This window comes from Balaenoptera ricei, chromosome 15 (genome assembly GCF_028023285.1).
Source record: "Balaenoptera ricei isolate mBalRic1 chromosome 15, mBalRic1.hap2, whole genome shotgun sequence".
Classification (NCBI taxonomy): Eukaryota; Metazoa; Chordata; class Mammalia; order Artiodactyla; family Balaenopteridae; genus Balaenoptera; species Balaenoptera ricei.
The window spans coordinates 66,673,764-66,729,862 of NC_082653.1; the positions used below are offsets into that span (position 1 = coordinate 66,673,764).

The following is a 56,099-nucleotide window of genomic DNA, read 5'->3' on the forward strand; positions in this document are numbered from 1 at the left end:
TCTCTTAAAGTAATCTTTTAAAATATTCTCTACAAGGTGGCAGTGTAGGAAGGTCCTGAGCTCATCTCCTTCCAGGGACACGACAAATATATGCCTACATATATAACAATTCCTCTTGAAGAATACTTCAGGACTGATTGAATAGCTACTGCACATAGGAGGACCACATAGAAATAGGTAGGAGAGATAGAGACATGTTATCCATGAGAATCCCACCCCCATCACAGCAATCTGCAGTAGGAAGCAATATTGCTGAAGGGCCTGAGTGCAAACTTACCCACCCTGGGACACAGTGAAAAAACAGTTTAAAGGACACCTAGACTATACAGGAAGGAAACCCATTTGCTAACTCTAGAGCTTATGCCAAAAGGACAGGGAACTGCTGGAGCCCTCTCCAGGGTTGGAGGTGCTGGTGAGCCCTATTGTTTGAGTGTTCCTGGGACTCCCTGTGACCCATGCCTGCTCCAGCTCCAGCCACTTGCCAAGGCAGCCTTGACCCGGGGACTGCACCTAGCCAGGGCCTGCTCCAGCCCCAGCCACCCCACCAAGGTGGCCTTGGGTTTAGCACTTCCCAGAGACTTCCCTGGCCCAGGTCCATTATAACTCCAGCTGGCCTGCCAAAGGTGCCAGGTGCAAGCAATCTATACAAGGGAGGCTCCCACACAAGGCCACTCCTTCTAGACCAGGAGAGGTATCTCTTTTGCCTAACTGACAGAAACAAAAGTCAAACAAAATGAGGAGACAGAGAAATATGTCCCAAATGAAAGAACAAAATAAAATCCCAGGAAAAAAACCTTAATGAAACAGAGATAAATAATTTACCTGATAAAGTATTCAAAGAAATGGTCACAAGGATGCTCACTGAACTTAGGAGAAGAATCAGGACCTCAGTGAGAACTTCAACAAAGACTTAGAAAATATAAGAAAGAACCAATCAGAACTGAAGAATACAATAACTGAAATTTAAAATACACTAGAGGGGGCTTCCCTGGTGGCGTAGTGGTTAAGAATCCGCCTGCCAATGCAGGGGACACGGGTTCGATCCCTGGTCTGGGAAGATCCCACATGCCGCGGAGCAACTAAGCCCGTGTGCCACAACTACTGAGCCTGCGCTCTAGAGCCTGCGAGCCACAACTACTGAGCCTGTGTGCCGCAACTACTGAAGCCCATGCGCCTAGAGCCCATGCTCCTCAACAAGAGAAGCCACCACAATGAGAAGCCCGCACACCGCAACGAAGAGTGGTCCCCACTCGCCGCAACTAGAGAAAGCCCACGTGCAGCAACGAAGACCCAACACAGCCAAAAATAAATTAATTAATTTAAAAAAAAATACACCAGAGGGAATCAATAGCAGATTAGATGATACAAAAGAATGAATAAACAATCTGGAAGATAGAATAGTGGAAATCACTAAATTAGAACACCAAAAAGAAGAAAGAAATTTTTAAAATGAGGAGAGTTTAAGGGTTCTCTGAGACAGCATCAAGCATTCTAACATTTGTATTATTGAGGTCCCAGAAGAAGAGAGAGAAAGGGACAGAAAACTTATTTGAAGAAATAATGACTTCCCTAAGCTGGGGAAGGAAACAGACATCCAGGTACAGGAAGAACAGAGTCCCAAACAAAATGAACCCAAAGAGATCCACACTAAGACATTTTATAATTAAAATGGCAAAAGTTAGGGATAAAGAGAGAATTTTAAAGGCAGTAAGAGAAAAACAGCTAATCACATACTAATCATTTACAATACAAGGGAAACCCCATGAGACTATCAGCTGATTTTTCAGCAGAAAGTTTACAGGCAAGATGTATTTAAAGTGCTGAAAGAGAAAAACTTACAACCTAGAATACTCTACCTGGCAAGGTTGGCACTAAAAATTGAAGGAGAGATAAAGAGTTTCCCAGAGAAGTAAAAACTAAAGGAGTTTATTACCACTGAACTGGCCTTATAAAAATGTTAAAAGGTTTTCTATGAATGGAGAAGAAAGACCACAACTAGAAATAAGAAAATATATAAAAGGAAAAATTTCACTGGTAAAGGCAAATATATAGTAAAGGCAGTGGATCAGCCATTCAAAAAGCTAGTATGAATTTTAAAAGACAAGAGTAGTACAATCAACTATAACTACAGTAAGTAATTCAGGGATACACAAAATACGCGGATATAAAATATGACATCAAAAACATAAAATATGGGAGGGGGGTTAAAAATGTAGTGCTTTTAGAATGCTTTTGAACTTAAGCAACTGTCAGCTTAAAATAGATGGCTATATGTACAGGTTGATCTATATGAACCTCATGGTAACTGCAAACCAAAAACCTACAATGGATACACAAAAAATAAAGAGAAAGGAATCTGAACAGAAGACTAAAGGAATCCATCAAGCCACAGGGAAGAGACCAAAAGAAGAAAACAGGAACTACTAAACAACTGAGAAACGATTAGCAAAATGGCAATAAGTACATACCTATCGATAATTACTTTAAATGTAAATGGACTAAATGCTCTAATCAAAAGATATAGGGTGTCTGGAAGAATATTTAAAAAACAAAACAAAAAACAAAAACATAAACAAAAAACAAGAGCCATATATATGCTGCCTACAAGAACCTCACCTCAGATCTAAAGACACACATACACTGAAAGTGAAGGTATGGAAAAAGATATTCTATGTAAATGGAAAATAAAAGAAAGCTGGGATAGTAATACTCATATCAGATGAAATAGACTTTAAAACAAGACTGTAACAAGAGACAAGAAAGGGCATTACATAATAATAAAGGGGTCAATCCAACAAAAGGATGTAACATTTATAAATGTTCATGTACCTAACATGGGAACACCTAAATATACAAAACAAATATTAACAGAAATAAAGGGAGAAGTAGACAACAATACAATAATAGTGGGGATTTTAATACCCAACTTACATCAATGGATAGATCATTCAGACAGAAAATGAGTAAGTAAACACTGGTCTTAAATGACACATTAGACCTTAATAGATATATATAAAACACTCCATCTAAAACCAGAAGAATATACATTCTTTTCAAGTGCACATGGAACATTCTCAAGGACATGTTAGGCCACAAAATAAATCCCACTATGTTTAAGAAGATTGAAATCATATCAAGCATATTTTGTGGTCTCAAAGGTATGAAATTAGGAATCAACTACAGAAAAAAGCTGGGAAAAAAAACACATAACCACGTGGACACTAAACAACATGCTAGGAAACAACCAATGGGTTAATGAAGATCAAAAGGGACTGAAAACACCTGGAGATAAATGAAAGCGGAAACAGCAAAAAGAGTTCAGAGCAATAGAGGCCTTCTTCAAGAAACAAGAAAAATCTCAAATAAACAGTCTAAATATACATTTAAACGAACAGAAAAAGAAGAAGCCAAGTCCAAAGTCAGTAGGAGGAAGGAAGTAAGAAAGATCGGAGTGGAAATAAATGCAATAGAGACTAAAAACACAATGGAAATGATCAATGAAACTACAAGCTGATTCTTGGAAAAGATAAACAACATCAAGAAACCTTTAGCCAGACTTACCAAGAAAAAAAGAAAGAGAGCCCAAATAAATAAGGTCAGAAATGAAAGAGGAGAAATTACAACTGGCACTACAGAAATACAAAGGATCATAAGGGACTACTAAAACAATTATATGCCAACAAATTAGACAACCTAGAAGAAATGGATAAATTCCTAGAAACATGCAATCTTCCAAGATTGAATCATGATGAAATAGAAAAACTGAATAGAATGATTACTAGTAACAAAATTGAATCAGTAATTTAAAAAAAAATCCAAAAGCAAAAATCTAGGTCCAGATGACTTCAAGAAGAATTCTATAAAACCTTTAATGAAGAGTTAAAACCTACCTTTCTCAAATTATTCTAAAAAATTGAAGAGGAAGGAATATTTCCAAGCGCATTTTACGAGGCCAAAATTACCCTGAAACAAAAACCAGACAAAGATACCAGAAAGAAAGAGGAAATTACAGGCCAATGTCCCTGATAAACATAGATGCAAAAATCCTCAGCAAAATATTAGTAAATAAAATTCAACAGCACATTAAAAGGATCATATACCATGATCAAGTGGGATTCATTCCACAATGCAAGGATAGTTTAACATCCATAAGTCAATCAATGTGATAAAGCACATTAATGAATTAAGAATTAAAAATTACATAATCATCTCAATAGATGCAGGAAAAGCATCTGACAAAATTCAACATTCATTTATAATAAAAACTTTCCAGAAAATGTGTATAAGAGGGAGCATACCTCAACATAATAAAGGCCATATATGACTCACAGCTAACATAATACACAATGGTGTAAAGATGAAAGTGTTTCCTTTAAAGGAAAAGCTTAAGATCAGGAACAAGAAAAACATGCCCACGCTCACCACTTGCCTTCAACATAGTATTAGAAGTCCTAGCTGCAACAATTAGGCAAACAAAAGAAATCAAAGTATCCAAACTGGAAAGGAAGAAGTAAAACTTTAACTATTTGCAGATGACATGAAACTGTATGTAGAAAACCCCAAAGACTCCATCAAAAAACTACTAGAAATAATAAATGTATTCAGTAAAGTTGCAGCATACAAAATTAATACTCAGAAATCTCGAATTTCTATGCACTAATAACAAACTTTCAGAAAGAGAAATGAAAAGAACAGTCCTGTTTACAATTTCAACAAAAAGAATAAAGTACCTAAGAATAAGTTTAATCAAGAAGGTGAAAGACCTGTTTTCTGAAAACTATAAGACATTGACAAAGAAATGGAAGAAGACAGAAAGAAATGGAAAGATATACCATGCTTATGAATTGGAAGTATCAATATTGTTAAAATGTCCATACCACCCAAAGCAATCTATAGATTCAATGCAATCCCTATCAAAATATCAATGGCATTTTTCACAGAACTAGAATAAATGGTTTAAAATTTTTATGGAAACACAAAGATCCTGACCAGCCAGAGCAATCTTGAGAAAAAAAGAACAATCCTAGAGATATTATACTCCCAGACTTGAAACTTTACTGCAAAGCAATAGTAATCAAAACAGTATGATACTGGCACAAAAACAGATACATAGGTCAATGGAATAGAATATAGAGTCAAGAACTAAAACCACACTCATGTGGTCAATTAATCTATGACAAAGGAAGCAAGAATATACAGTGGGTGAAAAGACAGTCTCTACAATAAATGGTGTTAGGAAAGCTAAACAGTTACTTGCAAATGAATAAACTCGACCGCTTTCTTACACCATAGAGAAAAATACACTCAAAATATATTAAAGACTCAAATGTCCATTGAAAGATGAATGGATAAAGAAGATGTGGTATATATATATATACAGTGGAATATTACTCAGCCATAAAAAAGTACAAAAGCTTGCCATTTGTGGCAACATGGATGGATCTAGAGGGTATTATGCTAAGTGAAATAAGTCAGACAGAGAAAAACAGACACCACATGATTTCACTTATATGTGGAATCTAGAAAACAAAACAAATGAAGACACAAAACAAAACAGAAACAGACTCATAGGTACAGAGAACAAATTGGTGGTTGCCAGAGGGGATGGGGGTTGGTGGGGGATGAACAAAACAGATGAAGAGAATTATAGGTACAAACTTCCAGATATAAAATAAATAAGTCACAGGGATGTAATGTACAGATAGGAAATATAGTCAAAATATTGTAACCACTTTGTACACTGATGATGTTAACTGCCCTTATTATGTTGATCATTTTATAATGTATAAAAATATCAATTTACTGTTGTACACCTGAAACGAATATAATATGTATGTTAATTACAACTCAGTAATAAAATAAAATAAAATATCCACCAGAATGTGAATATACTGTGATATAATCCTCTCCTGGAGTCCACCAAAATTCACCAGAGTTTTATGTTAGGCCTAGTAGAGAAACACAATCTGCTAAGGAAAGAGCAAAACTTTCTTTTTCACAATCTGGCTTTATCACTGTTGAAGGAATATCATTTAACTAACACATTCCCAAAATTTTAAATCTAGCAGATTGATCATTCTGACACTTTCAGTGTTATCTTTATCCTATAGTGAGAATGACTTTGATCATATCTCCTTACTCAGTGCCCATCCCATGATCTCCTTACCTTCTCCAGGCTCTGGGATGAGTGATGTTGGGAACCCATACTTCTAGGGAAAATCTATGACTTACTTACCCAAAGTCCAGAATGTGTCTCTCCCCCCTTCATTCCATCTCCTTCTCCATTTGGCTTGTATATAGAAATCACAATATTAAGCCAGTACATTTCAGATTGCCTTACTGTAACTACAGTCATACCTCATTTTATTCTTTCACTTTATTGCGCTTCACAGATATTGTGGTTTTTATAAATTGAGGGGTTTGGGCAACCCTGCGTTGTTAGATGATGGTTAGCATTTTTTAGCAATAAAGTATTTTTAAATTACGGTATGTACTTTTTGAAAGATATATTGCTACTGCACACAATAGATTACAGTGCAGTGTAAACATAACTTTTATATGCACTGGGAAACTGAGAAAAATTTGTGAGACTCACTTTATTGCGATATTCGCTTTATTGCAGTGGTCTGGAACTGAACCTGCAATATCTTGAAGATGTGCCTGCACAAGGAAATCACGGACTCTTGTTTTTTTCATGATGAGATAAAAATAGACTACCTCATCCTTCCTGTCTTTGTCTAGTTAAAGCCTTTAAGATGCCCCAGTAACCCTCAGAACCGAGAAGTAATGATTGTCAAGTCCCTGTGACCCAGTATATGTTGTTCATAACTTCCCTGGAAATCATTAGCTCTAGAGAATCCACAGACTAACTAATTTGTGTATGTGTTGATGGCCTAAGTTGCCCCCGGATTGCTGCAATTATCTGTAGATAGAAGGAGGAACTTACCCTGAAAAAGGATAGTCACCTCACTTGCATTCAATATTATTTCAATGTCAGGTTCAAGTTATGAAATGTCAGAAGGGGTGGTCATTATATCACATGATAAAAAGTTTGGACTTTATCTGGACAGTAATGAACTCAGCCAACAATTTATTTCTAAATGATTACCTTGGTAACTGAGTGGTAAAAGGAGAATTTGAGAAATGCTTAGAAGAAGAATTCCTTCTTCTTGGAACCTGGTAACTTAGTGACTAAATAAGGCAGATAGGGTTAAGGGCAAGGAGGCACAGAAGTACGATGTCTAAGTGTTTGACTAAGTAAACTGGGGTAGGTGGTTGTAAGACTCTGAGAGGAATAAGTTTGGAGGCAGGAACACAGAATTCAATTGTGGTCATGTTAATTTATCTATGCTGTCTATGAAATACTGAGGTTAGTGTATATTTAGTAATCAGCTGGATATTTAAGTTTGAACTCTGGGGGAAGTAAAGATTTTTAATGTGGTTAGGAAATTATTGAGAGAGAGAGAGAGAGGGAATAAATGGAATGAGAGAAACTGTTGGGTATGGATGAGTCCTTGGAGAACAATAATACTTTAATAGAATAAAGAGGAAGAGAATCCTATGATCAATACTGAGAAAGAAGACTCAGAAAAGGCAGGATGTGATAACAGAAAGGTAGAAGAGAGCAATGAAAGGGCTGATTAACATTGCTGTTTAATTTTAGCTACCCTTAATTAAAACTTCAGTCCACCAAAAGAGCCAGTCTGCCTACAGAAGGGGAGATAGAGGGGAGGAGTGAGCAGGGCAGGGGCATTTGCTCAGAAGAGCAGGTATATTTTCAGACTCTAAGATCCGGCTTTTTTATGGAGTCATGATTTTTTTCAGTCATTCTTCTCTACCCACCCATGGGCACCATTCTATCGTCCACGTCCCTCCAGGGCCCAGGTACTCTGAAAAGAAGAGGGTCCTGGGAGAAGAGAAACAGAGACCCCTGGGGCTGTGAGCTGGATATAGAGCCTGTCCCACAATTGGTTTGGGAGGTCCAGATGTCCCAGCAAGCCCCGCAGAAGGTATGAGAGAATGTGATATCTGAAATGTGTAATGCAGAAAGGGCCCTACAGAGAGCCAGGCTGATAGAATCTCTGCCATATTTTCATGCTACTATCTCCCTACACAGTTACCAGGACTACTGAGTCAGAAGAAGATTATAGAGAACTCATAGCAGCTCTTAAATGCCCTAGACCAGAAGTGACTTGTGTCACTTCCACCTGCAGTTCCTTGTCCAAAAGTGGAATTCAATAGCCTCACCCTAACTACAGGAGAAGCTTGGACATGAGAGAGACGTGCACATGGAATCTTGAGAGAATTCTACTGTCTCTGAGGCACAAAGGATACTAAACTCGCTCAGTGTCCCAGAGCTGGTAACAGATAAAAGCTAGACTGAAACCCAGGCTGCCCGGCCCCAGAGCCTGTCTTCTTGACCACAGTGCTGGTGTAACAGTTCCACACGGGAGATCTACTGAGATCCAGAGGGCACCTCGTGCACTGTTCCTCCTGTCCCCACTCTCTTCTCAAAAGTGACCGCCTCTTCTGCTTGAGTAATAGGGTGTTTTGTACTTCATAATCCTTAGCTTACTATGGCCAGTCAACTAGCCCTGCCTTCTTACTTGCTCCTCTCCATAAAATAAGAGTCTATCCTGAGCAAGGATTCACCATGAATGCATCAGCCAGAAAGAGCAAGACCCACCCCTCAGAAGCCAGGCTTGGCCCTCCGCCCTAGCAGGGGTGTTCTAGCTGTCTCCAGCAGTCTTTGGTGGTGGCTTTGAGCAGAGGTATTTTTCTCCCTGGTTCAATGGAGGTTGGGAGGCAATAGGAGCTGGGAAGATTGCACCAGGATACTAGACATCCCCCATCCCCTAACAACTTCCCAAAATGGCTCTAGAAGAAAACGAACGGTACCAGCCCCTACTTGTGACAATCTGGACTTATCCAATGCAACATCAATGTCAACCCAGTGTCTACATGGCTGGGCCAGGCACGCTGCAGACTGTACATTGTGCGAACCTTTCAAAGATCCCGTGGGACAAATCTTATTAACAACCACCCACTCCTCCACTTTTCAGATGAGAAGACAAAAGTTAGAAGAGGTAAACGGCTTGCCATGGGCCATCTTATAAGTGTCTGTGCCAGGATTTAAGCTCAAGGCTTTGGGATACCAAAGACCCTGCATCTTGCCAGTACACCACACTGTTTCTCTTAGAATCCCACGTTAATAAAAACAGGCAACATTGATTATGCCAAGCACTGTGCTATGTGCGTTTCATGAATTATTTCATCTGATACTAACAATGACAACAACAAAGAGCAACCATAGGAAATAGGTGTCACTATTGCCATCCCATCTCATAGATAAGGAAACTGAAGTGTAGAAGAAGGAGGTCCATGAAGGTCAAAGAGCATAAGCGGATCTGCCTCGGATCACAGGCTTTAACTACTAGGCAACACTGCCACCTGGCTGTAATTTAAACGAGAACATTGGAGACCTGGGACTGGGAGAGGGGAGCAGGTTAGCTACAGAAAACTTGTGAAAGTGCTCCATTTGGCTTTATCTGTTCATTCACACCTCAAAGTCTCCCTACAATAATTGGAGATTACTTTATATAGTTTGTTTTTCTAACCGATTTTCTCTCCATGAGGGCTTGTGATGGCTTTCTGACCTGTTATACGTGAGCATCTCCTCCCCCTTCTAAATCATTAAATTCCTGCCAAGTTCTCCACCCCAGCTGTGGCCAGGGACCAAGTTCTGTTCTGTGCACAGAGAGAACTGAACTTCCGATCAGAGAGAACTGAACCCACAAAGTCCCCATCCAAGACCTAACCCAAGTGTGTCCTAGACAGTACCAGGTAAGATGGAGGTGAATGACAGCTTCTTTGGTGGGGGGGTCGTTGTGTTTATATGTGTGTGTTTATCTGCCACAGTGCAGTAAAGTATATGCTGAACTTAAAATCTGAAGACCCAATTTCAAATTCTGGCAGTGCCACTTACAGACCTTGAGCATGTCTCTTAACTTCTCTGACACTTCTTTTCCTTTACTGCAAAATGAGGATGGTGATATCGAGAGAGAGGGCTCAATGGGAATATACATGTGATATGCCTAGCACCGTGGCTGGCACATGGGTGATTGATTTAATGTTAGACAGCTCTGAATGTGGTGGGCTGTGGGAGGAGGGTACCGAGAGGTATAAAAAACACCCAGAAAATAGCCACTGGAAATTGACACATTCCATTATGCAGAAGTTTGTTCACGGTATATAAGGTGAATGTCTTTTATTAAAAAATATGTTTTTAATATCTAACATGGAAGGGGTTGGCCTCAGAATTTGCTGGGAGTTAGAAGGCACCTCAACATTTATTGAGCCCTTATTCTGTATCAGACTCAGTGCTGGCAAAGTGATTTATATTGATTATCGTGCTAATCCTGTGGAAGCCAGATAGTGGGTATTACTACTATGCCCTCAAGTTTGGAGACATGAATGGTGGTCAAGATCGCTCAGCTGGTACCCAGTGGAGCCAAACCTGGCTCTGTAACTCTAGGATCCCCTATAACACGCTAAGGATGTTGCCTCATAAAATAAATAGCTTTTCAGTCCAAATGCTTGTGAAATTAAAGCTCTGTTGCAAGAACTCATCAAGGCACTATGTACCAGTCATATGGGATTAGGGTCCATCTAATGACCTCGTTTTAACTTAATTACCTCTTTAAATATTCTATCTCCAAATACAGTCACATTCTGAGGTACTGAGGGTTAGCACTTCAACATATGAATTTTGAGGGGACACAATTCGGCCCATAATGAAGGATTAATTAATTTCCTCATTATTTCTCTTGGTGTCGTTTTGGTTTTTAGCCACTTATTAAGGGGTTGTTTGCACTGTCCTTGAGTATTTTAAGGAGGCTCCTGCAGTAAACACCTGTGTATAAAAATAGCAATTGAGTCTGGTTTCTTGCTCTCATTGAGCTCATGCCTGTGGAGAGAGGTATTTGTTGGAAAAAATAGCAGGCAGGTTTTAGAACTAGCTCTGCTACTAAACTTGCCTTGAAACCTTGGGGAAATCCCTGTCCCTCTTGGGATTTTGGCCTAGAATGGGGGTTTTAAGCTCAAATGTCGACAAGAGCTGGATAGGTACAGTAAGTGCAGAAGCAAGTAGCTGTAACAACATAGGGAGTAGTGGAAACCCTGTTGAATTGGACAACATTCCATTTAATTTTCAGCTCCAACCAGTTGGTGCCAGGTTGAAATAAAGGCCCAATGTTGCCAGGCCTTCTGAGTTTTCAAGAGAAATCTTCAATTCACATTTTAAATGAAATGCCCCAAATTTTAAATATTGGCAATTCAAATTTTTTCCTCCAAAGGATGAGGGTCAAACGTCTGGGCCAGCTGATTATCTTAGGGTCTTTCTTCCCTTCAATGCTCTGATAAAACAGAAGACAGTACTATTGATTGACAGGCACTAAAAAGGAAGGGGACATACTTTAGTTCATGTGGTCTAAGGATCCACACAGACAAGGAAACTCTAAGGGATGAAGCTTTCGCATATCTGTCCTCTTTTCCACAGACAGTAGCAGGGTTCTGAGGGCAGCATCAAAAGTAATTGGGGTTAGGTTATTACGAGTCTAAACAGGTTGAAAATAAATTGAGTCAAGTTTTATTGATCTCTTTTATGGGTCTATTGTCAAACAGTATTATCTTATTGCTGAAACAGGGGGAGGAGGCTTATTTGTTTGCAGTGATGAAGTGCTTGAACCTCAGAGCTATTTGTGAAGTGGCTTTCTTCTCACAGAAGTTCTAGCTTAAGCCAATTTTCACAATCGAACTTCAAGAAGCATCCTAATAAATGAGCGTTCTGCTCCCATGTTAGAAGCATTTGTTGGGATTTGGAGTGGCAAAGAAACTTTGTTTCATAGGTCAAGTGATGGATTGGTAATAGCTACCTGGAATGCTGTCCTGGGGAAAACCCCGAGGCCAGATCCCGGTCCAGTAAGGAAGGTGCTGTGATATTAGCCTCCTCTGTCCTGAGTGTGGTGGTGCATAGTTGTCAATATTCTTAGAGTCTCAAGTGACAGAAACCCAATCTCAGGCAGGAAAAACTGTTGGCTCATAGAATTCAGGACAGGATATTACCAAGAGAGGGGTAGAGATGCAGATGGGCCTCAGGAACAATAGTTCTGAACCAGAGACTTGCATGCCTCTGAGATACTCTCTGCCCCTTATTTCCATATCTCTGAAATCTTCCATGTTTTCTTCACTCATGCAAAGCAGTTATCTCCACATGACAGGAATTATAGCCACCGACAGTTTCCAAAGTGTGCATTTCATGGCTTCTACCAAGGAGAGACTGCCTTATATACCTTTTGGTAACAAGCACACACACACAAATTTTGGAGAAGGATTATGATTAGCCCAGTTTGGATTAAAAACTCATGGGAAATGACTGCTCAGCTCTGGACCAGTCAACTTTAGTTTCCATGAGAACCATACATTTGGGCTCGGTGGGAAGAGAGGTCTCCAGAGCAAGGATAACATGAGGTACAGGACTTTCAAGATGATGAGTTTCTACCGAAAAGGGGGTGGCCACATGGCCGCCATCCCAGGGGGTAAAAAAAAGAGAAGGAGAAGACCCTCAGAAATATGTGCCATCCTTATCTGGTAGTTATAGCCCCTCCCCATCATTTTTTGCCTCATCTGGGAAGAGAAATCCCCACCTTAATCAGTAAGTTGTGCCTTCCATATTCCAGTGAGCTGAAACAAAGTATCACTCTAGCAACTAACCAGGAACGTGCCTTCATTTTGTGGAAGAAATTCTTGCTCCGATGACCAACCTACTAGCCATCTCCTCCCAAGGCAGGTGGTGGCCTGAGAATTCTGTGCCTGCTTCCTGAGGACTGCTCCACCATGCAACGGCTGATGAAGTTCCGAGTCCTCTGGGACATCCACAGAGCCCGCTGTGGCTTCCACCCTGCCCTTCAGCGCCTGCGCTGCCAGTCTTTATCGGGAGCTGGAGCCCTAAGATGGAATGACAGTGATACACCTGAGGAATTTAACTTTGCAAGTGATGTACTGGACTACTGGACTCAAATGGAGAAGGTAAGGAGGCACCCATGATGGGGGGTGAGAACAGGATTGACCTCTTTCTCCTAGTAGGTTGAGGGGCACAGAACTAAGAATGGCTTCTGGCTAAGCTTACAAGCATCGTGGGAAAAGCTTAAGTTTTTGGCTTCAATTCTCAGCCTGGACACTTCCTTAATTCTCTGAGCCCCAATGGTTTTATCTGTGAAATGGGGATAATCTCATTTAAGAAACAAGATAGCAGGTAAAAAGTATCTGGTACACAGTCAAGTAATTGTGACCAAGTGTCTAGTTCTAATCACAGGTCAGCAAGTTGATGTTGGTCTGAATTCTCACCTTCAACTACTGGAACTGTGAGTCTAACTAGAATTCATCTCATCACACTTGGGCGTGACTTCAGGCTACACCGAGAGGGAGGGTACAGGCAACCTGACTGTGCACATGAACATCTGACCATGTAACAAAATCATGTCATCTATCTTCCTATGAGGATGGCAAGTACATCTGGAGTCTTCCCTGTCAACTACCTACTTGAGCGTGTGGCTTTAGGGTATGTCCAGAGAAACCTGTCCCTGTGATCTCTGCAGAAAAATGCATGTCCTTGGTTTGTCTTTTACCAAGAGACAGACCAAGAGAGGAGCAGTGGTGACACTAAGAGTTGGGGTCGACAGTGGGTGGTATTCCAGCTACTAAGCCCCAGCTGGTAATGTCCACATTGTGAAAACCCACTGAACACTGTCTTTGTACAGAAGAAAGAATTCACCTGAGATGGACTCAGAGAGTTGATGTTTAATTTCCCATGAACATACATTCATATGTTAGTATTCAAAGCTTACATGCCTTTCATAGGGACTTTTTTCCTACCTCCATCTTTTTGCTTTTTCTGAATTTCCATAATAACTCCAAGGAAAATAGAGCCCTCAGTTATGGAGAGCATTTTTTTTATGTGCCATGTCAAGCACTTTGCACTTAATATTCTGATTAGATGAACATTTTAATTATCCCCATTTTCCAGCTGAGGAAACTGAGGTTCCAAGGGTTCAAATAACCTACAGAATTCACATACCTAATAAGTGAAGGAGCAGGATTTGGGTCCAGGCTGTCTGATTCTATAATCCACTGTTTAACCTGGTCTCACAATCTGATGATGTCCAAACATCTCTGCCTTTAGACTACAAACTGACTTTCATCACTGCCCAGACCAAAACTCTGGTTAGACCTTTTGCATCATGAGAAATGGCTGGAGAGGCCATCGTTTTTTTTTTTTTTTTCTGCATTTATCTTCATAAAGTCCTTATTAGTTCACACATCAACCCCTGGAGATGATCACCATGTAAATATTTTCCCAGGGAATGCCCCGTCTTTGTTGGGTCATTGTCAATTCCTCCATACCTCCAAACTTCTCCTACCCCCAGCACCTCCACCCTATTTACATTCATTCTCACAACAGTTCTGATCTGTCTCTTTCTACTTTTCCAACTGCCTTGATCACGATCGGTGTCTCTCTAGTGACGTACGGTGTCTGACACCTAGCAACCCCTCAGTACACATTTGTGGAACACATTAATTTCGAAGCTTGCCTTACGAGCACCGTAGGGATTGATGCTGCTCCCATGGAAGACCTTCTGGAGGGCGTGTGCCACCACAGTCCACTCTGGCTTTCTGGGCCTCCCCTTACGACTTAACAAGCATCATTCAGAAACTGATCCGTAGCCTAATCAACAACACAACCCAAACCACAACAAATAGACAGAATTTATTTTGACTCAATTTTCAACACATTTTACTTATTAAAAATGTTAAGTTAGGGCTTCCCTGGTGGCGCAGTGGTTGAGAATCTGCCTGCTAATGCAGGGGACACGGGTTCGAGCCCTGGTCTGGGAAGATCCCACATGCCACGGAGTGGCTGGGCCCGTGAGCCACAACTGCTGAGCCTGCGCGTCTGGAGCCTGTGCCCCGCAACGGGAGGGGCCGCGATAGTGAAAGGCCCGCGCACCGCGATGAAGAGCGGTCCCCGCACCGCGATGAAGAGTGGCCCCCGCTTGCCGCAACTGGAGAAAGCCCTCGCACGAACCGAAGACCCAACACAGCCAAAAATAAATAAATAAATAAATAAATAAATAAATAAATAAATAAACTGCTAACTCAATTTTTAAAAAAAAAAAAAAAAAAAAAATGTTAAGTTAGAAATCCAACATTTTAATGTAACTTTTTTTAGCATAAGCCAGGCAACATAGGTTCAGGGGTGGAGAATATAGTCACTCATTCAGGCCACCAATTTACAACCCCTGACTATCCTTGGGAATTAAACCCTATATTACTCTAGGCTCCAAGGATACTACACTCCAATTGATTCATGGAGCAGCCTCCCAAATCTATTCATGAGAGGTCACGTTCATGTCCAAAATCATTCATTCTGTCTCTTTGATACTGCATTCATTCATTCAGTTAGGATTTAGTGAGTACCTAACATGTGTTTTCGGGATACAAGTTTTTTACCTCTTTGGTTAGAATCATTCCTAGGTGTTTTATTCTTTTTGATGCAATTGTAAACGGGATTGTTTTCTTAATTTTTCTTTCTGATAGTTAACTGTTAGTGTATAGAAATGCAACAGAACCCACACAGTTCAAACCTGTGTTGTTCAAGGGTCAACTGTATTTGCTTTATGTATTAGGTGCTCTTATGTTGGCTGCATATATATTTACAATTGTTATATCTTCTTGTTGGATTGATTCCTTTATCATTATGAAATGTCCTTCTTTGTCTCCCGTTATGCTCTTTGTTTTATTATTCTATTTCTATTTTTTTTAATTTATTTTATTTATTTATTTTTGGCTGTGTTGGGTCTTCATTGCTGCACGCAGGCTTTCTCTAGTTGTGGCGAATGGGGGCTACTCTTCGTTGTGGTATGCGGGCTTCTCATTGCAGTGTCCTCTCTTGTTGCAGAGCATGGGCTCTAAGAGCACAGGCTTCAGTAGGTGTGATTTGTGGGCTGTAGAGTGCAGGCTCAGTAGTTGTGGTGCCCAGGCTTAGTTGCTCTGCAGCATGTGGGATCTTCTAGGACCAGGGCTTGAACCTGTGTCCCCTGCATTGGCAGGTGGATTCTTAACCACTGTGCCACCAGGGAAGCCCTGCTCTTTGTTTTAAAGTCTATATTGTCTGATATGTGTATTGGCACACCAGCTTCTTTTTTTTTTTCACTTCCATTTATATGGAATACTTTTTTCCATCCCCTCACTTTTTCAGTCTGTGTGTGACTTCAGATCTGAAGTGAGTCTCTTCACAGGATATAATGGGTCTTCTTTTTTTTTTTAATCAATTTACCTACTCTATGTCTTTTGATTGGAATATTAATCCATTTATATTTAAGTAATTATTGCTAGGTACGTACTTATTGCCATTTTGCTGTTTTCTGGTTGTTTTGGTAGTTCCTTTTTTGTTCCTTTCTTCTTTTTTTCCTCTCTTCCCTTGTGATTTGATGACCATGTTTAGTATTATGCTTGAATTTCTTTCACTTTTCTCTGTGTGTACCTATTATAGGTTTTTGGTTTGTGGTTGTCATGACATATATATATATATATATATATATATATATATATATATATATATATATCTGTGTGTGTGTTTTTTAAGTTGATGATCTTTTAAGGTCAAATGCATTCTAACCACCCTACATTTTTACTGTTCCCCCCCATGTTTGTTGTTTTTGATGACATATTTTACATATTTTTCTTTTGCATATCCATTAACTACTTATTGTGGGTATAGATGATTTTATTTCTTTGCCTTTTAACATTCCTACATAAGTGGTTCCTGATCTTGGAGAAGTGGCCTAATGTAGGAGATGTCCTATGGGCCCAGCAGCACACTCCCCTCTGGTCACCAGAGTTGTATGCTGTAGGGTTGTATGCTCTATGGTTCCGCCCTCTGTGGGCTATGTGGGCCCTTCTGTTGTGGCATGGCCAAATACCATGGGTGCACTGGTAGTCAAGGCTGGCCCCCAGACTGATTGGCTGACATTTCCTGTCTCATGTAGTGGTTGCCAGCCTGTAGGCAAGGATGGTTCCTGATGTGGCTGGCCATGTGGCCTGGGATGTTCCAGGGCTGATATTGGCCCACTGGTGGGTGAAGCTGGATCCTGGGATAGCTGGCCATGGGGTTGGGGCACCTGGAGCTGGGGTTGGCCCACCAGTGATTGGGGTCATCTTTAGATTTAATTTAACCCTGAAATTCCTTATTTATATTCCAGAGTTGTTGTTTTTTATTTATTCATTCAATACATATTTAACGAACATTTACTATGTACCAGGTACTCTTCTAAGTGCTTTGATAAAGAATTTAAAAGTTATCACTAATTTTTTGTTGTTGTTTTATTGAGATATAATTGAAATATGATTATCACTGTTTTCCTAAAAAAAACAAAACCCAGCAGTTTTTCAGGTCAAACTCAACACACTAGCATGCATATCAAAATATTTAGACATAAAATCTGGGGTTTTCATTGCAGAAAAGCTTTTAGTAAAGGATATAACTTTTTTTTTTTAATAGATAGGTTAATAAGATTTCTATTCATCAACTTTGGAAAGTTAAATTTTTTTAGCAATTTGTTCATTTCATTCAAAATGTCATAAAGTTATATTTTGACATAAAGTTATTAATATTTTTATTATTGCTATTTTAATGTCTGTAAGATTTGTAATAATGTACACTTTTTATTCTTGATATTTTTAATATGTTTATTCTCTCTTTTTTTCTTGATAAGTCTTCCTAAGAGTTTACCAATTTTATAAATATTTTCAAAAACAGTTTTGGTTTTACTGATATACTCTATTGTGTATTTGCTCTCCATTTGGTTGATGCCTACTGTTATCTTTATTATTTCTTTTCTTGTATGCTCCCTTGATTTAATTTGTTATTCTTTTTTTAGCTTCTTGAAATGGAAGCTTATGTCCTTACTTTTAAGCCTTCCTTCTTTTCCAATACATGCATTAAAAGTGTGAATTTCCGGGCTTCCCTGGTGGCGCAGTGGTTGAGAGTCTGCCTGCCAATGCATGGGACACGGGTTCGAGCCCTGGTCTGGGAAGATCCCACATGCTGCGGAGCAACTAAGCCCGTTGAGCCACAATTACTGAGCCTGCGCGTCTGGAGCCTGTGCTCCGCAACAAGAGAGGCCGCGATAGTGAGAGGCCCGTGCACCACGATGAAGAGTGGCCCCCGCTTGCCACAACTGGAGGGAGCCCTCGCACAGAAACGAAGACCCAACACAGCCATAAAAAAAAAAAAAAAAAGTATAAATTTCCCACTAAGCACTCCTCTTAGGTACATTATACAGATTTTGATATGTCATATTTTATTACCATTCTGTTCAAAATATTTTTTATTTGCCTTTTGATTCTTCTCTGGCCCATAGATTACATAGAAATGTATTGGTTAGTTTCCTGATAGTTGAGGTGGGTTTCTCATTGTCTTCTTGTTAATGATTTCTAGCTTAATTCCATTGTGGTCAAAAAGTATACTCTGACTTTTGACATTTCTGGAGGTTAGTAAACATTAGAAATGCAATGGAAGAGAATGTGAGTTATATCATTGTTGGGGAAAGTGTTTTATCTATGTCAATTAGGATTTAAATTCTATGAAATCTATCATATTCTATCATTAATTTACAGAAATTATAGAAATTCTACTTGTATTTCATCTTAATTAAAAATAAGGCAAGCCCTTTCTATAGGCAGTAAATTCTTATGTGTTTTAACATTCAGAAAGAACCATCTCATTCATCAATCACATGAGTAATTGATCTACCTTTCCAATTTTCCTTCTTTATATTTTAGTTAGATTAACAAGGAGTAGCTATGTAGGTTTTTGTTTATTTAAATCAACTGTATTTATCTATAATTTACCTAGAATACAATTCACACACTTTATATGAGAGTTTAATAAGTTTTAGAACATTTCTATCACCTCAAAAATTTCCTTTTGTCCTTTCCTAGTCAATACCCACCCATCCCCACCCTGAGCCCCAGGTAGACACTAATTTGCTGTCACTAGCCATTATATTTCTCTTTCCTAGGGTTTCATAGAAATGGATTAATATAGGATGCACTCATTTGTGTCTGGTTTCTTTTACTCAGCATGTTTTTGAGATTCATTCATATTGTTTTGTGTATTACTTCTTCATTCTTTTTTATTGCTGAGTTAGCTAGTGTTCTATTTTTTAGGTCTATTTCTCAATTTTCCTTTGGCTTCAAACTTCACTGCACAAAACTTTAAATCTCATATCCAGTTTAAAGGTTGTGTTTTATCTTCTTGAAAACATGCTGATCTTAATATCACATTATCAGATTAATTCTGAGCCCCCAAAACCATAAATGCTTAAGCAATATCTTCTTCAAGTTGCAAGAGTTAGGAATCTAAACTTTTGTCTGAATAAAAACAAAAATTGTTTTTACCTTGATACCCCAAACTTTCTATCATTTTGTAAACTCATACAGAAATATTATATAATCTGTTCCCCTTATATAGACAGTGCACAACTAGTCATTTATACTTGCAAACATTCCTTAATCTGTTGGAGAATATTTTTTTTCATAGCACTGATTTTTCCATAGATATGAATATATGTATATACATATATCTGTGTGTGTGTGTATGTATGTATGTATATAAGTCTTATCTCAGGTGAGACACACTCTTTTGTTCCAGTCATATGAGGCAAAGATGGTAGGATCATGTTTGCACATATGTGGGAAATAATTTCTGGAAGATTATACACCAAACAATTATCAGTGTTGACCTTCAGGGAGTGAAAATGTGATGAGAAATTTGAAGAAATTTTTCTGTTCATAAGAAATTTTTCTGTTAGTAAGATTGTGCATTGCCTGAACTTTTACTCTGAACATGCTTTGCTTGGGGAATTAAAAAAACTTTAAAAAATCATTTTACTTGGGGAAAATAAAAGACCTGATTTAAACAAGAAAATGAAAGTTGTCCATAGACATTTAAAACTGTTTACATACATGTGTATATGTATGTCTTGTTCACCATTGTATCCTTTTGGTCTAAGAACAGTGCCTAAGAAATAATGAGAACTTGACAAATATATGTTGGATGAATGAATGGATACTATTATATAAATTTGGATTTAATGTAAATATGGTTTTGCTTTTCTAAATTGATATTGTATAAGATTTTTATTGCAAAAATATTCTGAAAGTTTTCTTGATTGGTTTAATCATATTCCATAACATGGAAGTAACAATTCTGCCAACAGCATATAGTTGAATTCTAGGTTTTTTATCCATTTTGCCAATCTAGTTCTTTTGATTGGGGAATTTCATTCACTTACATTTAAAGTAATTACTGATAAGGATAACTTACTATTGCCATATTGTTAATTGATTCCTTGATGTCACAGCTTTTGTGTTCCTCAGTTCATCCCTTACTGCCTTCCTCTGTATTTAGTTGATTTTTTGTAGTGATACGTTTTGATTTTCTTTTCGTTTCCTTTTGGGAATATTCTGTAGATAGTTTCTTTGTGATTACCATGGGGATTACATATAACATTCCAAATTATAACACTTCATTTTAAACTAATAACAACTTAACTTCGTTCACATACAAAACCCTACTGTTTTCCAGTTCCCTTGCACCTTCCTATATTATGTTATTGATTTCACAAACTATATCTTTACATATTGTCTACCCATTAACATAGATTTATAATTATTTTTTATGCTTTTGTGGTTTCCATACAGTGAAAGAATAAAAAGTGAAGTTATGAACCAAAATTATAACAATACTGTTTTTATATTTGTCTTTGTATCTATCTTTATTAAAGAACTTTATACTTTTATATTTAAGTTACTCTCTAATGTCCTTTCATTTCAACTTGAACTCCTTTTAGCATTTCTTGTAGGGAAAGTCTAAGGATAATGAATTCCCTCAGCGTTGTTTTTTTTTTAATCTGAGAATGTCCTAATTTCTCCCTCATTTTTAAAAAACTTTTTAATTTCTATTGGAGTATAGCTGATTAACAATGTTCTGATAGTTTCATGTGCACAGTGAAGCAACTCAGCCATACATATTCTCCCGCATTTTTGACGGACAATTTTGCTAGATATAGAATTTTTGGTTGACAGTTTTTTCTTCCTTATCACTTTAAATATATAACCTCACTGCCTTCCGGTCTTCAATCCACTGGTAATCTTATTAAGAATTTCACCTGATGAGTCGCTTTTCTCTTGCTGCTTTTAAGATGCTCTCATTGTCTTTGTCTTCTGTAGTTTGATTGTAATGTCTCTCTGTGGGTGTCTGGGTTTTCCTACTTGGAGTTCATTGAGCCTCTTGTATTTGTCTCTCCATGCTTTTCCTCAAGTTTGAGAAGTTTTTAGCCATTATTACTTCAGATAAGTTCTATGCTCCATTTTCTCTCTTTCTTCTCCTTCTGATAGTCCCATAATGTGTATATTGGTGTCTTTGATTGTGCCCCATAAGTTTCTTAGGCTCTGTTCATTTTTCTTCTTGTATGTTTCTTTTTGCTCTTCCAACTCAATAATTTTAGATGACTTGTCTTCAAGTTTACTGATTCTTTTTTCTGCCTACTCATGTCTGCTGTTGAGTCCCTTTGTGAAGTTTTCAATTCAGTTATTGTATTTTTCAGCTCCAGAATTTCTGTTTGGTTCTTTTTATAATTTGTATCTCTTTGTTGATATTCTCATTTTGTGCATATACTATTTTCCTGATTTGCTTTAGTTCTTTGTGTTTTCCGTTAGCTCTTTCAGTGTATTTAAGACAGTCATTTAAAACTCTTTCTCTAGTAACTGCAGCCTATGTCTCTTTAGGGTCAGTTTCTGGAGATTCATGTTGTTACTTTGAATAGGCTGCTTCTCTTTTTCTTTGTAGACCTTGTGATCTGTTGTTAAAAATTCGATATTTAAAAACAATAGCCACCTCTCTCAGTCTTTGCAGACTGGCTCCATGCAGGGAAAGACCTTCAATAATCTGCTCAGTATGAAAACTTAAGGTCTTCTCTGGCATGTGTCTTTCCTGGTCCTGTGCATGTGCTTTTATTTTATTTTTTTTTTCTAGTTTTGGCTGCTCGTTAACGTTTTAACTTCCTTAAAAGTCTGCTTCTTCTGGGGGACTTAAATGTTCTATTCTTTCGTTGTCTGTAGTCTCTAATCCCTAGGTAACCACAGGTCTACAGTTTCCACACACTGTGACATCTGCCACTGTTTTCAGATACCTCCAATATGCCCTCATACCCATCTGAGCTCCAAGTCAGTCAAGACAGAAACGAGTGCCTAAGGCCGCCTCCAGACAAGCCAGAACATTGCACACAAGTTTCAGTCTTTTCCGTCTATCCTAGGGGAGGGGCTGGGAATTGGGTGGCTTCCTCTGACTGCACTGTACCACATCAGAGAGCGGGTGGTGCAAGACTAAGCAAAAACACCACAAAATTTCTTACCATTTTGGTTATGACTTTTTATTGTTTGGGCATTTGTTGGTTCCTGTGGATTTGTGACTCTTTTCTAAATTCCTACAAAGCCATCTTAGTCTATTGTTGTTTACTTGATGTTTTTGTGAGGGGAAAAAGGCCCTGGAGCTTCCAAGACTGACTTCTTGCACCTATTGAGGTACCTTAATTTAAAAAATAATTTCCCCAAATATTCAGGAATTAAATTATCCTCTTTTATTTTGTTGTAATAATAATAACAACAGTAATTTTATTCAGCACCTACTATATGCCAGGCACTGTTATACTCACTTGACCTTTTAAAATAATTAATTTGAACTTTACTACATTCTAGGTAGTATTATTATACCCGTTTCATAGGTGAGAAAACTGAGGCACAGAGAGTAACCTACTGTCCATGTGGAACTAAGACAGACACATGGGGAATAAAATTGTAAGTCTTCAATAAGTAACGTGAAGGCTCTTCATGGTTTTATGTGACTTAAGAGGAGGGAGTTAGAGTAGACCAGAAGAAGTTGACTGGATCACACCTCCCCCCAACATCTCTTGGCGCTATAAATGCTTTAAAATGGGATCTCAGACCTTGAGCTACACTCACAGTGGAATGTGACTGTGGTGGTGGATTGGCCAAATTAGTGCCCCTTTCCTTTGAAGCAGGAAATAACATGTAGCATATGATCCTAACCAGGAAGGCAAGAGAGGTCCAAACCCAGCCCTGTGGTGGGTGAATAACCAAGGGGATGAAGTGAAGTGGAGTTTCAGAGAGATGACAGACTTAACCCGTCGTGCAGCCAACGTCTTCACACAGACCTGTGGCCTCCAGGAGGGAGACCATCTAGCCTTGATTCTGCCTCGAGTGCCTGAGTGGTGGCTGGTGATCGTGGGCTGCATCCGAACAGGTTAGTGACCCAAACAGACCTTTGGGCTCACCTAGAGCTAGTTTGTCCTGAAATATTAGGTGCTTTCTCTTCCCCCCAGTTTTTCTTCTTCACAGTCTTTCTTTTTCTCAGACTCACTCAAATATTATTTTACTCCTTCTCATCCACTCTCTCGCTTATACTCACACCCTCTCAAACAGAATGTCGTAATTCTCTCTCTCTCTCTCTCACACACACACGCACACACACACACACACACACACTTTCTCTTACACGGTCTCAGACATTCTTGCTTTTTTATAAGATTCATCAGTTGTTAACGTTTTGCTATATTCGAGCCCTCTCTCCCAGTGAGTCATTTAAGAATCCGTTGCACACACTGTGACACCCATAAACACCAGATAAACACTGGAGCATGCATCTGCTAAGATCCAAGACATTTCCTTCACATAACCACAGTAGAGTTATCACACAAGAAGTTTAACACTGATGCAATATAGTTACGTGATATACATCCATTGTCAAAATTCCTCGATTGTCCCAATAATGTCCTTTATAGCATTTATTTGGTTTAAATCAAAAATCCAATGCATTGCATTTAGTTGTTACATCTCCCCCATCTCCTTTAATCTATAATGTTTCTCTACGTTCTACACTGTCTACATGATGATGACAATTTTGAAGCGTCTAAGCCAGTTGTTTTGCAGAAGGTCCATCAAAATTTGTATTTCTGACTCCTTCTTCATGATCATCTTCAGGTTAGACATTTTTAGCCCAGGTACTAGAAGGGCAATATTGTGTCTTCCTTGGTGCATCACATTGGGGATATACAAAGTTGGTTTCCCCTAATATCATTGATGTTGTTTTATCACTTTAGAAAGGTAGTATCCACCTTTGTAAAGGTACCTTTTCCCTTTGTAGTTAGTAAGTAATCTGTCGTGTAATATTTATGGGACTGTGTGAATATCCTGTTCCCCAGCTGTCTTTCACCTTATGGTTTGAGAATCCACTGATGATTCTTGACTGAAGTGAATATTTTAATGGTGGTCTTTTATTAGGATTTTCTATTTATATCATTCCCTCTACATTTATTAGTTGGCATTCTTCTATAGAGATATTCCTTTCCCTTTTAATTGCTTATCTATGCATTAATCTATATAATCAGTATGGGACTCATGGATTCTTTTTTGAATCGCTTCAGTTGTTGTATAATGCATGCTCATACAACAATATGTCGTGCTCTTGCTCACATATTCTCTGTCTCATGTTTTCTCACAAATAGTTGATTAATCCATCAAGATCAAGAATTAACAGCAGTGGCTGAGGGAGTATAGAGAAGCCATGCCATCTGTGTAGTGAAGAGATGGTCCATGAGAAACCCAAGACATGATTTGAGACCTCTGGGATAAGAAGAATTAAAGAGGAGTAGAAGCAAAGGACGGATATTCCAAGAATGGTCATAGCACATGGAAATGCCTAGAGTCAGGAGTAGCCTATACGAAGAATGGTCATCTTGAAATAGAGAATAGAGTTGTGGGAGAGAAAGATGGAGAGTGAGCAGTGCCCTCAAAGTCAGGATGGGGAATGTGGTATTTTCCTGGAGAGAGGGCCCAGATGTTAGTGAAGAGAAGAAATGTGGAGGGGAAAAAGTCAGTGCTCTGTGGAACTAAGCAAGCTAATAATACGGAAGGTGGGTAGTAGGAAGATTCAGGACAGGGCATCTGGTGGAGAAATTAGAATGCAATTGGGGCACACAAAGACTTGAGCTAATTGTTGGTGATGGAAGATGGAAGGGAAAGTAGAAAAGTTCAAAGGACATTGTAGTTAACTTTGGGTACGACGAACGAAGGAAAGAGAGGAAATTCAAGATGACACAAGGAATGATGACAAGAGATGACAAGAGATTCACGATGACAGAGAAGGAAGTGAGAGGAGAAAAATGGGGGCAGGGATGCAGTGTCAGGGACACTGTCCTACTTGTATCTTTCCCAGATCCTGTGTAAATTTGTATAAAGAAGGACTCACCTGTCTACTGGCTAGATCCATTTAGAGTAGAAATTATTAGGGCAGGCGTTTCAAATTTTAATGTGCATAGAAATCCCTTGGAGATCTTGTTAAAATGCAGATTCTGATTCAGTAAGTTTGGGGTGGGGTGTGAGATTCTGTGTCCTAGGCGGTGTTGATGCTGTGGACCATACTTTGCATATCAAGAAGTTAGGGGATTTCTATGCAGATAAACCAGGTCTGACAGCCAAGGTTGTGAGGCTGTGAAAGAGATACCAGAACAAGCAGTTTCTTTCTCATCCCTAGGGATCGTCTTCATGCCAGGGACCACCCAGATGAAGGCCAAGGACATTCTCTACCGACTACAAGTGTCTAAAGCCAAGGGCATCGTGACCACAGATACCCTTGCCCCAGAGGTGGATTCTGTGGCCTCTGAGTGTCCTGCTCTGAAAACCAAGCTCCTGGTGTCTGACCACAGCCGTAAAGGGTGGCTGGACTTCCGATCACTGATTCAGTGAGTTTCTGGTCTGATGAATGTGCTTTCTGAGGAATGGCAGGAGAAAGCCACTCACTGCCAAGTGCTGGTAGAGAAGCAGCCAGTGGGAGGAAGCTCACCAGGTCTGAGCCTCTCTTCACAGCTATGTCACTGATTTGCTGTGCAACCTTGGGCTAGTTCCTTCTCCTCTCTTGGCTGCAATTGTTTTCTGTATAAAATGAGGAAATTGAGCTTCTATGGCTCTCTCACTAAAATATAATCACCCCTGTGCAAAGGAGATGTGTAAAGTCAGAGGGTTATTGTGTTGCATTTTCCTTGTAGGTGGGGAATCTGAAATATTATTTTTATGTAAGTAATTAGCAATTAAAGAAGTTGAATGAAAGGTTAAGATGAATTTTTAAGGTGAAACTTGAGACTGAGAAAAAAATGACAGGCAGCTTTGGGAGCAAACACTTTCCATGTCTTAGAGGGTGGGTGTCTATAGGGACACCTTGAAGGGAAAGTTAAGGAAGTGCTGAAGGTAAGAAAGACCCCTCCACCTCCAAAACTCTGATTCTGCAAGCCTTCAGACATTCTTCATATCACACACAAACCATGCTGGATTTGTTTTCTTGAAGTACTTCCACAGTTTTTAAAGCTCTTTACTTCAACCCCCAACGGCAAATATTACAGTGAAATCACATCTTATGCTAGATTCTAAAGTCCGAGAATTAGATTAAAATAGCTTAAGCAAAGAATACTCATTAAAACTCACCTAAATTGCCCAGACTCAGTATGGTATCATTTCTCCACAAGACCCAGTGCTCCGTCCAGCACTGGGATTACTTGTAGCCTCTCTGACTGAGTACTATAGGAAGCTTGCATTTACAATTGTAATAGGCCCAAGAAAGAGACCCTCAGCCAAGGAGAAGCTCCCCAAGAACCGAGGCAGACGGAGGGAGCTATGGATTCTACCTTCCACCTCTAGCTCATGCTAGGGCAGATGTACATATATATATTCCTTACACTCTCATTCTCCCTAGCTTTCTCTTTCCCACCCCTCAACACCAAGTTTATGAGGTTAAATTCCCATGAAGCTAGTCTGTGTAAAATACAAGGTTAGCAGTGTGACTAAAAGCATAGTATATGGATCACACTGTCTGAATTTGAATCTTAGCTCTGCAACTTGCTGGCTATATGTCTTCAGGTAAGTTACCTAACCTCTCTGAGCCTCAGTTCCCTCATCTACAAAATGGGCATAAAAGCAGTACTTACCTCTTAGGGTTGCTATGAAGATTGAATGAGTTCTTATTTGTAGATCATTTAGAGCATTGTCTGGAATCATTGGAAATACTATTTCAATGTTTATTCAATTAAAAAGTAATCCATCATATTTTCCCCATTTTTTAAAATGAAGAAATGTCAGTCCACCTATCCAAGTCACCCATAAACTTTGTTTGGTGCCTAATACCGGGACTTGCAAACCCCAGTTTTCTGACTCTAAGCCTCATATTGCTTCTTTTGCTTCCCCAGAGGATGGAAAAACAGGAAACATGACTTCTATCCTTTTGTATTGAATCCCTTTGCAGATCAGGATCCCCAGTTCACACCTGTATTAAGTCAAAGACCCTGGACCCAATGGCCATCTTCTTCACCAGTGGGACCACAGGCTTCCCCAAGATGGCAAAGCACAGCCATGGACTTGCTCTGCGATCCTTCTTCCCTTCATGGTAGGAGAGAGGGCACCAACTTAGAAGCTGGGCCACAGATCTGGGGTGAAGTGTGTATGTGTATGTGTATGTGCTGGGAAAAGAACTCCTCGTGGAATTGACCCCATGCTGTTTATCCTTTCTGCTCTCTTTGGTTCAGACACCTAAGGGTGTGAGAAGTATAGACTATGTATGAGTGTTTGCTGACAGAGGCATCTGAATGACAAAGGAGGCACATTTGGGTCCTTCCTGAGCACCTTCACAGCAGGCATGGAGGAGATGTGGGTGGAAACAGTAGGCATTCTGCAAACCACACAAATGACAAGCCCCTGTGTCACTGTCAGTGGTTCCAGGGTTTAGTGGGGAAAGATAAAATGCTCCAGCAATGTGACCTTATGTGACAGGTCTTCTCCTCTCCTCGATTGTGGACAAATCCGGCATGAAGTTTCCCAACCAGGAACTGTTAGGGAAAAATAATACCTGGAACTAAGCCACACCAAGCCACTGCCCTAACCTGGAACAAACATAGAGGCTGAAGCTGGGTTAACCATTTAATCAATTTTAAACCAAACTCTTCTCCCTTCTCCCCATCCCCCAACTAGTAATATTCAAATCAGACCACGTTCTGTATACTTTGTACCTTATTAACCAGACCAGGGGGACAAAGAAGGCTTTTTGTAGACATTTGGTATCTGTGCTAATGATAACAACTGAGTAGCAAACTCCTGGAGGAATGGGGGTGGAGAGAAGGGGAGGATAGTATAGTAGTCAGAATAGTATCTGAGGCCAACTGTATTTTGGAGTTAGCAGGAAATTACTGCAGCTGAAGACGTCTGATGTCCTCTGGTGCCTGTCAGACACAGGCTGGATTCTAGCTGTCGCAGGGTTCCTGCTTGAACCATGGACAGCGGGGTCTACAGTCTTTGTCCATCATCTGCCCCAGTTTGATCCCAAGGTCATTGTACAGGTAAGAAGACAAACCTTTCGATATCAACAAACTCCCAGAAAAAAACTCATTTCGAGTTCAAAAACTGGATCCAACTGAAAATACTTTATTTAGCAAAGAAGCCTCTTAGTATAATATAACCCTGGTTCTGGGTTTCTCAAATGTGAAGCACTGAATCAATCATTGTATCAGAATTACATCAAGATGTAACTTTGAAGAAAACACATATTCCAAACCTTTCCCTAGAACTATGGATCAGACTTTGTGGACCTGGGAACCAGAATATACGTTTTGAGAAATGAAAGCAAACAGAACAAGCTCAGGTCTCCTGTATCCTGGATCCTGGCTCTACCAGGGCCAGGTAGCTGGTGTGTGAATGTTGTATTTGTGTGGCTACTCAATTTAATGATGTATTTAGAAACAAAGGCATTGGAATATGACAGATCTAGTTTCGTATCCCATGATTGACATTTATTAGTGGTTTACTTACCACTCTGAGCTTCAGTTTCCTTATCTGTAAAATGAGAGCCTTAATGGTTACTATCTCTACAAAATTGTTGGGAATATTAATGAGATGACATAGGAAAGGTGTGTAAAGTGCTTAGCCCTGAAACTAGCACAGAGAGAACACTCAGTAAGTGGTAGCAGTTGCTGTTATGCATATACCATGATAATAACTGAGGTCACCTGCGTGAACTCCTTCAACGTATTTCTCTTCACTTAAAAACTGTCTTTGTGTCTCCACTCACTCCCCTGCTTTCTATCTCAGAGGCAGACCTGCCCCTTCACCTCTCAACGTTCAACTCCCTCCCGACAACTGCTGCTGATCCTGTTCTTTTCCCTGCCCTTCTGTTTGGAGCCCCTCTGTATTAATCTTTAACTCATTAAACCTTTTCTCCTGTATTTTCAATCTCTCACTTTTCATTGACTCTACTCCCTCAGTCCATAAACATATTCAAAGTTCCTCATCCTAAGAACACCTTCCCTTCACCCTGGTACAGCTTGGACCAGCCCCGTCTCTCCTCCCTTAAGGTCAAATTGCTCCATAGCACATTCTGCACTTGCTACAGCTACCGCCTGTTCCCCCAGCTTAGTCCTGAGCACCGCAGTCATCCAAGGCTCTGCCCTCAACTGTCCCTCCCCTCTAAGCAGCTGCCTTTACTTCCATTTCTCCAGCAGGTACATCTACTCAGGTGGCTCTCAAAACTGTCCAGTCTTCTCTCTCCAGGCTAGTTCCCCCCTGTTTTTCTGCTGGTTGGTTAAGTTAATCTGATCATCCCTCCAGCACCTGAAACTGTACCTCTCACTTCTCACTCCCTGCCCCTATGTCAATATCCGCCTCTCCGTCATTATTTTCTGCCTGCATCCTGCCAGCCTCTGAGGCATAAAACTGTGCAAGCCACACTGAATCCACCTCTCTCCTTCCCCCACCAGGTCTAATTCTCCTTCCCCTACAAGGGGTGTCCCCAAAGTCTCAGTGTATTTTAAGCTTGAATGATTTCAAAGAATTGAGTCTACAAATTTACCCCATCCCTGCATTTGAAAGTTTAATTGTTTAATTTACTTTACACTTATTACTTTCGTGAATTTTTAAAAATAAACTTTTTAAATTACTTGGTTTCAGTCTCTCCTATTGAAGATGGGAGATAGTGACTAAAACGAAAAATGTTAAATTAAAAATGTACTATTCAAATTCACAAAACTTTCCCTTCATTCCCTCCTTACGCATCCCCTCAACTTAGACTTCCTTGTGTTGCGCCAATAGTACCTGACACATGCCATGTACAAAATTCATGCTCAATTTAGGTATACTGAAAGAATTAACAGATGAATAAATGGGCTCTCCTAGAGGAGAGGTCAGAGTTAAAAACGCTAATAACAAAACTATATTTTAAATCTTAATTGTAAAACTAAAATTTTTTCTCTCCTGACTTTCTAGACATTATTCAAATACCCTATTACCCAATGCCTTGCTGCACCCTCTGTATTTCGAATGATTCTGCAGCAGAATTCCACCAGGTATGGTAGAAGTGGCTGCGGTTGGTAACAGGAATCGTCGGGTAGGATTTTAAGTAATCTGATGCACTGTGGTCTGACTGATTTTAGCTATGGTTCTTTGAGGATACTGTGTGTGTGGGGGGGTAAATGTTGGTGGTGATATTTAGCAGCTAGTCTAATTGGTTCTTTAAACAGGATTCAGAGAACCAAATGAAACACTCAGTGAGCCTTGCATCATTGTGGGGTTTTTTTTTTAATAAACGTTTTTGTTGTGAAATAAACATACAGAAAACTATATAAAATATACATTTACAGATTAATGAATTGTTGAAAATAAAACAGCTATATAACTGCTCACCCAAGGCACAAAAATAGAACATGGCCAGTGGCCCCAGAGACCTCCTCATGCCTCTCCATCTCCACTAAAGGAATCCACTATCTTGGCTTTTATGGTGTTCATTTCCTTATTTTCCCTCATAGTTTACATAGGAAATATCCCTAGACAAATTACTTTACTTGCTTTTGAACTTCATGTAATCGTACATTATTCCATAATATCTGGCTTCTTTTTTCAACATTATGTTTCTAAGAAGTGTCCGTGTTGTTACATAAGCTAGAGTTAATTTTCATTGCTGTATAACATTACATTTTATGAAAGTAGCACATTTTAAATCAGTTCTATTATTGGGCATTTGGGTAGTTTTCAGTTTGGGGCTATTGATGATTAATGCTGCATTGAATTTTTGAGCATGTGCATAAACACGTAATCACACATTGCTGTAGATCTTCTCTGGGAGAGGAATTGCTAGGTCACACTGACATTGCACCCTACTACCTTATTTCCCAAAGTATTGAACCAAGGTATGCCCCCTCTAGCAGGGGAGGAGAATTCCCATTGTTCCACATTTCTGGCAATATTTGTTTTGGTCCAAGTTTTAATTTTTCCCAATCTGATGGGTATGTAGTATCACACTGTAATTTTATTTTTGCATTTCCCCATGTTTGTGGATTAATTTTTAACTCATCTGATCTGCTCTTTGAACCTTATGGTTGTTTATGTATCTTTTAGCAACTCTGAAATTGAAATGGCTACTTCAAAATCAGAGCTAACATGTTTTAGACATATAAGACTTAAAATATCAAGGAGTTCAATTTATGAACGTAACTGAAATACAGCTTGATTTTATTCATGAACCCTCAATCTGACAGAATTATGTTTCCAACTGTATTTCAAAGCTCATATTACAACTACTTGTTGCAAAGTTCTTGAGGTAGTGAACAAACCCCATGAAAATTCAACCAGGGCATGAATATTGACTCTGTTGGAGACTCTGCCCATTTTGTGTACTTTGGATAAAGCTCAAGAAGAATGAGGAACATACTCTCAACGAAGCCAGCCCTCCTGTCCATCACTACACGCTCTGTATATACGAGGAGAGGGTGACAAGGGATTCTGCCACCTCCCTCGTCCCTACGAGCTAGAGCAGCTCAGCCCCATGTAAGGTGGTACTAAGACCCCAATCACTTCTACCCATTTCCTTCAGGGAATCCATCATTATTTTGTGATGGTTTTTGTATTATTTATGGAAATCTTCATGGGGAAAATAGATGAGAGGATTTACATCACACAACGTACCTAGCAAACTACTGCAAATGTTCCCAGCAGACTTTTCTGTTCTCTCCCAAATTCCTGCTCTCAGGGCTGTTACTTGTGATCCTTCTTCCCTTCACTTACATGAAGCCCGGTCTTCCTTGATGTCCCGAGCAATTCATTTCCAACCCCTAATTTGTGTTCTCCAGCCAGAAACACAAAAGGCCTTCAGTTCACATAAGCCCACTCTTCCCAGAAGGCGGTACACTTCTATTACCATCCTAGCATATCCTTGGGGTCTTATCCCTCAGCCCTTATGGTTTATACAAATATCCCTCTTAGCCACATAGAATGCTTAGAATGTGTTCCAAGCACACTTTTCTCCCTCTTGTTACATCAACATCCATATTCAATCCTGATCTCCCTGATTTAACCCATTAGCCTCACCACCACCACCACCTACCTCTGCCAGATGAGTTAACAGGTACCAACAGGAAGTGACTTCCACTTGGACTTGACCATCAGTAAAATGCCCAGAAGGCAAGTAAGAAAGCAAAGAAGCAGAAGGGTGAATGATCCAGATGACAATGCTCTGAGCTCTCCCTGGGCCTGGGGCAGAGCGCCCAAGCCCAATCTGCGGAGGCCCTGTTGACACCTTGCCTTCCCCTCAGCCTCAGGTTCCCCACCCTGGAGCACTGCTGTACTGGTGGGGAGGCCCTGCTGCCCGAGGAGCAAGAGCTGTGGAGAAGACAGACAGGCATTCTGCTCTACCAGGCCTACGGACAGTCAGAGACGGTAGGTGAATGGTCCCTCTGGGCCAGTCAGGATGTGCTCGTCCACGGAGCCCAGCAGGTGAGCTGAATCCTGCTATGAGTGTGTGCAGAGGCCCCACTGTGCACGCAGCGTTGCTCAAAGCCAATGGGAGGCTCCAGAGCTCTAGGCTAATTTGTCCCAAATCAATTTGCAGAAAAGACAATTGCAGCTCATCAACTTGTCAAAAGACCAATGTGCTGAAAACTATTGGACAAAAACTTAGAAAGGGGTTTAAGGACATGGTGCCACTGTACCTGTGAGAATTAGTTTACGGGAGCCCAGGAGGGGCACTGGCATAGAAGGCACTCTCCAGGAGCATGGAAGCCACCACTGCAAGTCCTGTCCACTTCACCGTCCCTTCCTAGGCAGCAACCACATGAGCAGGCAGGAGCTGGCCCCGGAAGTTCGCTAGTTCATTTCTGGGTGTTTATGAGGAGAGCACACAGCTTTGATTGTGAGACACTAGCAGGAGGAGAGATCTTCTATATACACGCCACACACACACACACACACACACACACACACACACACACACATACACATACACACAGTGTGATCCCAAAGAGGATCACTGACCAGTCAGGTGGGCAGGGCATTCAAAGAATAATGCATGTCTTGAATCTCAAGGACTTTATCCATAATAGTGTGGGCAGGTATCTCACTTCTAACTCATTTTCAATGCATTTCCGATGCTGGACAGAGCCACTTTCCTCTACTTCCCTATCATCCCTTTAGCTGACAGAGGGATGACTGTCATCTCAGAGCCTGTAGCAAAATAGCTGTTTTAGTCCCAACTGACATACTTTTCTGACATTATTTTGCAAATAAATAAATAAATAAATAATCAGTTACTGGGTCTGCTTCCGGGATTGAGAAATGTTAAGACTCTAGGACTGTCCTTACTGGTTCACAGTTTGCATTCAGACAGGGAGGGTGAGGTTAGAACTACACGCTACACCCATGACACTAGTCCCTTTGCATCAACTATTCATAACAACAGAATACTCCCTGATACCCGGATGTTGCTTTATTTCTGTGAACATTTTCAGACCTATCCACTCATCTCTGCAACATTTTCCACATGCCTAGAGTGTGAGCAGTGACATTGCAGAGGGGAAAGTACTTCCTCTCTCAGGAGCTCAGACCCCAGTTCAGATCTCAGCCTTGCCAGTTATAGGCTTCGAGACTATCAGCATATCACTGAATCTTGCAGAGTCTAGCTTCCCCATCTCCAAAATGGAAATATAATGCCTATCTTGCCAGGTTATGATAAGGTAAATGAAAGAAAGTATACAAAGCTCTGGGCACAGTGTCCAACCCCTATTGCAGTTATGGTTGTCACTGTTGTTTTAAGGTAGGTATTGTGTTTAGATGCTGGGGGTGCAGAGATGGATGGGACAATCTCTATTCTCTGAATGCTCATTATCTACTGAGGGAAACAGACAAGCAGTAATACAAGTGTAGGGAAAAATACCACAGAAAGAGAATCTCCCAACTTCCTTTTATTAGGGCCTGAATGATAGCTAGTAGCAGTTGTTTATTGAATTCTTGGTGTGTGCCTGGCACACACTCACAAGCACTCTAAGCGATAATGTTATAATTACCCCCCTTTGGCAGAGGAGGAGATCAAGGGGGATTACTTGGTACATAGCTAGTGAGCGGTGGAGTCAAGATTCAAACCTTGGTCTCTCTGAGTGTAAAGCACTTAACTTTAGGAAGAATGATAATTTAGAGAACCATAGAGAAGGAATAAGGTTCATCAGGAAGACATAGGGGGTAGGGGAACAACGTGAACAATCTGAATAATCTCAACACAGCTCTGAGAAGCAGTTGAGGCAGCTACAAGTAAATGTTTGTTAAATATACTCATGGCCCTCCCCGGCAAATGGACACATGTCTGGCATACAGTGGGCACTCCACACCCTACGTTACATGCCCACAGCTCTGGGCTCACTCCTCTGCTTCTTCTTGGCCTCTCCCACTGGACTCTGTAGCCCCAGCACCGGGCTCAGGCCCAGCCCATGTCAGGTGCAGTGAATGTCTGCTGACTAGAGTTGGGTCTATGCCTTCTAGCTTCACCACGAGGGCTCTTTGCACAGCATCAAATGACATCTGTGAGCAAGGATGCTGTGTTTTTGTGATCAGCCTGGACGCTTGGCCAACCCCAGTTCTCTTTTTTGCGAACAGGGAACAACTTGTGGCACTCTCCGGGGGATGAAGATCAAGCCGGGTTCCATGGGGAAGGCCATCCCACCCTACGACATTCAGGTCTGGTGGTAAAGACATTGGCAGAGAGCAGTTAGTGCTCGGCTATGGTGGGACCATTGTGTGATATGAGGTGACAGAACCAGTCATGCCTCCCGGTTGTCCTTCGTCTTCTCCGCCTACTTTTCCTCCAGTTTCCTGGCGAGGTTTCAGTTGAGACCTGCAATGTCCTGGGCATGAGTGCAGCTTGCCAGGACAGCCAGAGGCCTCATGCACCGAGCCTGGGAAAGAGTACTTGCAGTAGCTCAGGCGGCTCTCTCCACTGCTGGTGCTTTTAGTTTTTCCTGATCCGTGTTTTCTAGCTTGACGACACATTTATGATGTCTATATATGCATGAAACACATAGACCCATGGCTTGGGTTTCACCATTTGCTGATTTCAAAGCCTTTTGACAGTTTTATTCTATTTTCTGACAGGGCTCCTCTACCACAACCCCCTCCCCCAATTACCCCCACTGTGTCACATGAATGAGCCAGGCAGTGTTTGGGTGGGGCAGGAGTGTTGGGGATCCCTGCAGGGTGGGATTCACAGGTCTCTTGCTCCAGATCATTGATGACAAGGGCAACATCCTGCCGCCCAACACTGAAGGAAACATTGGCATCAGGATCAAGCCCACCAGACCCATAGGCGTCTTCATGCGCTATGAGGTAAGGACACAGCATCTGCCCCCATACAGGCCCAAGAATCCTTGCAGGGAGCTGTGTGGGTCTGTAAGGGACTGGACTCAACTCTGCATCCTGAGACTTCTTCCTTCTTCCTTTATTCACTCCAAGTCAATGAAACCTGTTCTAGTTAATCTCAAAGCTCATAGTGTGTTCCCACATCCCTTTCTGTCATAACCCATCTGGCACTTATGGGCTGACTGTTGGGGTAGAATACAGCCTGGCTTCAGAACCACCAGACTTGGGGTCCAGTGATCTCTTGTGGTTAAGAATGCTGGCTTTGACTCGGTTCACATCATACCACCCCACTTACCAACAGGGTGCAAACAAATCTATTCATCTCGCTGAGCCTCCAGGGGCACTATTATCCCCACTTTAAAGAGGAAGAAACTGCAGATTGGAAGCTTTACATGTCTTTCCCATGTCAAATAAATGGCAGGTCTAGGATTCAAAGTGGTGTGTTTTGGACCCCAAACTCTAAATGAGAAATCCAGGGACTACAGAAACCTACCATAGACTATAAGGAAACCTGCTGTAACTCTTCCTCAGACAAACCCTAGCTAGCAGTGGCCACTAAGAGGAAATCCTCAGCTTCCAAGATGGACTGTAGAAGGGTAGACAGACCCTGAAATTGATCTCAGACTCCATCTCCTTTCTACAAAGTCACAGCCACTGGTGTCACTGTTGTGCTCACACTATGGCCTTGGGTGGGTGGGTGGGGTCCTGTCCCTCTGGGGTACTATTGTCCAGAAGCAATCCTGCAAGCCTTAGCCTTAATTCTCAGTAGCACAGTTTAAAGGTTGGATAAAAGGGAAAATGAACACAGAGTAACAGGTGTATAGAGCAGCAGTTCTTAATACTGCCTGCACGTTAGAATCATTTGAGGGAATTTTTTTTTTTAATACTTGGATCCAACCACAGAGATTCTGGTTAAATTGAACTGGGGTGGTCCAAAGCCATGACTTAAAAAAAATTGTACATATTTTATTTTGCAAGGATGTCGTCACATATGGCCACACTGATTTCTTTCATTTCACACGTTCTCATGGCAATGAGACGTGTCACTCTTCCACTGAGATTTGTTGGCTTATATTCTGTTCTTTTATTTTCTTTTTATTGAGGCATATATATATATATATAAAATATAAAATTTACCCCTTTCACCATTCCTGAGCATACAATTCAGTAGCATTGAGTAAAATTTACAATATTGCACAACCATCACCACTATGCATCTGCAGAAATTTTTCATCATCCCCAGAAGAAATTCTGTTCTCACTAAACAATAGTTCCCTAGTCCCCATCTCCCCAGCATTTGGTAACCTCTAATGGTACTTTTTGTCTTTAAGAACTTGCCTATTTTAGTTACCTCATATAAGTGGAATCATACAACATTTGCCCTTTTGTGTCTGGCTTATTTCACTTAGCACAATGTTTTCAAGGTTCATCCATGTTTTAGCAAACTGTCATCTTTTTGAGACTGAATAATATTCCATTGTATGTATATACCAAGTTTTGTATATTCATTAAACTCTTGATGGACATTGGGTTGTTTCCACCTTTTGGCCTTTATGAATAATGCTGCTATGAACACTGTGCAGGTAACTGTTTGGGTCCCTGCTTTCCCTTCTCTTGGTTATATGCCCAGAAATGGAATCGCTAGATCATATGGTAATTCTGTTTAACTTTTTGAGGAATTGCCCTACATGTTTTCCACATGCACAAGTGTTTTCATTTCTCCATATCCTTACATACACTTGCTATTTTCAGTTTATTTATTTATTTATTTATTTTAATTAATTAATTAATTTATGGCTGTTTTGGGTCTTCATTTCTGTGCGAGGGCTTTCTCCAGTTGCGGCAAGTGGGGGCCACTCTTCATCGCGGTGCGTGGGCCTCTCACTATCGCGGCCTCTCTTGTTGCGGAGCACAGGCTCCAGACGCGCAAACTCAGTAGTTGTGGCTCACGGGCCTAGTCGCTCCGCGGCATGTGGGATCTTCCCAGACCAGGGCTCGAACCCGTGTCCCCTGCATTGGCAGGCAGATTCTCAACCACTGCGCCACCAGGGAAGCCCCAGTTTATTTTTAATAATGGCCATTCTAATGGGTTTGAAGTGGTAACTCATTGTGGTTTTGATTGACATTTCTCTAATGACTAGCATCTTTTCATGTTCTTATTGGCCATTTGTATATCTTAAGAGAATTGTCTATTCAAGTTCTTTGCCCATGTTTAATAGGGTTGTTCATTTTTCTATAGTTGTTGTTTCTAAGTTGTAAGAGTTCTTTATGTAGTCTGGATATTAATACCTTATCAGATATGCAAATTATATGCTTTGCAAATATTTTCTCCCATTCAGTGGGTTGTCTTTTCACTTTCTTTTTTTTTTTTTTTTTTTTTTTTTCTTTTTTTTTATAGCTACTTTATTTATTTATTTTATTTTATTTTTTTGGCTGTGTTGGGTCTTCGGTTCATACGAGGGCTTTCTCTAGTTGAGGCAAGTGGGGGCCACTCTTCATCGCGGTGCGGGGACCGCTCTTCATCGCGGTGCGCGGGCCTTTCACTATCGCGGCCCCTCCCGTCGCGGGGCACAGGCTTCAGACGCTCAGGCTCAGTAGTTGTGGCTCACGGGCCCAGCTGCTCCGTGGCATGTGGGATCCTCCCAGACCAGGGCTCGAACCCGTGTTCCCTGCATTAGCAGGCAGATTCTCAACCACTGCGCCACCAGGGAAGCCCTCTTTTCACTTTCTTGATAGTATCCTATGACATACAAAGTTTTTAAATTTGGTGAAGAACATTTTATCTATTCAATACTTTTTCTTTTATTTCCTGTGCTTTTGGCGTCATATTCAATAAATCATTGTGAAATCCAAGGCAAGATTTTCCTCTGTGTTTTCTTCCAAGAGTTTCATAAGCTCAGCTCTTACATTTAAGATTTACATTTACATTTACATTTACATTTTTGATCCATTTTGAATTAATTTTTGTGTATGATATAAGGTAACTTCATTCTTTTGCATGTGGACATCCAAGTTTCCGAGCACCGTTTGTTAAAAAGACTCTCTTTCCCACTGAATGGTCTAGGCACCCTTGCCTAAAATCAATTGACAGTATATGTGAGGGTTACTTTTTGGGTTCTCTATGCTATTCCAGTGGTCTGTATGTCTCTTTTTATGAACGTATCACATTGTTTTGATTGCTATAGCTTTGAAGTAAGTTTCTGAAATCAGGAGTGTAAGTCCTCCAACTTTTTTCCCCTTTCTAAAGGTTGTGTTTGCATTTTGGGATCCCTTGAGATTTTATGTGAATTTTAGGGTGGGTTTTTCTATGTCTGCAAAAAAACACCATTGCAATTTTGATAGGGATTGCACTGAATCTGTAGATAGTGTTGGGCAGCATTGTCACCTTAATATTGTCTCAAATCAATGAATATGGGATGCTTTTCCATTTATTTATGTCTTCTTTCTCTTTTTCAGCAGTGATTTTTAATCTTCAGTGTACAAGTCTTTCACCTTCTATACTAAATTTATCCTTAGTATTGTATTCTTATTGATGTTTTCTTAATTTCCTTTTTGGATTGTTAATTGTTAAAGTATAGAACTGCACCTTAAGTTTTGTGCATTGATTTTCTTTCCTATAATTTTGCTGAATTCCTTTATTAGCTCTAACAATTTGTGTGTGTGTGAGAAAGTTTTTTAGGGTTTTGTACATGTAAGATCATGTTATCTGTGAACAGATCTAGTTTTAATTCTGTTTCATTTTGGTGCCTCATTTCTTTTTGTTGCCTAATTGATCTGGGTAAACTTCCAATACTTTGTTGAGTAGAAATGGTGAGATCAGGCTCTCCTGTCTTGTTCCTGATCTTAAGAGAAAATCTTTCAGTCTTTTACCAGTGAGAATGATGTTAGCTATGTTTTTTTTTTTAATATATGGCCTTTGTCATGTTGAGGATGTTTCCTTCTATTACTAGTTTATTAAATAAACAAGTGTTTTTATCATGAAAGGGTATTGAATTTTGTTAAATGCTTTCTCTGCATCAATTGAATAGATATGTAGTCCCCCAGCCCCCACTTTCATTCTATTAGCATGGTTCATTACATTGATTGATTTTCATATGTTGAACCAGGAATAAATCCCACTTGGACATGGTATATAATCCTTTTAATATGTTGCTGAAATCTGTTTGCTAACATTTTGCTGAGAATTTTGCCCCAATTATTCATAAGGGTCTGTAGTGTTCTTTTCTTGTAGTATCTTTGTCTGGATTTGGTGTCAGAGTAATGTTGACCTCATAGATTGAGTTAAGGAATATGTCCCTCCTCTTCAATTTTTTGGAAGAGCTTGAGAATAATTGGTATTAATTCTTCTTTAAATGTTCGGGAGAGTTCACCAATGAAGCCATCAGGTCTGGGGCTTTCTTTTCAGGGTGGGGAGGGATGAGAGGGTTGATTACTGATTCAATCTCCTTACTAGTTATAGTTCTATTCAGATTTTTTATTTCTTCATGATTCATTTTTGGTAGATTATGTGTTTCTAGAAATTTGCCTCTTTCATCTAGATTATCCAGTCTTTCGGTGTATAATTGTTCATAGTGTTCTCTTATAAACTTTTCTTTTTTTGGAATGTAAAATTGCTAGTAATATCTCCTCTTGCATTTCTGATTTTAATAATTTGAATCATCTTTTTTTCTTAATCAATATAGCTAAAAATTTGTCAATTTTTCATCTTATCAAAGAACCAACTTTTGGCTTTATTTGTTCTCTCTATTGTTTTCCTATTCTCTATTTTATTATTCTTAGATCCAAACTTATTTCCTTCCTTTGCTAGCTTTGGATTTAGTTTGCTCTCCTCTTTCTTGTTACTTAAGGTGTTAAGTTATTGACGTGAGATTTTTTTTTCCTAATGTAGGTGTTTAAAATTCCTTTTCAGCACTGCTTTTGTTACAATCACAAGCTTTGGTATGTTGTAGTTTGGTTTTTATTTATCTCAATGTAATTTCCAATTTCCCCTGTGATTTCATTTTTGACTTATTGGTTGTTTAAGACTGTATTGCTTAATTTTCTACATATTTGTGAATTTCTCACTTTTCTTTTTGTTGTTAATTTTTAATTTCATTCTATGTGATCAGATAAGATACCTTGTATTATTTCAGTCTTCTAAAATGTACTAATCTTTGTTTTGTGGCATATAATGTGGCCCATCCTTTAGAATGCTCCATGTACATTTGAGAAAAATGTGTGTTCTCTTGTTCTTAGGCAGGGTATTTTATATATCGGCCAGATCCAATTGGTGTGTAGTGTTAGTCAAGTCCTCCACTTGATTATTGACCTTCTTTCTGGTTGTTCTATCCATTATTGAAAGTAATATATTGAACCCTCCAAGTGTTATTGTAGAACTGTATATTTCTCCCTTCCATTCCATCAATGTTTATTTTATATAATTTGGAGTTTTGATTTCTCCCTTTAATTCTGTCAGTGTTTGCGTCATATATTTTGGCACTATGCTGTTAGGTGCATATACGTTTCTGAATGTTATATAGTCTCAGTGAATTAATCTTTTTTTCAGTATATAATGCCCTTTTTTTGTTACTTGTACCAGTTTTCAACTTCAAGCTTATTTTTTCTGATATTATTATATAGCCACCCTAGCTCTCTTTTGGCCCCTATTTGTAGGGAATATCTTTTTCCATCTTTTCAACCTACTTGTGTCTTTGAATCTGAAATGAGTCTCTTACAGACAGAGTAGAGTTGGATCATGTGTTATCAACTATTCTGCAAATCTCTGCCTTTGGATTGGAGAGTTTCATCCATTTACATTTAAAGTAACTATTGATAAGAAAAGACTTACATATGCCATTTTGCTATTCATCTTCTGTATGTCTTAATGCTTTTTTGTCCCTCATTTCCTCCACTACTGCCTTCTTTTGTGTTTAGTTGATATTTTGTAGTGACACATTTTGCTTCTCTTCCAACTTCCTTTGGTTTATATTCCTTAGATATTTTCTTCATGGTTACTATGGGGATTACATATAACATCCTAAAATTATAACAATCTAATTTGTATTGATACCAAATTAACTTCAAGTACATACAAAAGCTCTACTTCTAAGCATTATGGTGGTGTGAGACAATCCCTTTGTCTCTCTCCTTTAACCTACAACTAGTGAAACACCCATAACTCAACACCAGTTCCTCTTCTCAACACACCAGGACACAAGAGAGATCTACACATCTGTAATCTGAAGGTGGGTGGGTTGGAACACATAAAGGAGGCAGAACCAGGGCCCACGATACTGGCCTCCTGGCTATCATGGCTGAGCCACAGCCCCAGAGAATCCAGTAGCAGCAGTGAAGGTGACACACATGACTCTGGCTTCCAACTGCAGCAGTGCCCATGGCCACAGAGAACTGGGCAGCAGTAGAAGTGAGCCCCATGACCCCAGTCCGTTTAGCCACAGGAGCACATGAAACTCCAGACCCCTGCTTGTGGTGGTGGGGCCCATAAACTTGACAACCCCTGATGCCAGCTTCTATCCCTCCCTCCAACTTCTCCCACTGGGGCAGCAGTGGCTGCAACCTAGGCAACCCCAGACCCACGGAAGTTCTGCCATACCAGTGCTCCTGGTGGTGATGCCAGCAACAGAAGTGACACCAGCAACAGCAAGGCACCAGTGACTCCAGGGGCACAAGAAGCAATTACGAGGGCATGGGGCCACACCTTGCACAGAGATAATGGAAGATGGAAAGTGCAGATTCTCAAATACCGCAAGAGGCAGCTCTGGAAAGGCAAACCAAAAACTTGTGCTATAGTGCCACCTACTTAAAAACAAAGGAAACACCTCTAGTTACCAATTGTTGGTTTGTTAGAAACAAAGTAAGCAAAACTTTATCTCTCAAGAAAGGTGTTGGATACTTAAATGCACTGGCACAGGAACATTTCATCAAGCACCATGAAAAACAATAGCAATGCAGTATCCCAAAAAGAAAATGACAATTCTCCAGAAACCAAACTGAAAATCACAGAAGAGCCTGCTTTAACTGATGGAGAATTCAATATAGCTATCATGAAGAAACTCAATGAGCTACAAGAAAACTCAGAAAAGCAATTCAATGAGCTCAGGAATAAAGTTGATGAACAGAGGAATACTTTACAAAAGAGATTGGTTACCCTAAAAAAGAAACAAATTCTGGAGCTGAAGAACTCTATAAAATGAAATAAAGTCAGTAGAAGGAAGGAAATAAAAATCAGAGCAGAAACAAATGCAATAGAGACTTAAAAGACAATAGAAAAGATCAATGAAAGAAAGCTGGTTCTTTGCAAGATAAACAAAATTGACAAACCTGTAGCTCAACTCACAGAAGAAAAGAGAGAAGGCACTGATAAATAAAATAAAAAACAAAAGAGGTGTAATAACGATACTACAGAAATACAAAAGATTGTGAGAATATTATGAACCAAAAATGGACAACCTAGAATAAATGGAAACATTCTTAGAATCATGCAACCTTCTAAGATTGAATCATGAAGAAATAGAAAATCTGGATAGACTGATAAACATTAAGCACATTGAAACAGTAATTGAAAACCTCCCAGAAAACCAGATGGCTGCACTGGTGAATTCTACCAAACATTCAAAGAAGATTTAATACCTATCATATTCAAACTATTCCAAAACATTGAAGAGGAAGGACTGTTCCCTAATTCATTTTACAAGGCCAACATTAGACTGATACCAAACCAGACAAGGATAACACACAAGAAAAAGAAAATTGCAAGCCAATATCTCTGATGAACATAGAAGCAAAAGTTATCAACAAAATATTAGCAAACCTAATACAACAATACATTAAAAGGATTATACACCATGATGGAATGGGACTTATTACAGGGATCCAAGGATGGCTCAATATATGCAAATCAAGCAACGTGGTACACCACATTAACAAAACAAAGAATAAAAATCATATGATTATCTCTACAGTTGCAGAAAAATCATTTGACAATGTTTAACATCCATTTATGATTAAAAATAGCTCTCAATAAAGTGGGTATGGAAGGAATATACCTCAACATAATAAAGCCCATTTATGACAAACCCACAGCTAAAACCATACTCAACAGTGAGACACTGAAAGCCATCCCTCTAAAATCAGGAACAAGATGAGGATGAGCATCCTTGCCCCTCTTATTCAACATAGTATTGGAAGTTCTAACCACAGCCGTTAGGCAAGAAAAAGAAATAAAAGGCATCCAAATTGGAAAGGTGACAAAGTTTGCTTGTCACCTTATTTGCAGATGACATGATTTTATATGTAGAAAACCCTAAAGACTCCACCAAAAACTACTGCAACTAATAAATGAAAAGAGGGAAGTTGCAGGGTACAAAATCAGTATACAAAAATCTGTTGCATTTATATACAATAACAATGAACTAGCAGAAGAATACATTAAGAAAAAAATCCCATTTACAATCACAACAAATAGAATAAAATCCTTAGGAATAAATTTAACTGAGGAGGTGGAAGACCTGTACACTAAACTATAAGACATTGTTGAAAGAAATTGGAGAAGAAGCAAAGAAATGGAAAACTAGTTCATGCTCATGCATTGGAAGGATTAACATTGTTAAAATGTTCATTTTACCTAAAGTAATCTGCAGATTCAGTGCAATCCATATCAAAATCGCAATAATATTTTTCACAGAAATAGAACAAAAAATTCTAAATTTGTCGGGAACCACAAAAGACCCCAAGTACCCAAAGCAATCCTGACTGAGAAAACAGAACAAAGTGGGAGGTATCACACTTGCTGATTTCAAATCGTACTACAAAGTTATACTATTCAAAATAATTTGGCAGAAAAACAGACACATAGATCAATGGAAATAGTTGAGAGCCCAGAAATAAACTCACACATATATGCACAACAAATTTATGACAAGGGAGCCAGGAATCTACAATGGAGAAAAGAAAGTCTCTTTAATAAATGGTGTTGGGAAAGCTAGACAGCCACACACAAAAGAGTGAAACTAGACCACTGTCTTACGTCATACACAAAAATTAACTCAAAATGGATTAAAAACTTGAATGTAAGACCTAAAACCATAAAACTCCTAGAAGAAAACATAGACAGTGTGCACTTTGACATTGGTCTTAGCAATATATTTTTGGCTATGTCTCCTCAGGCAAGGGCACCAAAAACAAAAGTAAACAAATGGGACTACACCAAACTAAAAAGCTTCTGCACAGCAAAGGAAACCATCAACAAAACAGAGAAGGACAAATACCTGTGATTTAACTAATATGTGGAATATTAAAAAAACAAACAAACAAAACAAAAGCAAATGCATAGATATGGAGAACATATTAATGGTTATCAGAGAGGATGGGGGTTGGAGGGCAAAGTGGGTAAAGAGGGTCAATTGTATGGTGAAAGATGAAAACTAGAGTTTTGGTGGTGAGCATGCTGTAGTGTATAAAGAAGTCAAATTATAATGTATGCATGAAACATATGATGCTATAAACCAATGCTACCTCATTAAACACACGTAAGCAGTAAAAGAAACAAAAACAAGAAACTCTACTTCTATAGAGCTTTGTCCGCTTTCTGATACTGATGCCATAAATTATATCTTTGTGCACTGTGTACCCAAAAATATAGACTTAGAATTCTTTTTTATAAATTAAAAAAAAAACTATAGAAAATTAAAAGTGGAGTCACAAATCAAAATTACAGTAATATTGGCTTTTACAGTTGCCCACACACTTACCTTTTCTGAAGATATCTTTATATGGATTTGACACATGTCTAGAGTCTTTTCATTTTAACCTGTAGGAATCCCTGTACCATATCAGCTAGGGCAGGTCTAGTGGTAATGAACTCCCTCAGCTTTTATCTGAAAATATCTTAATTTCTCCCTCATTTTTTTTTTTTTCTCCCTCATTTTTAAGGAGCAATTTGAAGGCAGGATAGAGAAGTCTTGACTGACAATTTTTTTTCTTTCAACACTTTAAATATGTAATCCCACCACCTCTGGCCTTCAAGGTTTCCTATGAGAATCAGCTGATAATCTTACTGAGGATCCTTGTATGTGATGAGTCACTTCTCTTGCTGTTTTCAAGATTCCATTTGGCTTCCAATATTTTGATGTTTATGTATCCTGGTGTGGGTCTCTTGGGATTATCTTCTTGGATTTCTTTGAACATCTTGTATTTGTAAATTCATGTGTTTCTTACATTTGAGAAGACTTTGCCCCTTATATCTTCAAATAATATTCCTGTCCCTTTCTCTGTTTCATTTCCTTCTCTCATAATGCACATGTTTGTCTGCTCGATGGTGTCATGCAAGTCCATTAGGCTCTGTTTGTTTTTCTTCATTTTTTTCCTGTTTGCTCCTCAGACCCATAATTTCTATTCTGTCTTCAACTGTCTGATTCTTTCTTATTCCTGTTTTAAACGGCTGCCAAACACTTCAGTGAATTTTTGGTTTTAGTTATTGCGCTTTTCTATAACATCTGTTTGGTGCCTTTACATAATTTCCATCTCTTTGTTGATATTCTCATTTTGTCCACATGTCATTTTTCTGACTTCTTGTAGTGCTTTGTCCATTTCTTCCTTTACCTCTGTGACCACATTTAACAAACTTGATTTAAACTGTTTGTCTAGTAAGTCTTATGCCTGGGCTTCCTCAGGGATCGTTTCTGTCAATTAATTTCATTCCTTTGAATGAGGCATGATTTTTTAAAAATATTTATTTATTTTATTTATTTATTTTTTACTTTTGGCTGTGTCGGGTCTTAGTGGCGATACACAGGATCTTTGTTGCAGCATGCAGGATCTTTTGTTGCAGCGTGTGGGCTTCTCTCTAGTTGTGGCATGTGGATTTTCTCTCTCTAGTTGTGGCGCACAGGCTCCAGAGCACGTGGGCTCTGTAGGTTGCAGCATGTGTGCTGCCTAGTTGAGGCAAACGTGCTCAGTAGTTGTGGCACGCGGGCTTAGTTGCCCCACGGCATGTGGGATCTTAGTTCCCCGACCAAGGATTGAACACATTTCCACTGCATTGGAAGGTGGATTCTTTACTACTGGACCTCCAGGGAAGTCCTGAGGCATGATTTCTATCTCATTGTATGTCTTGTAATTTTTAGTTGAATATTGGTCCTCTCACTATTACAATGTGGTAGCTCTGGAAATCAGATTCTCCTGCTTCCCTGGGGGTTGGGGTGCTGGGGTTTTATTGTTGTTATTGTTTTGTTTTGTTGACCACTGAAGCCCATAATAGTATGTTTGTTTTGAGACGTTTCCAAACTCTTCTTGCAAAGACAATTATTTGCCATGTGTGATCACACTGAAGTTTCTGACCATTTAGCTCATGTTCAGCTAATGTTTTGACAGAGATTTTCTTGAGTGCCAAGAGGTCAAACAAACGAAAATAGCAATAACAACAGAAAGGAGAGAAGAACCAATGTACAAGTTAGGTCTGTGCTGGGGTACTCCTTCACCACTTAGCTAGGCTTGCTCTGAGCCTAGAGATCAGTCTGAGGTGAAAGCTTAAGGTCTTCTTAGGACTCTTGTGAGCACACGTCTTGCTCGGGTATGTGCATGGTTTTCTAAATACCGCCATGTGCACAGCTGTCTTGAATATCCTAATTTCTTGAAAGAATCTCACCCCAGCTTCTCTTCCAGACCTTGATGATCTATTGTATATCTCCACCCATAATTTCTTACCTCAGGCATCTTTTAGTTTTGTAGTCTTCCAGGTAGCTTCTATGAACAGTGCCTATTGCTTTTCCCACTTATATTCTGAGTTACATGAACTGGGTGCCTTGCACCAGTCCTCCAATTATCCCGAGACAGGTTACAACAGGTGTGTACAATAATTTGCAAATGAGATCTTCTCTGCTCTCTCTGGTTGGAGCTGGGGGACCGGGAACTGGGCTGCCATCTGCTCAAGACCAAAACTGCCGTGCAGGAGAAAGGCTGGAGCAAGGGTGAATAAAATGTCACAAAATTTTTCTACCATTTTTTAAAAATTATTTATTTATTTATTTATCTATTTTATTTATTTATTTATGGCTGTGTTGGATCTTCGTTTCTGTACGAGGGCTTTCTCCAGTTGCGGCAGGCGGGGGCCACTCTTCATCGCGGTGCGCAGGCCTCTCACTATCGCAACCTCTCGTTGCAGAGCACAGGCTCCAGACGCGCAGGCTCAGCAATTGTGGCTCACGGGCCTAGTCGCTCCACAGCATGTGGGATCTTCCCAGACCAGGGCTCGAACCCGTGTCCCCTGCATTGGCAGGGAGATTCTCAACCACTGCGCCACCAGGGAAGCCCTTTTCTACCATTTTTAAGATGGCTTTTTCTTAATTGGGTATTTATAAGGTTGTTTTAAGCCTTTGACTCTTTCCCAGACGTCGTACATAGTCAATTCAACTTCTTATACTTTTTTTGTGGTTTTGTGGGGGAAATGAGACCTTAAGTCTTCCTCATATGCCATGTTTTTTTGACATCACCCACCAGTAGCACTTTTTAAAAGTAGTCATGGTGAAGAACTCACTTTGGTGCCTCTATAGACTCTGACCATCTCTGTGTGGTAGATGTGATACTATTCTCCTACCATTCAGGAGCTTTTCAATGGCTCTGAGAATCTACTTCCAAGAAGTTCAGGCCCAGAGAGACAAAGGAATTCCTTCCCTGGGTGTGGGAGTCCCATCTGCAAGGTTCCAATCTCTGACCCTACCTGAGATGATTGACATCAAGAAATTTCATTTCCTTCCAGGAAGACTTGTCCACAGGGATGTGTCAGGTCAACTGTATCACAGTACACTGAGATGGACAGCAGTTCAAATGGTACATGAATTGGGGGTGGGACTTTTTCTGTACCCTTTGGTGTGGTGTCTCCTAAATTTCAGTCATTGAATTGCACGTCAACTATTTTTTGCCATATCCATGCACCATCTATATTATTACTTACATTATTTTTCACTTTAAATCAAATTATTACTTTAAAGCATTTGTTTAAAAAAGAATTTGATCTGCTATCACAAGTGGAAAACAGTATCCCTTGCCAAAAACAGGAGGCAATTATAACCATAACTATAATACACACAAACATTTTCTTAAATTCTAGCTAACTTCTATTTTCACTAAAAGTTCTGAAGTGGTGTAAAACTCTAAATGGAAAGTTACCTTTAAAACTGTATAAAAATAAAAAATTAAAGGCAAAAAAAGCTCTGAAATGGAAACTTATCTTACTCTTGGTAGTTGCAGAGCTTTTAAAAATATGTCCGAGAATCTCAATATCATCAGACCAATTGGACGGGACTCTAAAAAAGGATGCAATTTAATGTTTAAAGATTTTTTTTCTGAAACCTCTTAAAATTATTCCATGTTCCAGAAGAAGAAAAATCCCAACACAGTGCTTAGTGGTGACATGCATAGGCTGTAAATTCAAATGCCAACCCTCCCACTGCCCAGCTGAGTGACTTTGAGTGAGTTATTGTGCCTCCTTGAACATCAGTTTCCTCTTCTGTAAAATGGGCTAAAAAATGCCAGCCTCACACAGATCTTTAAGGTTCACAGCAGCTTTATGCATAATAGTTAAAAATGAGACTACCCAGACGCCCTTCAGTGGGTGAATGGTTAAAATGTGTCTCATCCGTAACGTGAGATACTGATCAGCAATAAATATGATCAAACTATTGATGAACACAACAATGTGGATGGATCCCCAGAGAATGATACTGAGTTTAAAAAAAGAGCCAGTCCCAAAGGTTATATACTATATAATTCCATTTATGTAACATTATTAAAATGACAAAATTATAAAAATGGAGAATAGGTTAGTCATTGCCAAGGGGTTAGGTATGGGAAGGGAGGAGGGAGAAAGGGAGAGGAGAGAAGTGGATGTGGATATAAAAGCAACGTGAGAGATCCTGGTGATGAAGGGACTGTTCTGTACCTTGACTGTGGTGGTAGACACGTGGACTTACACATGTGATAAAATGTCATAGAACTAGATACACTCACACACACACACGAGTACAAGTAAAAAACTGGGGAAACCTGAGTAAGATTGTGGAATATTTGTATATATATTTGGATGGTATCAATGTCAATATCCTGGTTATGATAGTGAGCATTATTTTTGCAAGATGTTACCATTGGGAGAAACTAGGTAGAGGGTACATGAGATCTCTCTGTATTATTTCTTATAACTGCATGCAAATATACAATTATCTTAAAAGTTTAATGAAAAATACCAGCTTCATAGGCTTTCTGTGAGGCTCAAATGAGGTAATATTTTGGGAAGAAAATTCATTCAGCAAACGTTTATTGACACCTCCCGTCTGTCCAGCCACTGTGTAAATGCAGAGCTTATAACAGTGAATAAAATAGAGTTATGCTCTAGCGGAAATTTTATTTTACTGGAGTGGCACACAGAAGTGAGTTGTTATTTCTAAAAATTGTTCTGGGGACTTCCCTGGTAGCGCAGTGGTTGAGAGTCCGCCTACCAATGCAGGGGACACGGTTTCGATCCCTGGTCTGGGATGATCCCACATGCCGCGGAGCAGCTAAGCCTGTGTCCCACAACTACTGAGCCTGGACTCTAGATCCCGTGAGCCACAACTACTGAGCCTACGTGCCGCAACTACTGAAGCTCGCACACCTAGAGACCGTGCTCCGCAACAAGAGAAGCCGCCGCAATGAGAAGCCCGCGAACCTCAACAGAGAGTAGCCCCCGCTCGCCGCAACTAGAGAAAGTCCGCGTGCAGCAATGAAGACCCAACGCAGCTAAAAATAAATAAACAAATAAATGAAATAAGTTAAAAAAAATTGTTCTTAAAATTGGTTTAGGGGCTTCCCTGGTGGCACAGTGGTTGAGAATCTGCCTGCTAATGCAGGGGACACGGGTTCGAGCCCTGGTCTGGGAAGATCCCACATGCCGCAGAGCAGCTAGGCCCATGAGCCACAATTACTGAGCCTGCGCGTCTAGAGCCTGTGCTCCACAACAAGAGAGGCCGTGATAGTGAGAGGACCGCGCACCGCGATGAAGAGTGGCCCCCGCTTGCCACAACTAGAGAAAGCCCTCGCACAGAAACGAAGACCCAACACAGACATAAATAAATAAATAACAATTTTTAAAAAAAATGATTTAACATTGTTCACTAATCGACCAGTAGCATGCATTGAGTGCTTGCACGTAATGAAAGTAGACTCAGAGAGATTATAAAAATTGCCCAGGTGCCAGGTAGAGCCAGAAGCAGGATTCAAACCCAGATCCGAGCCCATTGCTGTAGCTCATCATCTCTAAACTCACTGTTTCGACAGAGGAGTGTTCTCTTTGCAGAGTAACCCGGTGAAGACAGCCGAAGTGGAGTGTGGGGACTTTTACAACAGTGGGGACAGAGCAACTGTTGATGCGGAGGGCTACTTCTGGTTCCTGGGGAGGGCCGATGATGTCATCAATGCCTCCGGGTAGGTGTGGCTGACCCTGAGCCGGAAGGTACCGCCCTCACGAGCCTGGTAGGAGGTAGCACGCCCAGACATTCCTTCATGCCTCGGTGACGGACTCTCAGCCTAACTCTGAACCAAAGTAAGACATCAATCAATTTAAAGGCACTGGGAAGGAAAACTTTACTTTGGTCCCTATTTGTTGAGGGAGCTTATTCTGTGTGCTCCTCTCATGAAGCACATGTCACAGAAACACATAGCAACAACAACAACAACAATAAAATTCACCTGTATGGAATACGTTCTATGTGATGGTACTCTCTGTAGAGCTTTGTACGATCCACCTCCCAATGCTGTAAGGTAGATGTGATTATGCCCATCTTATTTTATTTTATCTTTTTGGGGTGTGGGGAGGGGGTGGGTGTGGAGGCCCGCACTGCGCGGCACGCAGGATCTTAGTTCCCCGACCGGGGATTGAACCCGTGCCCCCTGCAGTGGGAGCACGTAGCCCTAACCACTGGACCGCCAGGGAATTCCCATGATTATGCCCATTTTACATGAGGAAACGGAGTCAGTGACCGGTGAAAAACGTTGCCTGAAGTTTCAAAGACAGTACAGGGTGGGGCCCAGATTTGAACAAAGGTAGTCTGACTCCAAGTCTGTTGTTCCTAACTCTTACATGATTTATAAAGAAAAAAAGTGACACATTACACTAGAATAACATGTTTTCTTGGGAATTTCAGGAAAATTGAGTTTGTTTTTTTAAATTTCTAAAACAAATGCTGATACAGTGAAGAATAGGGTGGAAAATTTGTACAAATGTTAAGCTAAAGAGTTTTCATGCCAGGGGCAGCTGCTTCAGCTTGAGCCAAGCCCCAGAGCACTGCGAGGACGAAGCATTCACCTCCCTCACCTGGGGTCGAGAGGTGAGGAGCCCTGGGGAGCACCTGAGCCTTGTATTCCTTAGCATGGAATGTTCAGGACATCACACTTCAGTCCCATTACACAGGCCTCTGGCGCCCTGTGACAGATACCCTCCATGCCAAGGGAAGATGTGTCTCTCCAAAAGATGCGATCTGAGGGCCTGGGTTACCCTCGCCCGGGAATTGGCTCAGAAGGAACCATTGGTCCTGCAGGTACCGCATTGGGCCAGCAGAAGTGGAGAACGCCCTGGCAGAGCACCCAGCGGTGGCTGAGTCCGCTGTGGTGAGCAGCCCCGACCCGATCCGAGGGGAGGTGAGGAACGGGACGTGGAGGTCATCGTGGCTGGGTGTGGGGCTGGGATGGCAGGTGAGGGGAAAACTTCCAGGCCATGCCTACCCAGCCTTGAAGCTAGGGTGAAGGGAGGGCAAGGCTGGTGTGCATGTGCACTTACACGACGTGGTCAGCAGGGGGCACTGTGGCCTCATCTGTGACTGGAACGATGCTGATTGTGAATGCTGCTGCTGCTGCCATCTAGTAGTTCATCAGCTCTTACTGGGTGTCAGCTCTTTTATCCTCACAGAACACAATGAATTAAGGACTCTTTTCATACCTTTTTGCAGAGAAGGAAACAGAGGCATAAAGAGGTTAAATAACTTGCCTGGATTACACAGCTAATAAGTGGTGGGAAATTGAGCACTCTGGCTCCAGAGCATGCATCCTTGATTCAACAAGTGTTTATTGAACACCTTCTACGTACAGTCCCTGTGAAATGAAATGAGGACATAAATAACAATAGGAAACTAATAAATTACCAACATTTATTAAATGCCCACAAGGTCTTAACTATTATTAAATGCCCACAGAACTCTACCTACAATAATAGTGAAAATGGTGATGATAACAATGATAGGAATACAAATACTTTTAAACTGGCTTCACGTTTTATGTGTATTATCTCATGGAATCTTTACATAAACCTGATGAGGAATGAACCTGTCCTCTCCCCATTTCGCAGAGAAGATCGAGATTAAGATAGGTTAAGTAATGTTCCAAGGCAAAGAGTGGAAATTGGAAGTACTGGGATTTGAACCTGGGATTTCCAAAGGCCCTACTGTCAGTTTGTTTTCCCATGAATTTAGTAAGCATTTACTCTTTATTTTTAAATTTTTATTTATTTATTTATTGGCCGCGCAGTGTGGCATGGCACGCGGGATCTTAGTTCCCTGACTAGGGATCGAACCCGCGCCCCCTGTGGTGGGAGCGTGGAGTCTTCACCACTGGACCTCCAGGGAAGTCCCAAGCATTTACTCCTTAAACTATAATTTGGCTGTCACTCGCCCTGAGCCTCCACTCCGCTTCTTCACTGCAGGTAGTGAAGGCTTTCATTGTCCTGACCCCAAAATTCCTGTCCCATGATCGGGGCCAGCTCACCAAGGAGCTGCAGCAGCATGTGAAGTCAGTGACAGCCCCGTACAAGTACCCAAGGAAGGTGAGTGAGAGCAGATGGATGGGGTCTGGTCCCTGTGAGTGGTTCCGGGGGCTCCACTGTCTCAAGTCTCATGCAGTGTCTGGGGTGAAGCCTAAGTAGCCAAGAGCACTAATATTTTTCTCTGCAGAAGAAGCGTTTCAGCTTAGGGGTGTGAGGGAGCCCACTGAATCGGATGGACCTCGATCCTGTGTCAGAAACTCATCCATTGCTGGAGTGTCAACCTAAAGAAAAAAATCACACAATTACCCGAAGATATCCAAGAAGGTTATTTATAATCTTTCAAAATTTGAAAAAGACATCCAAACCAGTAACTTCCAAACTATTAAACAACATTGTTTGTCATGAGAAATACATTCTATATTGCAACCCAATACACATATACATACATAACAAACAAAAATGAACAAAATGATATTTACCCTAACAACATGTAATACATTCTGATGTTTTTTGTTCAACTTCATTTGTTTTAAATGCTCTGTACAACCTATAAAAATGTGCAGCAATAGAGAAATGATGAAATTACTCATGGAATTTAATATTATTCTGTAATTTAAAATGATGATGCAGATTTCTAACATAAAATATCACAATAATATATTATTGAGATAAAAAAGCAGACTAAGAAAGAACATACGTAGCGCTATCTGATTTAAGAACAAGTTAAAATTTCCTTTTTTTGTAGTAATACTTTGCTGCATTGTCTGAATGTTTACAATCAATACATATTATAAAGCTATATAGCTAACATTTATTGAGCATTTACTGTGTGTACCAGACCCTGGACTCAATGCTTTACATGCATTATTATTTCATTTAATCCTCTCCACAACCTGAGATAATCATCCCAGTCTACAGAGAGGAAACTGAGGCTGAGAGACTCAAAGTAAATTGCCTGAGATTAGAGTAAATAGAAGCTGGAATTCAACCCCATGTGTATCTGACAACAGAGTTCATGCTGCTATAACATGAGGATCTGATGCTTTATCGAGAGTAGAATAGAGGATGCGTACCAGTCAGGAAGGGCTACATGTTACTGTGGGTAACAAACAGTCCCAAAGTTGTAGTGGATTATAACGAGGACGGTGTCTTTCTTGCTCACGCCACTTGTCCACCATAGTTTTCCCGGAGCCTTTGCTCCACATTCCCTCATCCTGGGACCAGGATAAAGGAGCAGCCACCACGTAGGTACCTCCCAGAGTCCTAGAAGAGATGGACAGAGGGGGTGGCCTGTCTCAATGACTCCCAACTTTTCTGTTAGAGGTGGCAGGCACACTTCACTCCTACTCATATTTCACTGGTCAAAGTACATCAAAGGGCTGCATCCAACTTCAGGAGGTCCGAGGAGAATCTGATACAAATGGTGGACCCCATTAAGGCCCCCACATGGCGCCAGCCTGTCTGGGGGACTGTGAGAGGGCAAAGGAGGAGAGCTGAGGCTTGATAGAAAATGACGGGGGGACTTAGTCAGAATGTGTTTGCTTTATCCTCAACCAGGTGGAGTTTGTCTCAGAGCTGCCCAAAACCATCACTGGCAAGATAAAAAGAAGTGAACTCCGGAAGAAGGAGTTTGGTCAGATGTAATTGGCAGTAAACTCAGAAACCACTGTGTGATGTTGGCCAAATGCCTGGCGGCCTCAGTTTCCTCACGATGGTGAGGGTGAGGAGAGGAACACTGAGAGAGTTGACTTGAAACAGAGCCAGGAGTGTCAACATTCCAGCGTTTTTGTTCTTTTAAATTAATATCAATCACTATCCTTCCTCCAAGTTCCCTGTTCCTTTCAGATTGCCCAGCTGAGCACTCAGAATGGGGTTGAAGCAAATTAAATACTGACTCAGCATCCACAGTGAGTCTGTTGTGCATTTATTCTGCGAAAGATCCAGTGCTAAATGCTGTCCCTCGTAATTCCCCCAACACACATCAGAGATTGCCCCAGGGCCTGATTCTCCCTCCTGGTTCCAGAGACTCTGGGACCCAGTCAACGACCAGGACATAGAGGTCTAGGAGGAACAGTCCATGTGGCCCCCGGGGTCTGCTCCTGCCTGGCTTGCCTCTGCCCAACTGGGGGTGAGGCGGGAGGCAGGGCAAGTGTGGTGTCTGGGGAATGGAGAAGGGGGAGGGCAGCCCAGCTTGGTGACGACACTTGCCTGCCACACCATCCCTCACCTGCACCCTCCAGTGGACCCACTGCCTCTCCTCCCACCAATGCTGCTGCTGCTGTTGCTACTTGCAGGTCCCAGCCTGGACCAGTGCAGGTGAGTGAGGGACCTGCCCTCTGGGGGCCCAGGAATCCTGCAGGACTCCTCGAGCCCTTCCCAGGGACCCAGGAGCTTTGTTCCCCAGCCCCTCCCC

At 40.4% G+C, this 56,099-nt stretch overlaps 1 protein-coding gene across 3 annotated transcripts; it reads left to right on the plus strand.

The window, feature by feature from the left end:
- Positions 1-9,735: 9,735 nt before the first annotated feature.
- Positions 9,736-55,587, plus strand: LOC132349530 (acyl-coenzyme A synthetase ACSM1, mitochondrial-like). 3 transcript variants are annotated; one of them, XM_059897966.1, is made up of 14 exons: positions 9,736-9,843; positions 12,844-13,086; positions 23,233-23,443; positions 25,733-25,940; positions 27,491-27,631; positions 28,418-28,577; positions 30,496-30,575; positions 32,817-32,940; positions 35,146-35,226; positions 35,770-35,871; positions 51,230-51,357; positions 52,470-52,569; positions 53,627-53,746; positions 55,244-55,587. In XM_059897966.1, the coding sequence occupies exons 2-14, from the start codon at positions 12,895-12,897 to the stop codon at positions 55,328-55,330; spliced, it is 1,734 nt and encodes a 577-aa protein (XP_059753949.1). In that variant the 5' UTR covers positions 9,736-9,843; positions 12,844-12,894; the 3' UTR covers positions 55,331-55,587. The 3 variants fall into 3 exon arrangements, with proteins under 3 accessions (XP_059753949.1, XP_059753950.1, XP_059753951.1); XM_059897967.1 differs by having other exon boundaries at positions 28,421-28,577; XM_059897968.1 differs by lacking the exons at positions 51,230-51,357; positions 52,470-52,569; positions 53,627-53,746; positions 55,244-55,587 and adding an exon at positions 42,448-43,862.
- The last annotated feature ends 512 nt before the right edge of the window (positions 55,588-56,099 follow it).

Excerpts from the sequence above, each read along its gene's own strand:
- LOC132349530 (XM_059897966.1), top strand. The coding sequence starts at position 12,895 with ATGCAACGGCTGATGAAGTTCCGAGTCCTCTGGGACATCCACAGAGCC. Across the intron at positions 32,941-35,145 it reads CCTACGGACAGTCAGAGACG|GGAACAACTTGTGGCACTCT; the intron begins GTAGGTGAATGG and ends TTTTGCGAACAG. Across the intron at positions 35,872-51,229 it reads GCGTCTTCATGCGCTATGAG|AGTAACCCGGTGAAGACAGC; the intron begins GTAAGGACACAG and ends TTCTCTTTGCAG.